Below are 72089 nucleotides of genomic sequence, written 5' to 3'. Positions count from 1 at the left end.
AGTCCCCTGAAGAAAAAAGTAAGGCTAAAATTGTTTGAATTGTTTTACAGAATCCATTTTAAATATATTTCACCAAATAATATACTGACTGAGAGCATAATAAAATTAAAAACAAAATTCACTATTGTTACCAGAGCACTGGTTCTAATTTCATATTGTAATTGATATCATCAGCTTTGTGTTTGTTGTACTAGAAAGGTATTATTGAGCTTCTAATTTAAATCTCTTAAGTTCTTTCATTATGAAGTGAATCACTATGTAATAATAACTAATATTCATTTAACACTAAAAGTTCACAAAGCAGCATTTCATAGACATAAATTAGAAATCACTAAATGATTACCCACTATATATTTTATAGGAAGAATTTCCTCAATATTATGGAAATTTCATCAGTATAAAAATAACTGCTATTAACATTTAGAGTGTATAGCATGCATACTATTTTACATTTATTTTTATTTTTAAATAATATCAAACTTACAAAGAAGTGGAAAAAAAAGGATAAGACATTCTCTGTATATACTTCACTCACTTTTCCCTAATGTGAACCATGTAACCATCATACAATGATCAAAACCAGGAAGCTAACTTTGATAAACAATACTATTAACTAATCTAAAGATCTTATTCAGATATTACCAATTGTCCAGTTAATGTCTTTTTCTGGTTCAGAATCCAGTCTGAAGTCCCACATTGCATTTAGTTACCATGGCTTCTCAGTCTTTTCTAATCTGCAGCAATTTGGTTTTGTTTTGTTTGTTTTGTTCTGTTTTGTTTTACTGTTGTTACTTTCATGGCTTTGACAGTTTTGAAGAGTACTGACAAGTTATTTTGTGAAACATCCCATAATCTGGGGTTATGGTATGATAAAACATTATGTTTGGTCTTAGAAATAAACCCATGTACTAATGATTAATTAACCGATGATAAAGGAGACAATATATAATGGAGAAAAGACAGTCTCTTCAATAAGTGGTGCTGAGAAAAATGTACAACTACATGTAAAAGAATGAAATTAGGATATCCTCTAATACCATAATCAAAAATAAACTCAATGGATTAAAGGCCTAACTATAATCCCAGATACTATAAAACTTCTAGAGGAAAACTGAGGTAGAGGACTTTTTGACATCAATCACAGCAATTTTTTTTTTTTTTGTTTTTTTTGGCTCTATCTCCTACAGTAATGGGACTAAAAGAGAAAATAAACAAATGGGATCTAATTAAACTTAAAAGCTTTTGCACAGCAAAGACAAAATGAAAAGACATAAACATAATGAGTAGACAATCTACAGAAGAGGAGAAAATATTTGCAAATGATATGACAAGCAAGGGATTAATTTCTTTCATATACACACACATATATATATATGTGAATCATTTTGCTGTATACCGAAAACTAACACAACACTGTAAATCATCTATATTGTGATTAGAAAAAATATTCAGTCTTTGTCCCTTTTTCCTGACATTGAGCTCCTAAAACCCTTGAGATTTCCTGAGTGATAGAAGTGTCTGTTATGCTAATAAGGTTACTCCTGACCCTAGCTAGCATCTGGATAGACACTTACTGCCAAAACCCCCCAACCATCTGATTAGAAGTACAGAACATTCAGCCTCTGTAAAGAGGCATTTGAGATTGAGTTTAATCACCACAAACCAATGTTTTGTTAACCGAAAAAAACGCACATTGTGAGAGTTGTGATTTAAGTCTTCTTTGGGACCTAATAGGGCTATAGCCTGGTAGACAACCTCTCAGATAGCTCTGGGGAACTGCTCCGGAGAGGTAGTGGGGAGGTCAGTATATATGCGATTTTAATGAAGGGAAGATATACACAATCAAGCACACATTTTGGCAGAAGGTTGCTTCTAGTCACAAGAAGGTTGCTGCTAGTCACCAGGAGATTTCTCCATTAATGATTTTAGTGCTTTTCCAGATATGAAAAGATGCAAGAAAATGGGCTCATAAAATCTTCTAAAAATGTCCAAATATCTGAAAGTCTGTTCTGCCAGTTTTTCCCAGAACACAGAGTGCCTCATTTCTGATCTCTGCCCTGAGCTCCTTTCAGGGTGTCTTGGAGATCAGTGGCTGCAGTAGCTAGTGACTCCATTCCTGTAGAAGCAGATGGTGAGTGACAACTTCAACTTTTAGTTGGCATAATTAACCACGTCTAGGTAATGAAGGCTTGATAGAAGCTCTTGAACAACAAGGTTCTGCGAGCTTCTGGGTTAGTGAACACTTCAGTGTGCTGGGAGGATAACCACCTGGAGAAAATGTGAAAGTTCTGTGCATCCCAGTCCCTCCTCAACACTAGTCTTATACAGCTCTTCCATTTGGGTGTTTCTGAGTTGTATCCTTTATAATAAAACTGTAGCTGTAAGTATAGCAGTTTTCTGAGGTCTGTGAGCTATTTTAAAGAACCTTCAAAACTGAGCAGAGGAGCATGGTTGTGGGAAACCCCAAAACTGTGATTGGATAGGGAGAAATTTGGTACTTAGAGGACACCCAAGAATTGCAGCTGTTATCTGAGGTGGGGGCAGTCTTGTGGGACTGTGTCCCATAACTTCCAGTGAGGTAGAAATTGCTAGACAGTCAATGTAGAACTCTGAGACTGCAGTCTTATTTTCAATAAACATCTCGCTCCATTAACCTTGAACTATACCCTTTGTCCTGAATTCCTGGAATGTGTCCTTACCTGATAAATTAACAGCACTCAGATCCTGGAAAGGGCAGTAATTAACTTCTGTTCCATATGCTAGAGGGAAAAACAACTAGTAATCATTAATCTTTATTTCATACATCTGGTCCATTGTAAAATGGCCAGGGGACATGAAAAAGGGTGGTGACTTAATCTGAGGATCAAGTTCAGTTCAGTGCAGTTCAGTCACTCAGTTGTGTCTGACTCTTTGCGACCCCATGAATCGCAGCACACCAGGCCTCCCTGTCCATCATCAACTCCAGGAGTTCACTCAGACTCACGTCCATCTAGTCAGTGATGCCATCCAGCCATCTCATCCTCTGTCGTCCCCTTCTCCTCCTGCCCCCAATCCCTCCCAGCATCAGGGTATTTTGCAATGAGTCAACTCTTCGCATGAGGTGGCCAAAGTACTGGAGTTTCAGCTTTAGCATCATTCCTTCCAAAGAAATCCCAGGGCTGATCTCCTTCAGAATGGACTGGTTGGATCTCCTTGCAGTCCAAGGTACTCTCAAGAGGCTTCTCCAACACCACAGTTCAAAAGCATCAATTCTTCGGCGCTCAGCTTTCTTCACAGTCCAACTCTCACATCCATACATGACCATAGGAAAAACCGTAGCCTTGATTAGATGGACCTTTGTTGGCAAAGTAATGTCTCTGCTTTTGAATAGGCTATCTAGGTTGGTCATAACTTTTCTTCCAAGGAGTAAGCGTCTTTTAATTTCATGGCTGCAGTCACCATCTGCAGTGATTTTGGGGCCCCCCAAAATAAAGTGTGACACTGTTTCCACTGTTTCCCCATCTATTTCCCATGAAGTGATGGGACCAGATGCCATGATCTTACTTTTCTGAATGTTGAGCTTTAAGTCAACTTTTTCACTCTCCTCTTTCACCTTCATCAAGAAGCTTTTTAGTTCCTCTTCACTTACTGCCATAAGGGTGGTGTCATCTACATAGCTGAGGTTATTGATATTTCTCCTGGCAATCTTGATTCCGGCTTGTGATTCTTCCAGCCCAGCATTTCTCATGATGTACTCTGCATATAAGTTAAATAAGCAGGGTGACAATATACAGCCTTGATGTATTCCTTTTCCTATTTGGAACCAGTCTGTTGGTCCATGTCCAGTTCTAACTGTTGCTTCCTGACCTGCATACAGATTTCTCAAGAGGCAGATCAGGTGGTCTGATATTCCCATCTCTTTCAGAATTTTCCACAGCTTATTGTGATCCACACAGTCAAAGGCTTTGGCATAGTCAATAAAGCAGAAATAGATGTTTTTCTGGAACTCTCTTGCTTTTTCCATGACCCAGCAGATATTGGCAATTTGATCTCTGGTTCCTCTGCATTTTCTAAAACCAGCTTGAACATCAGGAAGTTCACGGTTCACATATTGCTGAAGCCTGGCTTGGAGAACTTTGAGCATTACTTTACTAGCATGTGAGATGAGTGCAATTGTGCAGTAGTTTGAGCATTCTTTGGCATTGCCTTTCTTTGGGACTGGAATGAAAACTGACCTTTTCCAGTCCTGTGGCCACTGCTGAGTTTTCCAAATTTGCTGGCGTATTGAGTGCAGCACTTTCACAGCATCATCTTTCAGGATTTGAAATAGCTCAACTGGAATTCCCTCACCTCCAGTAGCTTTGTTCGTAGTGATGCTTTCTAAAGCCCACTTGACTTCACATTCCAGGATATCTGGCTCAGGGTGAGTGATCACACCATTGTGATTATCTGGGTCATGAAGATCTTTTTTGTTCTTATGTGTATTCTTGCCACCTCTTCTTAATATCTTCTGCTTCTATTAGGTCCATCCCATTTCTGTCCTTTATCAAGCCCATCTTTGCATGAAATGTTCCCTTAGTATCTCTAATTTTCTTGAAGAGATCTCTAGTCTTTCCCATTCTGTTGTTTTCCTCTATTTCTTTGCATTGGTTGCTGAGGAAGGCTTTCTTATCTCTTCTTGCTATTCTTTGGAACTCTGCATTCAGATGCTTATATCTTTCCTTTTCTCCTTTGCTTTTCGCCTCTCTTCTTTTCACAGCTATTTGTAAGGCCTCCCCAGACAGCCATCAAGAGGAGCCATAAAGATGTTAAATTAAACATTGTGACCTTTAAACTGATTGGTTAGAAATGACGTATTTTAAGGACAGAAGCCTACCAAAAATGTACGGATCAATACTAGTAAGGATAAAAACTGCTAAAGTCCTGCCTTCTGGGAGACACTTTACACCCTTTCAGTGTCTATGCTAAGAGCCTGTGTACTTTTCTCTCAAATCCTATTCACTTCTATTGTGACTGTTTGTGCATTCACGAAGCTCATTCTTTGGCTCCAAGAATATGAACTTGGATTCCCATTTCACCGTATCTGTACTAATTCCAGGTTATTAGTATCTGGACTGAAATGAATTGTAGAACACCCATCTGGTATCGCAAAATTCATCTTGGAAAATGATACACAGCGTTATCTGATCTGTCCTCATGATAAATTCAGGTTAAGATTTTTGTTAAGAAAACCACAGAAGTTGATCTCATGGGGCCTACAGAGTGCCGCAACTTGAAAAGGATCTTAGTTCCCTGACCTGGAATTGAACCCAGGTTGCAGTGATAACAGCATCAAAACCCAGCCACTAGAACATGAGGCCCAGAAGACTTGAATCAGGATCTCAAACCTTGCCTTCTTTGAGGAAAGAATTCAGCAAAGAAATGGAGATAGTGAAGCGCATAAAGCACTTATCAGAAGCAAAGTAGCCATGGAAGAAGACATGAGCAGGCTTGGAGTGAGCCATATGCTTTTGGATTGACTTAAGTTGTTTATATGGAGCCAGTTTTTGGGTTCTTATTCATCTTGCTGGTTGCCCACATTTTGCCTGACCTAGGGTCCTTCCTGATGTGCACACACATCTTTTAGCCAAGATGGATTTCAGTATAAGGTTTTCTGGGAGGCTGGCAGGACCTATTATAGGCTGGTTCTCCCTTCCTTCCTTGACCCCTAAGGAATGTTTGGGAGGCCTCCTGGATTCCCTCCCCCCCACCCCCCACCCCAAAAATGTGTTCTTCTTATCTTTTACTCAAGCAGAGTTCTGCTCCTGCCATTATCTTTATTTCAAGATAAAACAGGAGACAAGTTCCAGCTGCTCACCCTGGGGCCAAGATATCTCCTGTCTCCAAGTGATACTGACTCCTTCTCAGTTCATGATGTCAGCAGGCACATGATGATGTCATGTCTCATCTCGGGGAGGAAGAAATTTACTATTCTAGGTTCTTCTGGCTGATCTAAGAATTAAATTGACAGGAGGTAGACTAACAGGAGAAAATCAAACAAGAGTTTAACAACCTGTATACATGGGAGAGGAACCAGAGATCAAATTACCAATATCTGTTCGATCATCCAAAAATCAAGAGAGTTCCAGAAAAATATCTACTTCTGCTTTATTGACTATGCCAAAGCCTTTGACTGTGTGGATCACAACAAACTGTAGAAAATTCTTCAAGGGATAGGAATACCAGACCACCTGACCTGCCTCCTGATAAATCTGTATGCAGGTCAAGAAGAAACAGTTAGAACTGGACATGGAACAATAGACTAGTTCTAAATAGGGAAAGGAGTATGTCAAGGTGGTATATTGTCACCCTGCTTATTTAACTTATATGCAGAGTACGTCATGAGAAATTCTGGACTGGATGAAGCATAAGCTGGAATCAAGATTGCCAGGAGAAATATCAATAACCTCAGATATGCAGATGACACCACCCTTATGGCAGAAAGGGAAGAAGAACTAAAGAGCCACTTGATGAAAGTGAAAGTGGAGAGTGAAAAAGCTGGCTTAAAACTCAACATTCAGAAAAGTAAGATCATGGCATCTGGTCCCATCACTTCATGGCAAATGGATGGGAAAACAATGGAAACAGTGACAGACTTTATTTTTCTGGGCTCCAAAATCACTGCAGATGGTGACTGCAGCCATGAAATTAAAAGATGCTTACTCCTTGGAAGAAAAGTTATGACCAACCTAGATAACATATTGAAAAGCAGAGACATTACTTTGCCAACAAACATCCATCTAGTCAAAGCTATGGTTTTTCCAGTACTCATGTATGGATGTGAGAGTTGGACTATAAAGAAAGTTGAGTGCCGAAGAATTGCTGCTTTTGAACTGTGGTGTTGGAGAAGACTCTTGAGAGTCCCTTGGACAGAAAGGAGTTCCAACCAGTTCATCCTAAAGGAAATCAGTCCTGAATATTCATTGGAAGGACTGATGCTGAAGGTGGCCAGTACTTTGGCAGTTCCTGCAAAGAACTGACTCATTTGAAAAGCCCCTGATGCTGGGAAAGATTGAAGGAGGGAGAAGGGGACAACAGAGGATGAGACAGTTGGATGGCATCACTGTCTCAGTGGACATGAGTTTGAGTAAATTCTGGGAGTTTGTAATGGACAGGGAGGCCTGGTGTGCTACAGTCCCTGGGGTGCAAAGAGTTGCACACAACTGAGCGACTGAACTGAACTGAACTGATAAGTGGGAGAGACCCAGGAGAACTGAATAATTTACCAGTATGGCAGAAGCCCTCACCTTAAATACCACTTTCAGCTAAAGACAAAAATGGATGTTGTGGGTAGAGGTTTGGGGCTTCAAATAGGAGGAAGGCAACTCACAGGGATATGGTAAAGCAAACATTGGGTCAACAGAGACAATAAAACATGGAGAGGAATTTTGATAGACTTTGCAAGGTTCCTCCCTGTCTACCATACTTAGTTTGTACTGTCATTATCTATGGTGATAGTTCCTTTCATAGAATAAGTTTTCTATCTACATTCTTTTAGACAGTTAGGGAGAAGGTCAAAGTTTCTTCTGGAGTCTTTTGGTTTTTGATCATTTATATCTCTAAATAATCCAAATGCCAAACAGGCAATTTGGGGTAGGTGAATTTTGTTCCTTTACACTCATTGCTGGAATGTTAACTTTGATCACTTAGTTAAGGTATTATCTGCCAGGTTTCTATACTGTATAGCTATGTTTTTCCCAAACCTATTATTTTTAAATGTTTCAAATTATAAGATATTAAGTTATTTATAACTTCTTTCCAGATGTCAAAAGAGAATTTTTAAAAAGTTATCAGTATAAGAAAATAGAGCTCCATTAGAGAAAATGAAAGAAATATTTTTGTATAATTGCACAAATTTTTGGAGGAAGTAAGTGAAATGCAGGAGGAAAAAGGAGGAGAACTTAAAGTTACCAGTTTCAAAACAAGGTATTTCTGAGATGTCACTGATTAGACACCGTATGCATTTTCTGTCTTTCTCTATATCAATAATAACTGATAAATTTTCATTTAAATTGGAAGAGAAAAAACCCAAAGACTCTATTAAACCCAATGTGAATGCAGGTACATACAAATCCATATAACGTGAATATCCAAAGGAAGCTCCGGTTGATAATTATCCACCTCAAGTTACAAATAATAAATTTTAGGGACCATTACAAAAAAATTCTTCCAAATAACACACACAAAAAATTACTAGAACTTTCAGCTTCCAAGATGTCTGTGTTTTATCTCTATATCATATCAAAGTCATTGAGAATGGGGAAAAACTGACAAGATTGATAACAGTACAAAGTTCGTGTGCTTAGTCATTCAGTCATGTCCGACTCTTTGCCATTCCACCAGGCTCCTCTGTCCATGGGACTTTCCAGGCAAGAATACTGGAGTGGGTTGACATTTCCTTCTCCAGGAATCTTCCTGATTCAGGGATGGAACCCACGTCTTCTGCATTGGCAGATGAATTCTTCACCACTGCACCACATCAGAAGCCCCAACACAATTGAATTTTTGCATATTGATTTTGTATCATGCAACCCTGCTGTGTTCGTTTCTTAGTTTTAACAGTTTGTGTATGCATGGGTATATATGGATTCCTTGTGTGCATGCTTCAGTTGTGTCCAACTGTTTGTGACCCTATGAACTGAAGCCCGTCAGACTCCTCTGTCCATGTCATTCTCCAGGTAAGGATACTGGAATGGGTTGCTATTCCCTTCTCCAGGGGATCTTCCCAACCAGGGATCAAGCCCACATCTCTTACATCTCCTGCATTGGCAGGCAAGTTCTTTACCACTAGGGCCACCTGGAAAGTTTGACAGCATTTATTACATGCTGTAAATAAACATGAACAAAATTAAATGCATATGAACAACAGAATTATACCTTTGAAACTGAACTGTGATTTTAAAATATAGATATAATTATTAATGCTATAAAATAGAAACTATGTAGAAATAAGATAAAATATCTCACAAAATTGTTAAAAACATATAGATGATACAGTTTTAGTTGACAGTACTAATATTCAGGTTATCCAAGAACTTAATAAGCATAATTTAAGTCTGAACTTGGCAATAAGGAGTTCATGATCTGAGCCACAATCAGCTTCCAGTCTTGACTTTGCTGACTGTATAGAGCTTCTCCATCTTTGGCTGCAAAGAATATAATCAATCTGATTTTGGTGTTGACTATCTGGTGATGTCCATGTATAGAGTCTTCTCTTGTGTTGTTGGAAGAGGGTGTTTGCTATGACCAGTGCGTTCTCTTGGCAAAACTCTATTAGCCTTTGCCCTGCTTCATTCCATACTCCAAGGCCAAATTTGCCTGTTATTCCAGGTGTTTCTTGACTTCCTACTTTTGCATTCCAATCCGCTATAATGAAAAGGACATCTTTTTTGGGTGTTAGTTCTAAAAGGTCTTGTAGGTCTTCATAGAACCGTTCAACTTCAGCTTCTTCAGTGTTACTGGTTGGGGCATAGGCTTGGATTACCATGATATTGAATGGTTTGCCTTGGAAACGAACAGAGATCATTCTGTCATTTTTGAGACTGCATCCAAGTACTGCATTTTGGAGTCTTTTGTTGACCATGATGGCTACTCCATTTCTTCTGAGGGATTCCTGCCCAAAGTAGTAGATATAATGGTCATCTGAGTTAAATTCACCCATTCCAGTCCATTAGAGTTCACTGATTCCTAGAATGTCAATGTTCACTTTTGCCATCTCTTGTTTGACCACTTCCAATTTGCCTTGATTCATGGACCTGACATTCCAGGTTCCTATGCAATATTGCTCTTTACAGCATCGGACCTTGCTTCTATCACCAGTAACACCCACAACTGGGTATTGTTTTTGCTTTGACTCCATCCCTTCACTCTTTCTGGAGTTATTTCTCCACTGATCTCCAGTAGCATATTGGGCACTTACTGACCTGGGGAGTTCCTTTTTCAGTATCCTATCATTTTGCCTTTTCCTACTGTTCATGGGGTTCTCAAGGCAAGAATACTGAAGTGATTTGTCATTCCCTTCTCCAGTGGACCACATTCTGTCAGCTGACTGTGGCTGACTGGAGTCACATTCTCGAGCTGACTGTGGCTCAGATCATGAACTCCTTATTGCCAAATTCAGACTTAAATTGAAGAAAGTAGGGCAAACCACTAGACCATTCATGTATGACCTAAATCAAATCCCTTATGATTATACAGTGGAGGTGAGAAATAGATTTAAAGGACTAGATCTGATAGATAGAGTGCCTGAGGAACTATGGACTGAGGTTCGTGACATTGCACAGGAGACAGGGATCAAGACCATCCCCATGGAAAAGAAATGCAAAAAAGCAAAACGGCTGTCTGGGGAGGCCTTACAAATAGCTGTGAAAAGAAGAGAAGTGAAAAGCAGAGGAGAAAAGGAAAGATATAAGTATCTGAATGCAGAGTTCCAAAGAATAGCAAGAAGAGATAAGAAAGCCTTCTTCAGTGATCAATGCAAAGAAATAGAGGAAAACAACAGAATGGGAAAGACTAGAGATCTCTTCAAGAAAATTAGAGATACTAAGGGAACATTTCATGCAAAGATGGGCTTGATAAAGGACAGAAATGGTATGGACCTAATAGAAGCAGAATATATTAAGAAGAGGTGGCAAGAATACACAGAACTGTACAAAATCATGATATATCACAAACCAGATAATCATGATGGTGTGATCACTCATCTAGAGCCAGACATCCTGAAATGTGAAGTCAAGTGGGCCTTAGAAAGCATCACTATGAACAAAGCTAGTGGAGATGAGGGAATTCCAGTTGAGCTATTTCAAATCCTGAAAGATGATGCTGTGAAAGTGCTGCACTCAATATGCCAGCAAATTTGGAAAACTCAGCCATGGCCGCAGGACTGGAAAAGGTCAGTTTTCATCCCAATCCCAAAGAAAGGCATTGCCAAAGAATGCTCAAACTACCGCACAATTGCACTCATCTCACATGCTAGTAAAGTAATGCTCAAAGTTCTCCAAGCCAGGCTTCAGCAATATGTGAACCGTGAACTTCCAGATGTTCAAGCTGGTTTTAGAAAATGCAGAGGAACCAGAGATCAAATTGCCAACATCCGCTGGATCATGGAAAAAGCAAGAGAGTTCCAGAAAAACATCTATTTCTGCTTTATTGACTATGCCAAAGCCTTTGACTGTGTGGATCACAATAAACTGTGGAAAATTCTGAAAGAGGTGGGAATACCAGATCACCTGACCTGCCTCTTGAGAAACCTGTATGCAGGTCAGGAAGAAATAGTTAGAACTGGACATGGACCAACAGACTGGTTCCAAATAGGAAAAGGACTTTGTCAATGCTGTATGCTGTCACCCTGCTTATTTAACTTCTATGCAGAGTACATCATGAGAAACGCTGGGTTGGAAGAAGCACAAGCTGGAATCAAGATTGCAGGGAGAAATATCGGTAACCTCACATATGCAGATGACACCACCCTTATGGCAGAAAGTGAAGAGAAACTAAAAAGCCTCTTGATGAAAGTGAAAGAGGAGAGTGAAAAAGTTGACTTAAAGCTCAACACTCAGAAAAGTAAGATCATGGCATCTGGTCCCATCACTTCATGGGAAATAGATGCGGAAACAGTGAAAACAGTGGCAGACTATTTTGGGGGGGCTCCAAAATCACTGCAGATGGGGATTGCAGCCATGAAATTAAAAGACACTTACTCCTTGGAAGGAAAGTTAGGACCAATCTAGATAGCATATTAAAAGGCAGAGTCATTACTTTGCCAACAAATGTCCGTCTGGTCAAGTCTATGGTTTTTCCAGTGGTCATGTATGAATATGAGAGTTGGACTGTGAAGAAAGCTGAGCACCGAAGAATTGATGCTTTTGAACTGTGGTGTTGGAGAAGACTCTTGAGAGTCCCTTGGACTGCAAAGAGATCCAATCAGTCTATCCTAAAGGAGATCAGTCCTGGATGTTCATTGGAAGGACTGATGTTGAAGCTGAAACTCCAATACTTTGGCCACCTCATGTGAAGAGTTGACTCATTGGAAAAGACTCTGATGCTGGGAGGGATTGGGGGCAGGAGGAGAAGGGGACGACAGAGGATGAGATGGCTGGATGGCATCACCAACTCGATGGACATGAGTTTGGGTGAACTCCTGGAGTTGGTGATGGACAGGGAGGCCTGGCGTGCTGTGATTCTTGGGGTCGCAAAGAGTCGGACACAACTGACCAACTGAACTGAACTGAATAAGCATGATAAATGAGAATTTTCTTCAACTGTAAGAAATCACAAGAAGTGATAACATTAAATGTAGAACTTTTTCTTAAAATACAAACATCAGAGCAAATCAAACATTTGAGTAAAGTAAAAGTAAAGCAATTGGCAAAGTGAAAGTTGCTCAGTCGTGTCTGACTCTTTGTGAACTATACAGTCTATGGAATTCTCCAGGCCAGAATACTGGAGTGGGTAGCCCTTCTCTGCTCCACAGGATCTTCCCAATCCTGGGACTGAACCCAGGTCTCCCACATTGCAGGTGGATTCTTTACCAGCTGAACCACAAGGGAAGCCCTTGAGTAAAATGACTAAAGTGAGAAGTGCTAAATATCACTTATTTTATTTATTTGGCTGTATCGGCTCTTAGTTGTTGCACTCAAGATCTTCACCAGTTCATGTGGATCCTTTGTTGCAGCACACACTGTCTAGTTGTGGCGCATGGGCTCAGTAGTTGTGGTACACAGGCTTGCTCCATGCATGTAGGATCTTAGTTCCCCACCCAGGGGTCAAACTTACATCCCCTGCATTGCAAGGCAGATTCTTAACCAGTAGACCACCAGGGAAGTCCCTCACCTATTTTAGATACAACCCCTGATACACACTATGTAGAATAGATTATATAAATTTTTTTCTATTTCAAAAAGGCACACACGTATGTAAAATTTTATAGGAATGTGTTTAGCACATTATATGACTAAAAAAAGAGTATATGTATTTTTAATAATGTTGACTGTTTGTCAGGACCAGTCCAACAACAAACCAACCTGAGGGAGTGATGCCACAAAGAATAAGGAAAAATAAGACTCAGAAATAAAGTGGGCATCAGGGGGCTGATGCCATTTGCAGGCAAAAGCCCAGATCCTAATCCTTGTATGCCTTTTATTGTTAACTTCTACTTCCTTATTCGTGCTCTAGAGATATCTGTTCTTTACAATCTCAGATCAGGGATAAAGATATACAATGCACAGTCCTCAGTGTCAAACCTTCAGGCCTTTCATGACTTTGTTTAACACTTTGGCTAGTGACACCCTTTCTCAGCAACTCCCTCAAGGCCCTGGTTTTCCAGGAACAGTCACTAATGGTTTCCCATCAGTCACATCAGTACTTCAACATCTTGTTTTCAAGATGTCTTTCCAGGATGTACTTTTTACTGCTCCCAGCCCTTCACCTGGATGTGATGAGAAAGTCATTCTTATTTTTCAAAGAAGCCCCGTTAATTATAGTACAGGCCTGTGCATAGCATATTCCCTACACTGTTGACTCCTTCCACAAGAATTATCAGAAAAACCTGTTGGTCAGGGGAAACCAAGTGTATTGGACTTACAACATCAAGTGAGAGCACCATCTTGACAGAATGTTAGTGTCTCAACAGTCTGTGTTCAGGTAACTTAAGGCAAGCTCTTCCAAATAGGGAATTGGTAAGAATTAGACAAAGTTTGTGATTTCCCTTGTGGCTCAGATGGTAAAGCGTCTGCCTACAATGCAGGAGACCTGGGTTCGATCCCTGGGTCAGGAAGGTCCTCTGGAGAAGGAAATGGCAATCCACTCCAGTACTCTTGCCTGGAAAATCCCATGGATGGAGGAGCGTGGTAGGCTACAGTCCATGGGGTCGCAAAGAGTCGGACATGACTGAGTGACTTCGCTCGATCACTTGGTCTAGACAAAGTTTGTAACCTAATAGTTTAGGATTAGTGGGCAAATTAAGTCTTGAATCAAGTCTGTAAACCAAACTCTTGTTCTGATAAGCAAGCTGTTTGCCCAGGTGAGCTCACTGTTCTTTTCACTATGGAAAGAACTATAGTTACCACTATGAGGTAACTGTTTGCCTTGATAAACTGGTGTGCAGAAATTTCCCGAAGCAAATGATGAAGTTAGTTATTTACTGTTTAGCAGTCTTGTCTCCTTGGGCTAGAAATTCCTGGGGAAAAACAGTTAAGCTCTATTGACACAGACACCATCAATTCTCAGTAGAATGCCTACAAAAATAATCTAGACAAATCTATAAGTAATAAACAAAATAATCTAGACAAAATAATTTGAATGGCAAGGAGTATGACAATGTCATAACTACACATGGAAAACATAAGGGATCATAGCAACAAATCTCTGAAAAAAAAGAGAAAACATCCTATATTGTTTGTTTTGTTTAAAATTGATAGGAAACATACAACTTGTTTGACAGCAATATTGGAGTTTATTGAAAACAATTTTAGAAAAGAAATTTGAAGCCATTTTTGGGGGGGAAAAAGAACACACGAGAAAGTGAAGTTGTCATGACACTAGAAACTTACTTAAAGGAAAAATGCAATGTTCTGTCAAAAACCATTGTGGTGGTGCATTTTCTGCAACACAAGTCAAAGGTATGCTTTTGAAAATAATTATTTTAACATTTATTTGGTTACTACTAACTTGTAATAGCTTTGGTAAAACCAACATTAAATTAAAAATGATGCCAGAACAAAAATTCCAAGTACACAATGCACTTAGAAGCATCAAGGGAATTAATACTTTTTTGAAAGACAAATGAAGCAATAATGTTTATGAAAAATATGTTGATACTACACAAATTGCAGAATCTCTTGACATTGATAACTTTCCCAATATCAGCAGTACCAAAAAGGAGTGTTGTGCTTAGTCGCTCAGTTGTGTCCAACTCTTTGCGACCACATGGACTGAAGTCTGCCAAACTCCTCTGTCCTTGGGGATTCTCCAGGCAAGAATACTGGAGTGGGTAGCCTTTCCCTTCTCCAGGACCAAAAAGAGTAAGAAGTTTCAATTCAACTGAGAATCCCATTTATGATTCAAAACTAAAACTCAAATTCAAACTTCTTTTCTGTATATTACATACAACAACATTATTTTTAAAGAAGAGTTTTAAATTACTGAAAGAATATACCTTTCAGTGTCATAGATGGCAAATGTAACATAAAGAATAAACTGCTGCAACTATGTAAATTCTAATAGTTGAAATTGGTGAACAAAGTAAGGACAATGATACTGATGGAAATTTAATGTATAAGGAGTAGAATCCTAAACTGATTTCTAAAATCTATACTTATAATACTCCAGTTTAAGAACTGCAGTATATTTGCAGTAATAATTTGCAGGACACATTTCCAATAACTTTTTGTAGCTCTTGGGATAAATGTTACCTTACAGTTATAATTGCCAATAAGCTTTATAGCTTCACAAAAATAAAACTTATTAAAGTATACAGTCACCAAAAAAAAAAAAAAAAAGAAAAAAAAAACAATTTCATTTCTATAGGATATAAAACAAAGGGAAGTATGCATTGAAATTGCTATAAAACAAATTTTGTCTCTGTGAAAGCAAAATGTATAAATATTTCGTAGCAAGTTATTAAGTCATAATACCTTGAGTGTTTTAGAAATAATTATGATTAAAAATTGTGCTTTATTGTATGTTCAGGAATTTAATTTGTAGATTTTCAGAATTATTATGTAAGTTTCAGATGTAGTGTTATAAGTCAACAACTGTATACACTGCAGAGTGATTACCACAAGTCTAATTATCATCCATCACCATACAGTTGACCCCCTTCACACATTTCACCCACCCCCAAAACCCCCCTTCTCCTCTGTTAGCCTCTGATCTGTTCTCCATATCTATAAGTTCACTTTTATTTTGTTTGGTTTGTTTTACAGATTCCACATATGAATGAAATCACACAGTATTTGTCTTTCTCTGTCTGACTTATGTTACTTGGCATGACATGTTCAAGGCCTACCCATATTGTCACAAGTGGCAGAATTTCATTCCTTTTTACCACTTAGTGGTATCAAATATATATGATATATATGTTTATATCTATATATATCTCACATCTTCTTTTTCCATTCATTCATCAATGGACATTTGGAATGTTCCATATCTTGGCTATTATAAATGATGCCACAATGAATATAAGGGTGCTAATTTGTAGAATTTATATAGGATGACCTCAGGCTTACTATAATTTTGTTATTAAAAATAAATAATATACTACCTTCTATAAATTGTACTTGAAGAAAATAGGTTTTTCCATTAGCCATGTATAGATATGAGAGTTGGACCATAAAGAAAGCTGAGTGCCAAAGAATTGATGCTTTTGAACTGTGGTGTTGGAGAAGACTCTTGAGAGACCCTTGGACTACAAGGAGATCCAACCAGTCCCTCCTAAAGGAAATAAGTCCTGAATATTCATTGCAAGGACTGATGTGAAGCTGAAACTCCAATGCTTTGGCCATCTCATGTGAAGAACTGCCCCCTTGGAAAACACCCTGATGCTGGGAAAGATTGAAGGCAGGAGGAAAAGGGGACGACAGAGGATGAAATGGTTGGATGGCATCACTTACTTGATGGACAAAAGTTTGAGCAAACTTCGGGAGTCGGTGATAGACAGGAGGCCTGGCATGTTCCAGTCCATGAGATCACAAAGAGTTGGACATGACTGAGTGACTGAACTGAACTGAAGGAAGGGACAAATTTCCTAACACACAAAGTCAGTATGTGGGTGCCAAAGTATAGTCTCAAAATGTTAAAAAGCATAACTCTTAATCAGCACATGTCAGATATTTATCAAACTTATAAAGGAACTAGCACAATAAAACCAAAGGAGAATTTAAGAAACTGAGACTTTTACAATAAATGGGAAGTTAATGCTGAAATAAAATTGCTAAGTTAGATAAAATCTTTGATTGTGTGGATCACAATAAACTGTGGAAAATTCTTAAAGAGATGGGAATACCAGACCACCTTACCTGCCTGCTGAGAAACCTGCATGCAGGTAAAGAAGCAACAGTTAAAACCAGACATGGAACAACAGACTGGTTCCAAATTGGGAAAGGATTACATCAAGGCTGTATATTGTCACCCTGCTTATTTAACTTATATGCAGAGTACATCGTGCAAAATGTCGGGCTGGATGAAGCTTAAGCTGGAATCAAGATTGCAGGGAGAAATATCAGTAACCTCAGATATGTAGATGACGCCACCCTAATGGCAGAAAGCAAAGAGAAACTAAAGAGCCTCTTGATGAAGGTTAAAGAGGAGAGAGGAAAAAAACTGGCTTAAAACTCAACATTCAGAAAAGTAAGATCATGGCATCTAGTTCCATCATTTCATGGCAAATAGATGGGAAAACATGGAAATAGTGACAGGCTTTATTTTCCTGGGGTCTGAAATCACTGCAGATGGTGACTGCAGCCATGAAATTAAAAGACACTTGCTGCTTGGAAGGAAAGCTATGACAAACCTAGGCAGAGTATTAAGAAGCAAAGACATCACTTTGCTGACAAAGATCTGTATAGTCAAAGCTATGGGTTTTCCAATAGTCCTGCATGGATGTGAGAGTTGGACAATAAGAAACGCTGAGCGCTAAAGAATTGATGCTTTCAAACTGTGGAGCTGGAGAAGACTCTTGAGAGTCCCTTGGACTGCAAGGAGATCAAAGCAGTCAATCCTAAAGGAACTCAATCCTGGATATTCATTTGAGGGAGTGATGCTGGAGTGGAAGCTCCAATCATTTGGCCACCTGATGGGAAGAGCAGACTCACTGGAAAGGACACTGATGCTGGGAAAGATTGAGGGCAGGAGAAGGGGGTGACAGAGGATGAGATGGTTGGATGGCATCATCCACTCAATGGACATGAGTTTGAACAAACTCCAGGAGATAGTGAAGGACAGGGAAGCCTGGCGTGCTACAGTCCATGGGGTTGTAAAGAGTTGAACACCACTGAGGGACTGAACAACAACAACAAATTTAGATAAAGATATGCAATGGTTAAAATCCTATAGGGTAATAAAGCCATCACCTTCAGGTTTGTCTTTCCTATCAAGCAAAAAAGAAAATAATTGCCAGAGATTAGCTTTAAGAATTATAAATTATTAAATCTCTGGGCTCTAATTAATTGTACCAACAAGCTTATGTTCTCAGTGTAAGATTCATTACCACTGAGCCACCAGGGTAGCCCATGACATTAATTACTTTTTGATTTATATCCAAGTTTGGGATAATTTTTTTTTTTTTTTTTTTAACGTGGACTAGTGTCAGTCCTTTGTATTCACTCTGGAGCAGGATGCTGCACTTCATTGTATCAAAAACAAAACAAAAAGAATTAAAACCCACAATTCACAGAGGAGTGAGTAACACTTTACTAAAGGTTGTTCAGTGTTATAAAAGAGAGGGTTACCTTGCCCGCATGGATGCTTGCATGCTAAGTCGCTTCAGTCGTGTCCGACTCTTGTGACTCAATGGACCGTAGCCCTCCAGGCTCCTCTCTACATTGCCTGTCTCACAGCAAAACCTTGTTTTTGAAATTCCATCAGATACCTGCATGCCATACTTTCTATCCATCTTTCCTAAGGTACACTCCTCCACATTGCCTCTCCCCTAACACCTTTCCTAGCTCTTCTTTTTTCTAAAGTAAAGTGTTAGATAGAGGGAATATTGAGGAACATCCTCCAAACTGAGAAGGAAATTTGAGGCAGAAAAACAAAGCAGGCAACTCCATGAAGTGCAATTATGACGTTTATTGTGGGTAACTCATATGCAGGCAGAATCAGGCTGACGAAGATCCAGAGGCATTTGAAGCTGCACTCTGTGCGGGAAGAGTTATGAAGGATTTAAGGGGCCTAACCTAAAAACTTAATCTGACTACTAAGGGAGGAACACGTCCATAGGACCTGGGGTTTTTTCCTCCCCTTCCCCCTAGGGAGGGTCTCATGACCATCATGCCTTGCAGGGCATTAACTACCTACATCAGCAGAAGCCATTCCTGCACTTTTCATATCAGATGAAGGCAAAGCTAAATGTTGATAGAGAACTGATCTGGCTCCTTTTTGCCTTCCTAGTGAGTAGGCTAGAGCTCAGTCATGCAGAAAGGGGAGGGGCTGGACTGTGGGCCTGAGATTGAGCTGACAAAATGGAGTCATTGTGTTGTAGCCTCTGACTACAAGCCTTCTGCTGTGTTGTAGCCTCACATCCAGCAGGCTTTAAGCAAAAAAACACTTCTTACTAATGTTCAGTTGCTTGTGTCTGATGCTTCACAACCCCACGGACTGCAGCACACCAGGCTTCCCTGTCCTTCACTATCTCCCTGAGATGGCTCAAACTCATGTCCACTGAGTCAGTGATGCCATCCAGCCATCTCATTCTCTGTCATACTAGTGGGATTCAAGATATGGGACCCCATGGGACTTCCCTGATGGTCCAGTGGGTAAGACTCCATGCTCCCACTGCAATGAGAGCAGCTTTGATCCCTAGTGGGGGAATTAAGATCCCACATATCACCTACATAGCCAGAAAAAAAGAAAAGACATGTGACCCCAAAATATGGCACTTTGGTGTATTGAATATCTTAAACAGGAGTATGAGGGAAAAAAAAAACAGCAGAAAGAGGAAGGTCATTCTGACCTCCTGTGTCTTACTCTTCTCTGAAATAGGTCAGCAATCCCCCACATGAATGTACCCTCCCTGTACCAGGAGGAAGAAAGGCACCCTTATTACCATAGATAGGGAAATGGAGGCTGAGAAATATGTATAAATAAGCCTTGTAAACTAACTCTTACCTTCCTAATTTCTCCTTTATCATTGACTACTCATAGTGCAAGTATCTCTGTCTTCTCAATTCATCACAAATTTATTGTTTCTTTATCTACAAAGTATAGAAGCTCCTACTCTAGTCCTTTTCTTTTGGTCTTCATTCTCTACAGGAGGAGCCCATGTATTTGTAACAATTCAGTAGAATGTGTATGTGTTTTTCCTGTTAATCTGTCTTAGATGATTTTAATTTTCAGACCTAGCCAGGGACCCTAAGAGGGTTGAAGAAAACTTTCCTCCTCTGTAGTACGTCAAGAGCCAAAATGAATAATCAATTTTCAGCATTTTTTTTTTCTTTTTATTGTCACTGTTGGCCAAAACTGACCAGCCTTGCCTAAAAAAAAAAAAAAAAAAACATAAAAGATAAGCTGGCTGGTCTGTTTCCAATCGTTATTTCCTGGGTACTAACCCTGTGTTCCATCTTTTCGTATCTGTTATCTCTCTCAATCCTTGCTATAATTACTGATATTACTATCAACATTTAACAAATTCAACAACTAGGTTCAAAGAGGCTTGACAAGTCATAGGTAAAAATAAATAGCAAGGCTCCAGTTGAGATTCAGGTCTTCAGATTCCAAGCTCAGAGCTGATTCCTATTGCTTAGTTTAGAATTTATGTACATCCATGATTTTGTGCTTACTCTAAGGTGCTGCTTAGAATCTATTAACTATTTCTTCTTCTGCAGGATTTCTCAACCTCAGCACTGTCAACATTTTTCTTTTCCTCAAGAGGCTGTCCTGTGCACTGTAGGATGTTTAGCAGCATCCCTGGCTTCTACCCACCAGAATTCAGTAGCACCCACTCCCAGCCTTCCCTAACCCTAATCATGCAAAATCAACCTGAATGGAGAATCACTTTTCTACTTTGTGCTGAGTTCCTTTGGGATTTGCATCTTCTGTTCCCTTCAGTCTGTGAGAACTTGGAGTCTCAAATATGGTATGTTGATGTGGAAAACCTCTCTGCCTGTACCCTGTACTGGTACAGAGGTACAGGGTACCTCACCTGCAGTAACTGACATCCTCACTGTGAACTTCTATCTTTTCTTGGAGAGCATCCAAAACCTACTTACATTGTCTTGATTCTGTGCAAGCTTATCCAATCTACTTGATGCAATGACTATTCAAGACCAGGCTTAAAATTGAATTGGCTGCCCCAAAATGATTTACTGGAGGCTTCTGGAAAGATCCCCCACAACTGGATTAACTATTTTGATTAATTTGGCTTGTCAGTTTGTTGGGAAGGAAGGGGAATAGCCATTTAATTTATTTATTCACTTAATTTATTCAACTTAACAATTTATTCAGATTCATTGCTTTATTTAACTGATACTGGGACTGAGAAGGCTTTTTAAATTTTTTTTACTGAACTGAAAAGCTAAATTTATCAGATCAGTTGTGCATTTAGACTCAATCTGGATGCAGCATCTATCTCAGCACAAATTATTTCATATCCTTTATTTCCCAGAGAATGTAGTTCAGTTAATAAATAATCAATTTTCAGAGGCTATTTCTAACCACTCTTTTCTTTTTACAGCAGAAAGGATAGGATGATTTTTTCCTTAAATTTCAGAAACTATTTTAAAAAATAAATGTTTGAAGAGCACTTGTGCTTGTTTGATCATGCGTTTCAGGCAAGAGAGAGTATTGTTAGTGTGTACATAGAACTCAGAACAATCAATGTGTGTCATTGTAGTCCATGGTGGATTTCCTGTGCGATGGAGGGAAGAATAAGAGGAGACAGACCAGAGGGTGCACGTCACACTAGATTTCTTAGGAAGCTCGTAAAAAGGATTTACTGTATTTTGATTAATCCATCCTTCATCCACCTTGAGTGTCTCCATGGCAACCAGATATTTGTTTCCCAAAGATGGTCTTTCAGACTGTGGAAGGTTCATTCAGCTCCATACAAAACCCCCTGTATTCCTGAAGCCCACATCTTTGAAATTCTGCGTGCATAGACAACCACTCCCAAGCCCTTGTCTGTGTTACTGATCCCAATGCTAGTATCATTTTATCAATGCCAAGGCATGATCAGTTGTTTAAAGCATTTTCTCAGAGCCAACAGAAACATCTGTTTCATCTCTATTCCACAAAAACAAAATTTAAGTGTTTTAATCTCAGCCTAAAGGAAGCTAGCTAAATGGTCATTATGGGGCTTGAAAACATATATACAGTGTCACATATTGGCTGGAGTATTTCAGAGCATCCACCAGTTAAATGGTCCCATAAATTTAAAAATTACCTTTTATTAAAAGTTAATGATCCCTTTTTCAAAACAAAGTTATAAAGCAGAATCTAATTCAAAGTATACTAACATGCAAAGAACATATATTTTATAAATGAGGATGGGATGATTTGCCCATTGACTCTCATTAGTCAGAAACTGACCTGAAATGAGGGCATGGAGACCCAAACTCCCAGCACTTAGCTCTCCCTACCCTACAGCAGGTCTGCCTGCCTTTGTCCTCAGGGGAGCCTGAACAGTGCCCTGGTGATATGTTTTGTGAGTCTTCTACTTCCTGGGAACAGGAAACTCCTCTGTCCTGCCTCAACTCCACCTCTCTACTTCTCAATATGAAAAGATGGCATGGATGGATGGATGGACAGATAGAAGGAAGGAAAGAAAGCTCTGTATTAGAAGTCTGAAAAAATACATAATTTTTTTTTAACACATATCCCCAAAAGGTGTTATATGAGGGAAATTCTCTTTAAGTGTCTTATTTTTTTTTCATGACCATGAATGACTTAAAGTCAACAAAAACAAAAGAAAAGCATTTCCATTTTGGAAAAAAAAAAGTTATTTTTCAGGTTTCAAATAATACTCCAAAATAAATTTATCTCTAATGTAAAAACAAACCAAAAAACTGACCATTTGTGAAACTATAATGCAGTAATTTGGATTTGCACAATTTCTCTCATTATTTCATTAAAAAAAAATCATCACCTGATTTGTAATGCTGTTATTAATGATTAGGGTAATAAAATCATGTTCTTTTACCCATATTATGGGGCTAATAATTTCAACCTTTATTTATTTATTTAGCCTAAAAGTAATATTGAATTAGTCTGACACACAGTTTAGGAATCATAACTTGAATTATTGGAATTCATTCAGGAAGCCCAGCCTCACTTAAAATTGCTGCTGTCTGCAGTATAATAAATGTGATCGATGGCCTTCTGCAGCGACATAGCTCAGCTGCTCCTCCATTGCTGAGAGAGGTCTCTTTATGCGTGTGCCTGTACAGATTTCTTCAACATTCTGCAACTGCTTCCAACAGGAGCTAGTTTTGAACCTCCTGTTCACAGTTATTTAAGAATAGACTATTATTTTCCATTCACCATGGATCAATTTAGATTGCCTATAACAAAAAGAAGCTTACTGAAGATCAATGACTTGTAAAAAAGTAAAAATATACTCAGAGAGAGCCTTTATCAGTTCTGCTTTCCTTGGTTCTTTTTCAAGCTAGAGGAAGAAAATTGGTCTCTACTAGTAACTATAAATTTCCCATGATCATCAAATTAGGCAGATTAACAAAAGAAGACTTAAGTTAGTCTATTGTTGCTTTTTAAGAAATAAATGTATAAATAAACTTCCAAAGTAAAAACAGATTGTATCAATGCACCCCCAACATTTTTCCAACAATTCTGATCTTCCTCTTCTGGATTTCCTCCTTCCTTCCATTGTATTTACCACTCAAATTAGTCATTTTAGAACTAAATTATTTGATACACCTCTTGTAATTGGTTATGACATAACTGTGTTCGAGGATAAGGCAGATTATTTAAGAAATGCCCTATGGTAACTTGTGAAATATTTAACTCATAAATCAATTCTTTCATTTGTAAGTTTATAAATCTAATTAAATATTTGCAAAGAAAAACAACTGCCCAGAAGCCTTATCAGGCTTTTATCCTAAATATAGTTGCAGAATCTTAAATCATAAACTTTTTTATTTGAAAGAAATCTTAAAGACTATTTCATACACAGTTAGACTAAGGTACACTGAGGCTGAGTTATTTACCAGTTTTGGAGCATGAGTTACTTAAGGAATCCAAATGCTCCCTGAAATCTCTCCATCCTACTATTGTTTCCCATGGGGGGAGAGGAAAGAAAGTCACATACATAACCTTCCTCATTCAACACAACAGTCTTGTGAGATACATATTATTCTAATGGAAAAGATAAAGCAGAGTCTTCTGAGACTCTGCGAAGTTACATAATTTGTCCAAGGTCACACAGATACTATGAAAAGAGAAATTTGAATCTCAAATTGTAACCTAAGTGGATTCCATGAGCAGCCTCAATCCTTAGCCATATCCAAGTTCAGACTACTGATGAAAGGCATTGATAAGAAGAGAATGTTTTGGCCCTTCTCTGGCAGTCCAGCAGTTAGCAGCTCTTGCTTCTAATGCAGAGAGTGCAGGTTCAATCCCTGGTCAGATACTAAGATCCTACATGCCAAGCAACCAAAAAGAGAGCAAAACAAAACATAACATTTTACTGACGATTGAAAGTATACATTGAGGAAAATCCATATCACGTATAACATTAGGCAAAACCTTAGTAAAATTCTCCTTTAAGTATTTGTTATCTCCCTGCAAAAGTTTCCTATCCTCAGAGATTTCTATTCTATGATGTTACAAGTAGCAATGGAAATAATCAATGTGCACTCCATGATAAAGGAGAGAAGAGAATTTTATTCAAGCTGAGGGCTATAGCCTGGGAGAGACAAATTCATGAAACACTTGAATTGTGTTTTGATTGTTTACAAAATGAAGGAGGCTTAATAGGCAAAAACTGCCAAATTACATATGTTGTTCATCAAGAATTAGTATTGGAAAGAATCCCCAAGAGGGCCAGTGGTCAAGACTCCAAGTTCCCACAACAAGAGGCACAACTTCAATCCCTGGTTGGGGAATTAAAACCCTGTATGCCATGCGGTGCGGGGGGAAAAACATTAGAAGTATAGGTGATAAGAAGTAAGGGTACTTGTTTAGTAAGGATTCCTTGGGGTCTGAAATTGTTGCATAGTTACAAGGGGAGAACTTGGGTCCATAAGACTGTAACTGGCTAGCAGCTATTGTTTTGAAAAATGGCTTGTGGTATCCTTGAGATTGATACAGTTCAGAAAATTCAGGAATTGATGCAGGAAAGTGTTAGAAACCACACCCACAAGGGCCACTCAGCTGCATTTTGGATGCCTGAACCGTAGTCCTTCCATTGCTATTATCAAATGATCTTAAACATGTCATCACAAGGGAAAGGAATTATAACTGCTTGGTTAATACAGAAGACAAGGTTAGTAAAAAGATGGCCTATTGCCAAGGCTGCATACTAGAAATGTTGCAAACGTTTTACTTTAAAAATGAGGGGTGGATCACCCTAATACCAAAACCTGACAAAGATGCCACAAAAAGAAAACTACAGGCCAATATCACTGATGAACATAGATGCAAAAATCCTTAACAAAATTCTAGCAATCAGAATCCAACGACACATTAAAAAGATCATACACCATGACCAAGTGGGCTTTATCCCAGGGATGCAAGGATTCTTCAATATCCGCAAATCAATCAATGTAATACACCACATTAATAAATTGAAAAATAAAAACCATATGATTATCTCAATAGATGCAGAGAAAGCCTTTGACAAAATTCAACATCCATTTATGATAAAAAAACTCTCCAGAAAGCAGGAATAGAAGGAACATACCTCAACATAATAAAAGCTATATATGACAAACCCACAGCAAACATTATCCTCAATGGTGAAAAATTGAAAGCATTTCCTCTAAAGTCAGGAACAAGACAAGGGTGCCCACTTTCACCATTACTATTCAACATAGTTTTGGAAGTTTTGGCCACAGCAATCAGAGCAGAAAAAGAAATAAAAGGAATCCAAATTGGAAAAGAAGAAGTAAAACTCTCACTATTTGCAGATGACATGATCCTCTACATAGAAAACCCTAAAGATTCCACCAGAAAATTACTAGAAATAATCAATGACTATAGTAAAGTTGCAGGATATAAAATCAACACACAGAAATCCCTTGCATTCCTATACACTAATAATGAGAAAACAGAAAGAGAAATTAAGGAAACAATTCCATTCACCATTGCAACGGAAAGAATAAAATACTTAGGAATATATCTACCTAAAGAAACTAAAGACCTATATATAGAAAACTATAAAACACTGGTGAAAGAAATCAAAGAGGACACTAATAGATGGAGAAATATACCATGTTCATGGATTGGAAGAATCAATATAGTGAAAATGAGTATACTACCCAAAGCAATTTATAGATTCAATGTAATCCCTATCAAGCTACCAACGGTATTCTTCACAGAGCTAGAACAAATAATTTCACAATTTGTATGGAAATACAAAAAACCTCTATTAGCCAAAGCAATCTTGAGAAAGAAGAATGGAACTAGAGGAATCAGCCTGCCTGACTTCAGGCTCTACTACAAAGCCACAGTCATCAAGACAGTATGGTACTGGCACAACGACAGAAATATAGATCAATAGAACAAAATAGAAAGCCCAGAGATAAATCCATGCACCTATGGACACCTTATCTTTGACAAAGGAGGCAAGAATATACAATGGAGAAAAGATAATCTCTTTAACAAGTGGTGCTGGGAAAACTGGTCAACCACTTGTAAAAGAATGAAACTAGAACACTTTCTAACACCATACACAAAAATAAACTCAAAATGGATTAAAGATCTAAACGTAAGACCAGAAACTATAAAACTCCTAGAGGAGAACATAGGCAAAACACTCTCTGACATACATCACAGCAGAATCCTCTATGATCCACCTCCCAGAATATTGGAAATAAAAGCAAAAATAAACAAATGGGATCTAATTAAACTTAAAAGCTTCTGCACAACAAAGGAAACTATAAGCAAGGTGAAAAGACAGCCTTCAGAATGGGAGAAAATAATAGCAAATGAAGCAACTGACAAACAACTAATCTCAAAAATATACAAGCGACTCCTACAGCTCAATTCCAGAAAAATAAACAACCCAATCAAAAAATGGGCCAAAGAAGACATACAGATGGCTAACAAACACATGAAAAGATGCTCAACATCACTCGTTATCAGAGAAATGCAAATCAAAACCACTATGAGGTACCATTTCACACCAGTCAGAATGGCTGCGATCCAAAAGTCTACAAGCAATAAATGCTGGAGAGGGTGTGGAGAAAAGGGAACCCTCTTACACTGTTGGTGGGAATGCAAACTAGTACAGCCACTATGGAGAACAGTGTGGAGATTCCTTAAAAAACTGGAAATAGAACTGCCTTATGATCCAACAATCCCACTGCTGGACATACACACTGAGGAAACCAGAATTGAAAGAGACAAGTGTACCCCAATGTTCATCGCAGAACTGTTTATAATAGCCAGGACATGGAAACAACCTAGATGTCCATCAGCAGATGAATGGATAAGAAAGCAGTGGTACATATACACAATGGAGTATTACTCAGCCATTAAAAAGAATACATTTGAATCAGTTCTAATGAGGTGGATGAAACTGGAGCCTATTATACAGAGTGAAGTAAGCCGGAAAGAAAAACACCAATAGAGTATACTAACGCATATATATGGAATTTAGAAAAATGGTAACAATAAACCCTGTATACGAGACAGCAAAAGAGACACTGATGTATAGAACAGTCTTTTGGACTCTGAGGGAGAGGGAGAGGGTGGGTGGATTTGGGAGAATGGCATTGAAATATATGTAATATCATATATGAAATGAGTCGCCAGTCCAGGTTCAGTGCACAATACTGGATGCTTGGGGCTGGTGCAATAGGACGACCCAGAGGGATGGTATGGGGAGGGAGGAGGGAGGAGGGAGGAGGGTTCAGGATGGGGAACACATGTATTCCTGTGGCGGATTCATTTCTACTATATGGCAAAACCAATACAATATTGTAAAGTTTAAAAATAAAATAAAATTTTAAAAATATATAAAATTAAAAAAATAAAAATCAGGGGTGGGGGTGGGGTACACAGTCAAGCTATAAACAAAACCCAAGATGCCAAAAAGAGAGTGAACAGAAAGTCTAAGCAGCATGAGGAAGCTGAAGCCAAAATGGTTCACAGAGTTCTTGGAGTTGGATGGCTCCCTAAACGTTGTGGGCTAGTCCAGTTCAGTTCACTCACTCAGTCCTGTCCGACTCTGTGACCCCATGGACTACAGCATGCCAGGCTTCCCCATCAATCACCAACTCCTGGAGCTTACTCAAACTCATGTCCATTGAGTCGGTGATGCCATCCAACCATCTTATCCTCTGTCATCCCCTTCTCCTCCCACCTTCAATCTTTCCCAGCATCAGAGTCTTTTCAAATGAGTCAGTTCTCATCAGGTGGCCAAAGTGTTGGAGTTTCAGCTTCAACATCAGTCCTTCCAATGAATATTCAGGACTGATTTCCTTTAGGATGGACTGGTGGGATCTCCTTGCTGTCCAAGAGACTCTCAAGAGTCTTCTCCAACACCACAGTTCAAAAGCATCAATTCTTTGGCACTCAGCTTTCTTCACAGCCCAACTCTCACATCCATACATGACTACTGGAAAAACCATAGCTTTGACTAGATGGTCCTTTGTTGGCAAAGTAATGTCTCTGCTTTTTAATATGCTGTCTAGTTTGCTCATAACTTTTTTTCCAAGGAGCAATCATCTTTTGATTTCATGGCTGCAGTCACCATATGTAGTGAATTTGGAGCCCCCCAAAATAAAGTCTGACACTGTTTCCACTGTTTCCCCATCTATTTGCCATGAAGTTCTGGGACCAGATGCCATAATCTTCGTTTTCTGAATGTTGAGTTTTAAGTGAGGACAAAATCTCAGGAAAGATCCTTCAGCCTATGCCCTATGCACAGAGAATTGGACCAGGGACATGTGCATGAAGCTAAGAGTTTTGGAGGGTTGTCCCAGCTCTGATATTATTTAGAAAACACTACCCAATGAACAAAGCTAGTGGAAGTGATGGAATTCCAGTTGAGCTATTCCAAATCCTAAAAGATGATGCTGAAAAAGTGCTGCATTCAATATGCCAGCAAATTTGGAAAACTCAGCAGTGGCCGCAGGACTGGAAAAGGTCAGTTTTCATTCCAATCCCAAAGAAAGGCAATACCAAAGAATGCTCAAACTACTGCACAATTGCACTCATCCCACATGCTAGTAAAGTAATGCTCAAAATTCTCCAATTAAGGCTTCAACAGTACGTGAACCATGAACTTCCAGATGTTCAAGCTGGTTTTAGAAAAGGCAGAGGATACAGAGATCAAATTGCCAGCATCCATTGGATCATCAAAAAAGCAAGAGAGTTCCAGAAAAACATCTATTTCTGCCTTATTGACTATGCCAAAGCCTTTGACTGTGTGGATCACAATAAACTGTGGAAAATTCTGAAAGAAATGGGAATACTAGACCACCTGACCTGCCTCTTGAGAAACCTATATGCAGGTCAGGAAGCAATAGTTAGAACTGGACAAAGAACAACAGACTGGTTCCAAACAGGAAAAGGAGTATGTCAAGGCTGTATATTTTCACCTTGCTTATTTAACTTATATGCAGAGTACATCATGCAAAATGCCAGGCTGGATGAAGCTCAAGCTGGAATCAAGGTTACTGGGAGAAATATCAATAACCTCAGATATGCAGATGATACCACCCTTATGGAAGAAAGTGAAGAAGAACTAAAGAACCTCTTGATGAAAGTGAAAGAGGAGAGTGAAAATGTTGGTTTAAAGCTCAACATTCAGAAAACTAAGATCATCACTTCATGTCAAATAGATGGGGAAACAGTGGAAACAGTAGCTGACTTTATTTTTTTAGGCCCCCAAATCACTGCAGATGGTGATTGCAGCTATGAAATTAAAAGACACTTACTCCTTGGAAGGAAAGTTATGACCAACTTAGACAGCATATTAAAAAGCAGAGACATTACTTTGTCAACCAAGGTCCATCTAGTCAAGGCTATGGTTTTTCCAGTGGTCATATATGGATGTGAGAGTTGGACTATAAAGAAAGCTGAGTGCCAAAGAATTGATGCTTTTGAACTGTGGTGTTGGAGAAGATTCTTGAGAGTCCCTTGGAGTGCAAGGAGATCCAACCAGTCCATCCTAAAGGAAATCAGTCAGGAATATTCATTGTAAGTACTGATGTTGAAGCTGAAACTCCAATACTTTGGCCACCTGATTTGAAGAGCTGACTCATTGGAAAAGACCCTGATTCTGGGAAAGATTGAGGGCAGGAGGAGAAGGGGACGACAGAGGGTGAGATGGTTGGATGGCATCACCAACTCAATGGACATGAGTTTGAGTAAACTCTGGGAGTCGGCGATGGACAGGGAAGCCTGGCATTGCTGCAGTTCATGGGGTCACAAAGAGTCAGACACAACTGAGGGACTTAACTGAACTGAACCAAACCCAATATAGTTCCTAGAAGGAGATAAAGCAGAATATCTTTGTGACCTGAGGTCGGAAGCAATTTCATAAACATAATTTTCAAAAGTAGAAACTTCAAAACAAATTATTGATAAACACTCTTATATCTAGACCAAGAATTTCTATTTAATGAAGAACACCAGGGTGAAAACTGAATAGAAGAGAATACATGAATATATTTGTGATGTCTGTGAAGGAAGGGCTTCCCAGGCGGCACTAGTGGTTAAGAACCTGCCTGCCATTGCAGGAGATGTAAGAGACGTGGGTTCTATCCCGGGATTGGAAAAATCCCCTGGAGAAGGAAATGGCAGCCCACTCTGGTATTCTTGAGTAGAGAATCCCATGGACAGAGGAGCCTGGCAGGCTACGGTCCATGGGGTTGCAAAGAGTCGGACACGACTGAACCTACTTAGCACAAATGGGAAAGAAAGGGTTAAGTGATAAGCCTGCAGTCTCTCCTCTTTTCTGATTGAGGGGAAAGAGGGTGAGGGCAGAAATCAGGCAGATGACTAGACCACATATCCTTGTAAACATGCTAATGATTACCTCCTAACAAAAGAGCTGAAGGAAAAAAAAAAAAAAGAGCTAAAGGGGTTTGCTAGCAAGAGAGTCCTTATCTATGGAATGCTTCTAACAGGAAGAAGCTGGTTGGTTCAGATTGCTTCTGATAAACAAGCCAGGAATCCATGGCTCAAGGAAAAATGTTATGTAATGGATAAAACCATCTGATTATAAATTGCAGATGTTCATGACCTAGTTGACAAAATATTGATTTATCCCATTTTTCTTTCTTTCTTTCTTTCTTTTTTTTTTTTTTTTGTCTCACTCTGCCACACATGGAACCTTAGTTCCCCAACTAGGGACTGAACCCATGCCCCTGCACAGAAAGGATCGAATTTTAACCACTGAACCACCAGGGAAGTTCCTCCCTCCCCACCCCCTACCTGCCCTGTACCATTTCTAATGAACTTAACTTGATCACTTGGTTAAGATAGTCTGTGTATGTGCTCAGTCGTGTCTGACTCTGTGACCTCATAGACTGTAGCCCACTGGGCTCTTCTGTCCATGGGATTTCCCTGGCAAGAATATTGGAGTGGGTTGCCATTGCTTCCTCCATGGGCTCTTCCATGGTTAAGACAGTATCTGCCAAATTTCTCCACTTGTTATTGTTTTCCCTTTTTTAACTGTAAACAAAGAACAAAAGAGCATTTTTGCTTACTACCTAATTCTACATAGATTCATCCACTGCTGTCTCTAATGAACAGTGTACATTGGGCTTCTGAAGGAAAATTAAGGTGAAACAAGATGAAGATTTTCACTCCAGAAGATGGTAAATACAGGATGCTATGTGCTTTGGACAAGCAGTTCCCCTAGATAGTTAGATATATAATCTCAGAAGGAATTTTATTGAGCCTAGATTCTTGCATATTTTCATTCATAGAAAAGCATTAAAATGATTAAGTTGAGATATTTGTTCTTTGAGACTAGTAGAAATCTTTTACCAAAATGGATCCTTGACTGCTGGGGAAGGAAATGGCAACCCACTCCAGTACTCTTGCCTGGAAAATTCCATGGACAGAGGAACCTGGTAGGCTACAGTCCATGGGGTTACAAAGAGTTGGACAAGACTGAGCAACTTCACTATATATATCCTTGACTGTATTCCCCAGCCAAAAATCACAGTTAGATTGGCTTCTTTCTCTACCTCTTCAGAGCAGCTTTCCCTGAGGTACTGAACAGCTGTCTCCCAGGCTATATTCCTCAGTAAAACCCTTAAAAAACTTAAACCAACAGCTTTTATGTTGTGTGTTTTTCTTTCAGTTGACACAATGTATACCTTTTAGAGACATATTTTGGACTTCCCAGGTGGCGCTAGTGGTAAAGAACCTGCCTGCCAATGCAGGAGATATAAGAGATGTGGGTTTGATCCCTGGGTCAGGAAGATCCCCTGGAGGAGAACATGGCAACCCACTCCAGTACCCTTGACAGAGAAATCCCATGGACAGAGGAGCCTGGTGGACTAGGACTACAGTCCATGGGGTCCCAAAGAGCCAGACACTACTGAAGTGATTTAGCACTCCAGAGAGAGATTTTGACACTATGTGAGAATCCTGTTTGTCATCACATTTCACCCATTCATTTTAGGCTCCCTTGATGACTCTCCTCTAAGGTAATTATTCTATGTTCATTGTCAAATGGCAATTTTCTAACTGAATCAGTTGTTCTGCATTTATTAGCTGGAATTTTGGTGTAAAGAAGACCTTTCCCTATCCCACCCCACCCCCCATTTCTTTTTAAATTTTTATTGAAGTATAGTTGATTTACAATGTTGTGTTAACTTCTCCTGTACATGAAAGTGAATTAGTTATACATATACATATGTATATACGTTTTTAGATTCTTTTTTGGATTATTTCCCCATATAGAACATTACAGAGCATTAATAAGAGTTCCCTGTGCTATTCATTAGATCTTTATTAGTTAACTATTTTATATATAGTAGTAAGCATATGTCAATCCCTATCTCCCAATTTACAACCCCCCATCTTTCCCTTCTGGTAACTATAAGTTTTATTTTCACATCTATGTGTCTATTTCTATTTTGTAAGTAAGTTCATGCCGGAGTCCAGCTCTGGCAGCCAAGGAATCAGCCTGAAGGGGTGAGCGGTGTCGGTGGATGATGATGTAGCCTCCGACTCATAGTACGGAAAGTGAAAGTGAAGTCGCTCAGTCGTGTCTGACTCTTTGCGACCCATGGACTGTAGCCTACCAGGCTCCTCTGTCCATGGGATTTTCCAGGCAAGAGTACTGGAGTGGATTGCCATTTCCTTCTCCAGCGATCTTCCTGACCCAGGGGTGGAACCCAGGTCTCCCGCATTGTAGACAGACGCTTTACCGTCTGAGCCACCAGGCAAGTCCAGAACTACATGTTTATTTCAAGCTTCAGGTTTTCTTTTATATTTGACAAAAGCATTAGGTCAGAGGTTTGACATTTTTAGTTTCCCCCACCCAGATTTACTGTCTCCAGAAATCATTGTTGTCCTTCAAACAGAGTTCCTGCTTCAGTGATTTTCTCAGAATCAGCTTCACTATATATTATCTACATTCTCTTATGTGTCCTATACTTAACTTGTGATTCATTGTAACTCATGCTACATTCCTCAGTTTATTTCTTATCTTTATAAATCCTGTTTGCCCCTAGCATCTTAAGATCACTATCCTAAAAGCCTTCTAGCTATCCTTAACTATTCCCATACCCTAAACTCAACAAACTTCTTTTGCTATAAATATTTCCCTCACAAATAGGTCTCAGACAACAGTCCTTCCCATGGCCTCAAGCTGCAGCCTATGTGCTCATCCTGGGATGTTCTTTGTAAAGATCCTTGAATAAATGTCAATGGTTATTTTATAGATTTGTGCTTTCTCATGCTTCTCTCAAGCACCTTAACATTCTTTGCAGCCAACTCAACTGAAGAAAGGAAAGAACAAGTCAGAATCACAAGGCCTAACTCCTTCAACCCAGGGCCATGCCTGCAAGATGAGGAGAGGGGGCTGGGGCCGTGCAATGCAGTACTTGGATGCAGTCTCAAAAATGACAGTTAATCTCTGTTCGTTTCCAAGGCAAACCATTCAATATCTCAGTAATCCAAGTCTATGCTCCAACCAGTAATGCTGAAGAAGCTGAAGTTGAACGGTTCTATGAAGACCTACAAGACCTTTTAGAACTAACACCCCAAAAAGATGTCCTTTTCATTATAGGGGACTGGAATGCAAAAGTAGGAAGTCAAGAAACACCTGGAGTAACAGGGAAATTTGGCCTTGGAATACAGAATGAAGCAGGGCAAAGACTAATACAGTTTTGCCAAGAAAATGCACTGGTCATAACAAACACCGTCTTCCAACAACACAAGAGAAGACTCTACACATGAACACCACCAGATGGTCAACACCGAAATCAGATTGATTATATTCTTTGCAGCCAAAGATGGAGAAGCTCTATACAGTCAGCAAAAACAAGACCAGGAGCTGACTGTGGCTCAGACCATGAACTCCTTATTGCCAAATTCAGACTTAAATTGAAGAAAGTAGGGAAAACCACTAGACCATTCAGGTATGACCTAAATCAAATCCCTTATGATTATACAGTGGAAGTGAGAAATAGATTTAAGGGCCAAGATATGATAGATTGTCTGATGAACTATGCACAGAGGTTCATGACATTGTATAGGAGACAGGGATCAAGACCATCCCCATGGAAAAGAAATGCAAAAAAGCAAAATGGCTGTCTGGGGAGGCCTTACAAATAGCTGTGAAAAGAAGCCAAGTGAAAAGCAAAGGAGAAAAGGAAAGATATACCCATTTGAAAGCACAGTTCCAAAGAATAGCAAGGAGGGATAAGAAAGCCTTCTTCAGTGATCAATGCAAAGAAATAGAGGAAAACAACAGAATGGGAAAGACTAGGGATCTCTTCAAGAAAATCAGAGATACCAAAGGAATATTTCATGCAAAGATGGGCTTGATAAAGGACAGAAATGGTATGGACCTAACAGAAGCAGAAGATATTAAGCAGAGATGGCAAAAATACACAGAAGAACTGTACAAAAAAGATCTTCGAGACCCAGATAATCACAATGGTGTGATCACTCACCTAGAGCCAGATATCTTGGAATGTGAAGTCAAGTGGGCCTTAGGAAGCATCACTATGAACAAAGCTAGTGGAGGTGAGGGAATTCCAGTTGAGCTATTTCAAATCCTGAAAGATGATGCTGTGAAAGTGCTTCACACAATATGCCAGCAAATTTGGAAAACTCAGCAGTGGCCACAGGACTGGAAAAGGTCAATGTTCATTCCAATCCCTAAGAATGGCAATGCCAAAGAATGCTCAAACTACCACACAATTGCACTCATCTCACACGCTAGTAAAGTAATGCTCAAAATTCTCCAAGCCACGCTTCAGCAATATGGAACCATGAACTTCCTGATGTTCAAGCTGGTTTTAGAAAAGGCAGATGAACCAGAGATCAAATTGCCAACATCTGCTGGATCATGGAAAAAGCAAGAGAGTTCCAGAAAAACATCTATTTCTTCTCTATAGACTATGCCAAAGCCTTTGACTGTGTGGATCACAATAAACTGGAAAATTCTGAAAGAGATGGGAATACCAGAACACCTGATCTGCCTCTTGAGAAATTTGTATGCAGGTCAGGAAGCAATAGTTAGAACTGGACATGGAACAACAGACTGGTTCCAAATTGGGAAAGGAGTTCGTCAAGGCTGTATATTGTCACCCTGTTTATTTAACTTATATGCAGAGTACATCATGAGAAACGCTGGACTGGAAGAAACACAAGCTGGAATCAAGATTGCTGGGAGAAATATCAATAACCTTAGATATGCAGATGACACCACCCTTATGGCAGAAGGTGAAGAGGAACTAAAAAGCCTCTTGATGAAAGTGAAAGTGGAGAGTGAAAAAATTGGCTTAAAGCTCAACGTTCAGAAAACGAAGATTAAGGCATCCGGTCTCACCACTTCATGAGAAATAGATGGGGAAACAGTGGAAACATTGGCTGACTTTATTTTCCTGGGCTCCAAAATCACTACAGATGGTGACTGCAGCCATGAAATTAAAAGACGCTTACTCCTTGGAAGGAAAGTTATGACCAACCTAGATAGCATATTCAAAAGCAGAGACATTACTTTGCCAACAAAGGTTCGTCTAGTCAAGGCTATGGTTTTTCCAGTGGTCATGTATGGATGTGAGAATTGGACTGTGAAGAAAGCTGAGCGCCGAAGAATTGATGCTTTTGAACTGTGGTGTTGGATAAGATTCTTGAGAGTCCCTTGGACTGCAAGGAGATCCAACCAGTCCATTCTAAAGGAGATCAGTCCTGGGTGTTCATTGGAAGGAATGATGCTAAAGCTGAAACTCCAGTACTTTGGCCACCTCATGCGAAGAGTTGACTCACTGGAAAAGACTCTGATGCTGGGAGGTATTGGGGGCAGGAGGAGAAGGGGACAACAGAGGATGAGATGGCTGGATGGCATCACTAACTCGATATAGGTGATTTTGAGTGAACTCTGGGAGTTGGTGATGGACAAGGAATCCTGGTGTGCTGCAGTTCATGGGGTTGCAAAGAGTCAGACATGACTGAGTGACTGAACTGAACTGAATTAGTGATGTTGAGCATCTTTTCATATGTTTGTTAACCATCTATATGTCTTCTTTGGATAAATGCCTATTTAGCTCTTCTGCCCATTTTTTGATTTGGCTCTTTGTGGTTTTCTTTTTTAAAAAATATTGAGCTGCATGAGCTGTTTGTATATTTTAAAGATTAATCCCTTGTCAGTTGCTTCATTTGCAAATATTTTCTCACATTCTGATGGTTGTCTTTTCATCTTGTTTGTGGTTTCCTTTGCTGTGCCAAAGCTTTTAAGTTTAATTACATCCCATTTGTTTATTTTTGTTTTTATTTTCATTACTCTAGGGAATGGGTCAAACAAGATATTGATGTAATTTATGTCAAAGAGTGTTCTGCCTATGTTTTTCGCTAAAAATTTTATAGTGTGTGGTCTCGCATTTAGGTTTTAATCTATTTTGAGTTATTTTGGTGTATGTGTTAGGGAGAGTTCCAATTTAAAAAGAGATAATTGCATATATTTTTTGGGAAAAAACATGATTTGGAAAGAAAACCAAAGTGACAGTATTTAATACTGAAAAAAAAAAAAAACCTGAAAAACCTACATTTCAAATTTGTGAAATATGCCATGATTACTGCTCTGAGGAATATCTGTAGCCTTGAATGCTCTAATTTGAAGACATAAATTAAGATTTCCACTCAATATAGTAAGAATAACAATAAGGAAGCAAACTAAAATAAAATGTGGAAAGTGACAGAATAAAAACATGCAAGAAAACTAATGAAATAGATAACAATAAAGGAGAGCTAGTCAATATAACCCAAAAGGATGTGTAGTATAATATGGTGTGTGTGACCACAAAACAATATATCATGATCAAGCAAACTTTCTCTTGTCAGTTCAAGGATGGTTAACACAAAACTATCAATATATATATTTTTAAAAACCACCAATATAATTTACCATGTTAGATTTAACAAAGAGAAGTTCAGTTCAGTTCAGTCGCTCAGTCGTGTCTGACTCTTTGCAACCCCATAAATCGCAGCACGCCAGGCCTCCCTGTCCATCACCAACTCCCTGAGTTCACTCAGACTCATGTCCATCGAGTCAGTGATGCCATCCAGCCATCTCATCCTCTGTCGTCCCCTTCTCCTCCTGCCCCCAATCCCTCCCAGCATCAGAGTCTTATCCAGTGAGTCAGCTCTTCGCATGAGGTGGCCAAAGTACTGGAGTTTCAGCTTTAGCATCATTCCTTCCAAAGAAATCCCAGGGCTGATCTCCTTCAGAATGGACTGGTTGAATCTCCTTGCAGTCCAAGGGACTCTCAAGAGTCTTCTCCAACACCACAGTTCAAAAACATCAGTTCTTTGGCACTCAGCCTTCTTCACAGTCCAACTCTCACATCCATACATGACCACAAGAAAAACCATAGTCTTGACTAGACAGATCTTTGTTGGCAAAGTAATGTCTCTGCTTTTAAATATGCTATCTAGGTTGGTCATAACTTTCCTTCCAAGGAGGAAGCGTCTTTTAATTTCATGGCTGCAGTCACCACCTGCAGTGATTTTGGAGCCCCAAAAAATAAAGTCTGACACTGTTTCCCCATCTATTTCCCATGAAGTGATGGGACCGGATGCCATGATCTTCGTTTTCTGAATGTTGAGCTTTAAGCCAATTTTTTTTCACCCTCCTCTTTCACTTTCATCAAGAGGTTCTTTAGTTCCTCTTCTCTTTCTGCCATAAAGGTGGTGTCATCTGCGTATCTGAGGTTATTGATATTTCCCCCGGCCATCTTGATTCCAGCTTGTGCTTCTTCCAGCCCAGCGTTTCTCATGAGCTAATCTGCATATAAGTTAAATAAACAGGGTGACAATATACAGCCTTGACATACTCCTTTTCCTATTTGGAACCAGTCTGTTGTTCCATGTCCAGTTCTAACTATTGCTTCCTGACCTGCATACAGATTTCTCAAGAGGCAGGTCAGGTGGTCTGGTATTCCCATCTCTTTCAGAACTTTCCAGAGTTTGTTGTGATCCACACAAAGGCTTTGGCATAGTCAGTAAAGCAGAAATAGATGTTTTTCTGGAACTCTCTTGCTTTTTCCATGATCCAGCGGATGTTGGCAATTTGATCTCTGGTTCCTTTGCCTTTTCTAAAATCAGCTTGAACATCAGGAAGTTCATGGTTCACATATTGCTGAAGCATGGCTTGGAGAATTTTGAGCATTACTTTACTAGCATGTGAGATGAGTGCAATTGTGCAGTAGTTTGAGCATTCTTTGGCATTGCCTTTCTAGTCTTTGTTAAATATTTTCAATAGATTTAGATGAAAACACATAAAGAAAATTCAATATTCATTTATGATAAAAGCTCTTAGCAAAGTAGGAATAGAAGACAACATCTTTAAACTCCTCAATGGTTTTGTAAAACATTAATCAACAGAAAGCTGAATTAAATAGAATTAGAAGAGCAGAAGGGGAGCTCTCATGCCCTATGATGGTAACAGAGGCCTACAGGAAAAAGAGACTCCTTTCCTGGCAAGGACTCAGCCAATCGAAAGCCATGGGTTCTTTGGTTACTATAGCCCTCCCATCTTCCTTTTCCTGCTTATAAAAAGCATGCTCCTATCTTTATCCTTCACGAACTTGCATGTGACTCACCATAATTACAGACCCTGAATTGCAATTCTCTGCTATCCAGGATAAACAAATATTTACTGGAGAAATATTTGGTTGTCTATTTGTTTCAGGTCAACAGTTTGGTAAACTCATGTAAAAGAATAAAAGTCTAAAATAATACTGCAAAGTAAAAGAGGGGATACTTAAATTTACTATAAAACCATATAAATGAAGACAGTATTATATAGGGACTGATTCACTCAGTTGTGTTCAACTCTTTATAATCCCATGGACTGAAGCCCACCAAGTTCCTCTCTCTGTGGACTTCTCCAGGCCAGAATACTGGAGTGGGTTGCCGTTTCCTTCTCCAGGGGATCTTCCCGGCTTAGGGATCAAATCCAGGTCTCCTATATTGTAGGCAGATTCTTTACCACTGAGCCACCAGGGAAGCCCAGCAAATATATAAAAGGCCCCAGAAACACAATCAATCATATGAGGCTCTAATGTGTTAGATGTTAAAGCAAATTGCTAGGAAAATAATGGATAACTCAGTAAATGACCCTGAGTCAACTGGATTACCATATGGGAAAAAAGTTAGATTTCATTTCATGAGAAAACTCCAAAAGTATATCAAACTTAATTGTAAAAATAATTATTTAAAAATTTCAGGGAGGGCTAAATTAGAAGTTTGAGATTAATATATACATAAACATTACTATATATAAAACAGATAACCAACAGGACCTACTGTGTAACACAGGAAACTCTGGTCAATATTTTATAATAACTTGTAAAGTTATTTTATAATAACTTATTGTATTTTATAATAACTTGTATATATATATATATATCTGAATCACTTCTCTGTACACCTAAAACCAACACAACACTATAAATCAACTACACTTTCATAAAAACAATAGAAATTAAAATTCAGTAGAAAATGTAGAATATTTTTATAACTTTGGAGCAATGATGGATTTCTTAAAAACAAAATCAAAAAATTTTAAGACAGAAATCATAAAGAAAAAAACATAAATTTTGGTACTTCAATATTAAAACTTCCAAACAAAATCATTGTCATAAGCTTTTATTCAAAGACAAACCACAAAAGATTATGTCAACAAAGAAATTAGTTGATCTGAAAAAATGGAAAATTTTACTCGAGCCAAATTGAGAATTATAACCTCAGAATTATAATCCCAGAAAGTTCTGAGAACTGTTCTGCCCAATAGAAGTCAAGGCACAGTTATTGTATAAGTTTTTGAGACAAGGGGCTATGTAATAAATGATGTATTATTTACAATTTATGCAATCCAGACCTGGCCCTTTACAAGATTAAGGAGGAATGTTATCTTTTAAGGAGTTGTCTTGTTAATGCCAGAAGAATGTTGCTGTTTATGTTTGAGCAGGTATTTCTGCTGATGGGAGAGGTCTGGTCAATATATAATGCAGATACACAATGCACAGCAGAGGGGAAAGAGAAGGCAAAAGGGCAGAGAAAATTTTTTATGTTTAAATCTTCGTTTTGCCATAAAATATGAATTTTCTTTCACAGTTAGTATTCAGAATATAAAGAGAACAAATCAATGAAAAGAGGCAAAGAGAACATCGAAATTACATTTAAAAAAATAACATTTGTTTTATTTTGGCTGTGCTGGGTCTTAGCTGTGGCCTGCAGGATCTTTGATCTTTGTTCTGGCATGTAGAATTTTCAGCTGTGGTATGTGGAATCTATTTCCGTGACCAAGGATGGAACCTAGGCCCTCTGCATTGGGAGTGCAGAGTCTAAGCCACTGGACCACCAAGAAAGTCCTGGTTTGTGTTTCTTTTTAAGATAAAGAATTGAGTTTGCAATTCACAAATCAAGAATAACCAAAGAACATGTAGAAAAGTTTTCAATGTTTTCAGTATTCAGGAAAGTACACAAAATGTAATTAGATATCTTATAATTATCAGACTGGCAAAAATTTAAAAGTCATATAATATCAAGTATTCACAAGGATGTGAGCAAACAGAAACATATAAGTTGCTAGAACTTGTCTGAAAAATTATTGGAGTAATAGCTATTACCTTGAAATTAGCATACCTTACAACACAGAAATTTTTTCACTCTTTATTATCTCTAACATATGTATACAAGGAGACTTAAACAAATATGCTAAATTGCAACAAGAAAATTTCTTTTTAAAACAGCTCATCAGCCACTTGGGAGATGGATAAACAAACGTTGGCATGTTCACAGAGTAGAATGAGCTTCCCTGGTGGCTCAGTGGTAAAGAATTCACCTGCCTAGCAGAAAACTCGGATTTCAATTACTGGGTTGGGAAGATCCCCTGGAGAAGGAAACAGCAACCCACTCCAGTATTCTTGCCTGGGAAATCCCATGGGCAGAGGAGCCTGGTCGGGGTACAGTCTATGGGGTTGCAGAAGAGTCCCAACATGACTTAGCATCTAAACAACAACAGAATGGAATATGGATTACCATTTCTATGGAAAGAATCAATCTCTATGGATCAAAAGATCTCAAAAGACAATGCTGACAATAGATACAAGTTGCAGAATCATATGCATTTATTCCATTATGTAGTTTTTAAAATGCATAAAATATAATCTCTGTCTACAGAAAGTAAAAAAATAAATAAAATCGACTCCACTCATAAGGTTTGTAATGCAGAAATGCAGGGAGATATAAAGCAGAATTCAGCTACATCGGTAATGCCCCAATTATTTATTAAAATTTTCAGAGAAAAATGATGAAACATTAGAATTAGTTAATTCTGAGTTATGAATACAAAGATATTGGTTCTGTTATTCTCTATACTATTCTATTTTTTAAAAAAATTAATAAAAGGGTGAAAATTAAAGTCATAAATGTTTAACTGAAGTTAGATGTAATAAATGTGTACCATCATCAAACTCTAAAGCCCTTAACAGTTGCACAGAAATTCCCCTTATGTTAAAATATCTAAAGTAGGCCCAGGATGGAGTCACTCACGATAAACTAAAATTTAACTTTCTATGCTCTGCTCCCAGAGAAGGACGGTCCAGACTGACGAATCAGTGCTTGCCTCCTCAGCACAGTTTATCCAACCTGCTCTGAAACTTACCTTGGCTACAAATAAGGGAGTAACCCTACTCTAACCAATCAGCACATGCCCAGGATACAGTGCTTGTTCCTGCTCACATTAGACTATTAAATTCTCTTGTGTTGTACAGCTCTTTGGAGCCCCTTCCTATCTGCCCGACTATGAATCACTGAGTAAAAGCTAGCAGATCAGTAAATTGTCTATAGAGATTTTTCTTTTCACACCTTATAACTTGATTTTTTTTTTAAAAATGAGACATCTATATGATAAATTATGTCAGTACTCAAAAACACTTTGATGGAATTATTAGTAATGAAATTTGCCAATGATTTGTGAAACAGTATTCACTGAAATAATGCAAAAATTAAAAATGTATATTTAGCAAGTTCTAATTTAGTGAAAATGCATGGGTACAGATAAGAGATTGGAAGAAAATACAATTCAACCAAGAGTTATTTGTCTCATCTCTGGGAGATGTGATTCTTAAACAGATTTTTTCCATTGTAATTTCTTTTCCAGTTTTTCTAAAGAGAAGACATTTTAGAATCAGAAAATATTATCTTTGAAATGAAATGAAATGAAAAAATGGCTTTTAATTAAAAAAAAAAAACTTTCAAGATATTTTTATTAACAAGTTTTTTTTTTTTTTTCTATTTCTCTCATGACTAGCACTGAAATAGCATTTTTCCTGTTACATGTAAGTGATTTAAGAATTTAAACCAACTGCTACATAATGCATAATATTTTGGATCAGCCCTCACTTGTGATGTGGAAACATTTAAAGTTTTCAAAATAGGAATTCATTCCAGAGGCAATGACAGAACATCAGCCATGGCAAATATCTGTCTGGTCTTGGGACCTTGAACCTGTGTACTGGTTTATAGAGTGGTGGGCAGAACCAGAGCCCAGCAATAATCCTGCCATTCACTTGCTATGAGTAATGACCATCTGCTGGGGACTGGGGAGGACCCAGCTCAGCCAATTTGACTGCCTTGGTTTGCATGATAAAGGAAGGTCACAGAAAGTCAATACAATTGAAAGAAACTCCCCAGGTGGCAGAAAAGATCTGCAAGCAACTGGCAGAAATGGCTTGCATTTGAGGACTGCAATTCTGAAAAGAATTTTCTTTCTTTGGAGATTGCATTTCTCCAAAAGAATGCAACTTACAAAATAAAAGTGAAATTCAAAAACTACATTTCTTTAGAAGGCCTTAGATCTTTTGTTTGTCTCCTCTATTACTGCATGGAAAGAAATATATACTGTAGAATATTTTTTTCTTTTTGAATCTCAGGTGCAAAATAATTTATCATATTCTTCAATTCATGGTTCACTATCACCATAAATCCATGTGTGGCTTTCTTCTATTTAATTATAAAAATATTTCATCCTTTAGGCCCAAACTCAATTTCCATTATCCCTCTTCCTTCCTGTTTTAACGTGCTAGATAAATGTTACTAAATATGCGTTTTGTGAATGAACAGTGAACCAAGTCCTCCACTTTCTCATGTGTTATTTTCCTCTAACATTATTTTGAGAATGTTTATAAATTAAATATCTCCTACACTTGGATAAATTAAATTATCAATTGAAAATTTGTCCAAATAACAATAGCATTACTGAGACACCTGGAAGTAAGTAGGTGTGGGAAAACTCTGCTTACTCTAAGAAATAGCTGGCTTTTTGTCAAGCCTGTCAACAGAATGGCCAATCAGACAAGAACAAACACAAGAACATCATTCACTCATTTAACAAATATTTATTGAGTGCTTTCTTTGTCGGGCTGAGATGGGGCCTAGAAATGAATCACTAATCATGGTTGCAGTGCCTGCTCTGCCACTTATTAGTGCCATGAATTTGTGCCGTCATCTAAATTCTCTATACCTTAAGTTTTTTCATTTGTAAAGTGAGAAAAATAAACCCCACCTCTATCTCTTTTGTAAGATTGTCTTGAGGATAAAATAAATGGGTACTGAAGGGTAACAGAGTATGCAATCCCAAAATATGCCTTTGGGCATATGGATTATTTTCAGCTGATTATTTTTGAGGGAAAGCAGACACAGGAGAACCTATAAAAACTTTTTTTAAATTTTGGCCATGCCGTGAGGCTTGCAGGATCTAAGTTCTCCCCTATCAGGACTGAACCCAGGCCACAGCAGAGAATGCTCTAAATCCTAAACACTAGACCACCAGGAAACTTCCTAAAAGCATGTTCTTTATATGGAAATTTATATTTATAAAGGAAATCTCTATTTGTGTCTCCTTCACTGTTCTAGAGAAGGAAATGGCAACACATTTCAGTACTCTTGCCTGGAAAATCCCATGGACAGAAGAACCTGGTAGGCTATGAGGTGGCAAAGATTCGGACACGACTAAGCAACTTCACTTTCTTTCTTTCTTTCTTTTCTTTCTCTGTCCCAGGGGGAAAGGTTGGCTCTAAATAGCAGGATAACCTTGTCAATGGAGAAGGCACCCAGTTAAATCTGCATAGCAAATCTTACCTTTCTTTTCTGCTAACCTCCCACATCTAGACTGCCACCCTCCCCTGCATCTTTCTTTTCTCTTTAGCTGAAAATGTTGTTCAAGTTTGTGTCTTGGACCATTTCAGGGAGTCTTACTCAGTTTTCCTAGATATCTCGCATGTATACATGAAGTGTACTTGTTTGTTAAACTTTTGTTTTTCTCTCATTAATCTGTCCTTTATAATCTGAAGTGGTGTTTGAGCCAAGAATTTGTGTAGCTTTCCCTGCTGTTGCTGCTGCTAAGTCACTTCAGTTGTGTCCAACTCTGTGCGACACCATAGATGGCAGCCCACCAGGCTCCCCCATCCCTGAGAGTCTCCAGGCAAGAACACTGGAGTGGGTTGCCATTTCCTTCTCCAATGCATGAAAGTGAAAAGTGAAAGTGAAGTCTCTCAGTCGTGTCAGACTCTTAGCGACCCCATGGACTGCAGCCTACCAGGCTCCTCCATCCATGGGATTTTCCAGGCAAGAGTACTGGAGTGGGGTGCCATTGCCTTCTCCAGTAGTTTCCCCTATACAACTATAAAACTGTTAGGGTTCAGAACCAGTCTCCACCAAATGTGCCACTTTTGTATGAGGATTATTTTTTTAGCTAAAGGTAATCAAGACCCTGAGGATTCAAGAGAAACAGCTACCCCTCCCTTAACTGCCCAAAAGAATTTAAATTCCCCTCCCCCCACCCCCCAGGGAAGAATTATTATCAGAGATAACTATTATCTAAGTGGCCCCATCAGTATGGCAGGGCACATAGCTAATCACCAAATATCTGGTGATCTTCTTTATCATCCTGTGAGTGATCTTGGAATGTCCCTGGAAGCCTCAGGCTCCTGTCCTATTGCTTAATTTTCAGAATGACATATATGCCTCATTTTATCTTTCTGCCTTTAAACCTCTCAAGTATATGTTTCTCTGATCTGCTCATGTATGTGGAGCTTCAGTCTGTATGAAATTCGATTTGATTTTTTCCTGGCATTTTAATTCTTAGACCAGCCAAAAGAACCTAGAAGAGTATCGTTTTCTTTTGCCTCAACAATACTATTATTTTGTTGATGTTCCCAAAAGAGATAAAGGGAGCAGAGGCCAGGGTAAGCCAGCTGAGAAGGAGCCATGGAGGAACCTTAGCCATTGCTGGGCCATGCTTATGAAAAGTTATAGAAAACATTTTTAAAAAACTGAGGAACTTGAAGTGAAAGTCACCCAGTCATGTCCAACTCTTTGCGACCCCATAGACTATACAGTTTGTGGAATTCTCCAGGACAGAATAGCTTATTCTGTCCTATTCCTTCTCCAGCAGATAGCCTATTCCTTCTCCAGTAGCTTCCCCTATATAACTATAAAACTGTTAGGGTTCAGAACCAGTCTCCACCAAATGTGCCACTTTTGTATGAGGATTATTTTTTTAGCTAAATGTAATCAAGACCCTGAGGATTCAAGAGAAGTGGGTAGCCTATGGGTAGCCTATTCCTTCTCCAGCAGATCTTCCCAATCCAGGAATCAAACTGGAGTCTCCCGCATTGCAGGTGGATTCTTTACCAACTGAGCTATCAGGGAACTTGAAGGAATAGTCACAATCTTGCCTATGACCACTGAGAGAAAAATGATGACTGAATGTGAAATAAAACTAGAAGGAAGTGAACAGCAGGCAATCCAAAATATTTTCTTACCCCAGTGTTGAGGTCCTTTAATGGACCAGAACCTGGTGGTCCGGAGTCGACTGATAAGAAAGTAAAGGAGAGAGAAAGAGGCTGATATTCCTTGGTTTATGCAGAAAGCCAATAATTCCCCTGTATGGGGTTTGCTCTGTTCACGAAGGCCTCAGGCGCCCTCTCGATGGGGTGAAGGCGCAGAGTGCCTTCATGAGAGGGTCTTAGAAGCCCGGGCAGGAAAGTGAACTCAGAGAGCCCCTGCGCTCCAGGGGATCAGCCTGAAAAAGAGAGAGAGGGAGAGAGAGAGAGAGAAAGACACAGGGACAAGACCTCTGATGGAGCAAAGGTGTTTTATTCAACATTATGTAGGTATTTATACTGTCTTACAAGATAGCTATTTTCAGCAGAGATAAAATCAAAACTTACAAGGAAACATGAGGTCATCCATATGAAAGAGAGAGAGTTGTAAATAATCACTTTTACCATATGGTTCATAAAAAGGAAGAGGGTACTTATCACCATATAGAAAAACTAATGAAGGAAATACCTGGATTCCTCAGCCCCCAGGAGAGGCCTGCCTCTCCTCTTAATTCCTGAATATTCAGGAATTAATAAAGAACAGAGAATTCCTGACAGATCCAAAACAGCACACAGGAAGCCTCCTGTTAAATGCTTCCTGACAATTCCCCCTATTTTATTATATTTGTAAAACAAAGGATCCTGACCAAATGAGTTTGGTTAGTATTAACTAACCTTATAGAAAGGCAATGGTATACAATAAATATAATCATCAAGAAAATGACCAAAGTTACAGTTTTAGACCCCATGCTGTGGGTAATACTTTGAAACCATCTTCATGGGTCTAGCCCTGATAATTTGTTCAGCTAAAGTTTCTAAATTAGTGGAAGAGGGCAGACATTTAGAAAAAGTCTTAAGGATTTCCTTTTGCAGTAATTGTACATTCAGAGAGGCATTATCATATATATTTTGTAAATGAAATTTAATTTGTTCCCAGTTGTAAGCACTATGATTGAATTGAACAGGAGTAACACAAAATTGAGTAGCTTAAAGAAATAGAGGAGTTAAGACAAGTATATAGTGTGTAATTAATACAAGTACAATACAAGTCTTATTAAATTGTAAATTTTCTATGGCTATAACAAAAGGAAGTGGGACACAGGCCTGTATAAAATATGACCGATTATAGCGAAAGAAATAGTTACCATGACCATGACAAGTCTCTGTGAAATGTCCGGTCCAAGTTCCAAATTTTTCAGTGTTTGCAGCAAGTTTCCAAATGTCCCATTTTTCAGGCCCAATTTGTTTATCCAGGACGATTCCAGGAGGAGGAGGGGCTAATCCACCGTCAAGCCACCCAAGAAGTCCTTTGTCATAGTAATGTTCCTTCGTAGTGTTGGTGCCCTTCCATATCACACATAGTGTTGTTAATATCACCTGAGCAGTCAGATAACCACATACCATGGGGTCCCCAATCAACAATTGCATGATTAGCCACAAACATTAATTTTCTTAATTTGGTTTGACATTTGTCCCAATGAACAGGAGTATAAGTAAAGTTTTTATAAGTAAACCCTTTGCATAATGTTCTTTGTTCTTTCCCTAACTCTTTCCCTAACTCTTTCCCTAACTCTTTCCCTAAAGTCTCAGTAGTCTAAACATGGTTTACAGACAAAGAAAGGGCAGTAAACAGTCTAAAAAACGTCCAAAAATCCTTTTTGGGAGGCAGGGCGAAAGCCCAAGTTTGTCGGCTGATGTTTATGCACAATTTTGCTGGGCCCATGTACAAGGGAAGGACTTCATAACCTAAAGAAAGGTTAATTAGTTTTCTTTCCTCCCCAAGGTGTGAGGGCCCTTTCACATTCCAGGGAGGGGGTATATGGGTGGAGTCACTGGTTGATACCATTGGTCTTTTCTCTGTCCATTCTATGACCTGTAATAGAGGGGGGTTATGTAAGTCAGAACTCGACCAGGGGGAGGTGACACGCGGTGGCTGGGCATTGCCAGGAAAATGTATTCAGGACTCCAAGGCATTTCCTGTTGAAAGACCAAATTTTCAGCTCAGTTAGTAAGGGTTTTTATTTGTCCGCAAGTGGGGAGATCATAGAGGTGATGACGCTGAGGGCAGTGCTTTCTGGAGATCTTTAGAGCGGACATAGCCCGTATTGGAATTTCTTCTTCCTGGGGTTCTAGTTGTTTCATCTCCATTTTGAATGCCAGGGGCCCCCTTGGGTCAAATCTTAGGAAGAGGTTTAAAATTTTAAAACAAATAAAGCCGTATAACTCCAATACTTTGGCCACCTCGTGTGAAGAGTTGACTCATTGGAAAAGACTCTGATGCTGGGAGGGATTGGGGGCAAGAGGAGAAGGGGACGACAGAGGATGAGATGGCTGGATGGCATCACTGACTCGATGGACGTGAGTCTGAGTGAATTCTGGGAGTTGGTGATGGACAGGGAGGCCTGGTGTGCTGCAATTCATGGGGTCACAAAGAGTTGGACACGACTGAGTGACTGAACTGAACTGAACAATAGTTATAGGTTTAGAAAATATCTTATGTTGGAATCTAGTAAAGTCTGCTTTAGATAAGGAAGACAGTAGTGTACCTATGTATTCCCCCTTTTTAAATTTTTTTATCTGTAACTTTAGTCTGTGATGTGTTTGTTTGACTATATCTTGGGCCTGTGGGTTATAAGGAATACCTGTAATATGTTTAGTAGAAAAATATTGTAAAAATTGTTTAAAGTGTCTAGAAATATAGGCAGGGCCACTGTCTGTTTTTATAGAACTAGGAGTTCCCATTACTGTAAAACAAGCTAATAAGTGAGCTATAACATTTTGTGTAGCCTCACCTCGAAGAGGTGTGGCCCAAATAAAAGTATTGGGTTGTAAACCGCAAGGCTTAATACCTTGTGTGATGGGTAGAGGTCTGTTAGGAGACACCATTTGTTAGATTTTTTTTTTTTTATATAACAAAAATAGGAGAGTTCCAAGGAGAACAAGATTCCTCAATATGCTTTAATTCTAGTTGTGTATCTATAAGTTCCTTGAAGTGAAGTGAAGTGAAGTTGCTCAGTTGTGTCCGACTCTTTGCGACCCCATGGGCTGTAGCCTACCAGGCTCCTCCATCCCTGGGATTCTCCAGGCAAGAGTACTGGAGTGGGTTGCCATTTCCTTCTCCAGGAGATCGTCCCAACCCAGGGATCGAACCCAGGTCTCCCACATTGCAGGCAGATGCTTTACCATCTGAGTCACCAGGGAAGCTCCTTAGCCACCTGTAATTTCTCTTTCGTGAGGGGCCACTGTTCTGTTCAAATAGGCTCGTCATTCTTCCAAGTTATTTTAATAATTGTATTGTTTGTTAAATGAGCAGTGGCCCCCAGGAAAAATGTGGAATGTATATCTGAGTTTGTCATATCTTATATCCTTTTATTAAAAGCATATATCTTACCTTTTTTGGCAACTATGAAGTGTCTTGTATATTAGCATTTTATAGATTGGTGAATATATTTATTATATCATATTGTAATATATATTCATTATATATAAATATATTCTCTATTATATAATACATTTATTACTAGTTTAAAATCTCTTTAGTTTTTCTGTAAGAAAAACTTTTGTAAGAAGGAAGTTAATGTTTAATAATAAATGTTTTAAAATCTTATTTTATTTAGAAATGACCTAGTTATTTAATAAACTTTTATTATTTAGTTTAGTACAACTCTAGAAATTTAAGTTATCCCAATCCTAAGAGATTATTTTAGATTATAATAATAGATTATAATAATAGATTATTCTATTAAAAATATAATTATATTTAATAGAGTGTATCTAAAAGTTTTTATTTCATTTTTATATATATATATATATATATAGTTACCCTTTTGTTGACAAATTTAGTTTACCTTAAACCTAGGCATAATAAAAGTATTATATAATGTTGATGACTTAAGACATGCCTTAATTAGATTAGCAAACAATTATATTTAAATCATATTTATATTTAAATAAACATTATATTTAATATTGAAAAATATATATTATTTTTTAGTTCACGTGAATTTGATAGAGCTCATTAACTTCATATTATCTAAAAACAAAGCTGGTATATCAATGGCAGCACTGCCAGATGTTGAGGGTTTCAGGTAAAAGATGGAATTTACCCCAGGTTTTTGTTGAAGGGGATCTGGGAGATGCTCTGCTTGGAGTTTCTCGGAATAGGTTTCCCTTCAATGTCAAATTTAGGTTTACAATCTTTGGCCCAATGCATTCCTCTATGGCAGAGATAGCAGATTTTTGAAGGATACACACACACACACACACACACACACACACACACATATATATATATATAAGCTTTCTTAGGGGAGTCCCTTTTTAAATGGTTCTTATTTCCACATGTAAAGTATCTTTCATTTCCCTTTCTTAAGGCAGCAGCCATTGTTTTAGCTAGCATTTGTATCTTTTAAGTATCTGATCCTAGATTGTGACAAGCCTTCAAATAATCAATAATAGTCCCTGTCTCACGAATTGGAGCTATAGCTTTTTGACATTTCTGATTTGTATTTTCATAAGCAAGTAATTTCTCTAGTTGCCTTTTGGCTTTTTCTCCAATTACAGTATGGGAAATAGCAGTTTCTAATCTAGCTAAAAAATCAGCATACATTTCATTAGGTCCCTGAATTTTAAATGAGTGATGAAGTAAAGTAGAAAAGTGATGGGGTTTTCCAGTCGTTTTACCCATGTCTTAATACTTACCAGCCTCAACAGGCTCTGGGGTCACTCCGTCCGACTGCCTATGTGTATCAAGCTCCTGTTCTGGGCGCCACTTGTTGAGGTTCTTTTATGGACCAGAACCTGGTGGTCTGGAGTCGACCGATAAGAAAGTAAAGGAGACAGAAAGAGGCTGATATTCCTTGGTTTATGCAGAAAGCCAATAAAGCCCTTATACAGGGCTTGTTCTGTTCATGAAGGTCTCAGGTGCCCTCTCAATGGGGTGAAGGTGCAGATAGCCTTCTTGAGAGGGTCTTAGAAGCCTGGGCAGGAAAGTGAACACAGAGAGCCCCTGCGCTCCAGGGGATCAGCCTGAAAAAGAGAGAGGGAGAGAGAGAGAGAGAAAGAAAGAAAGACACGGGGACCAATCTCTGATGGAGCAAAGGTGTTTTATTCAACATTGTGTAGGTATTTATACTGTCTTACAAGATAGCTATTTTCAGCAGAGATAAAATCAAAACTTACAAGGAAACATGAGGTCATCCATATGAAAGAGAGAGGGTTATAAATAATCACTTTTACCATATGGTTCATAAAAAGGAAGAGGGTACTTGTCATCATATAGAAAAACTAATGAAGGAAATGCCTGGATTCCTCAGCCCCCAGGAGAGGCCTGCCTCTCCTCTTAATTCCTGAATATTCAGGAATTAATAAGTAACAGAGAATTCCTGACAGATCCAAAACAGCACACAGGAAGCTTCCTGTTAAATGCTTCCTGACACCCCAGCTTCAAGATATTCCCATTCCAGATTTGGGGAGAAAGAACAGGATATCCAAGGAATAATGTCATCTGCTTCACCAGATGCAAGGTCAAGAGCTTTTCTTACTCTGGTAAGTATATGCAAACATCTCAGAGGCAGGGGAAACTGCAGAGTGGTATGGAAGATAGAATAAAGTGCCTGTAGAAACTGCATGAGCCAAAACCAAAGGAAGGAGAAAACACAAATAGGATTTTTAAGCATTTACTCCATGTTATAAAAGATGCTCCAAGCAAAAACAATATTAAAAAACATCATCGCACTGATTTATTTCTAAGTGGGTAGTAGACCAAACATTTCCCCTCATATTAAAAAAAAAATCAAAAAAGAAATAAACATGAAAATAAAAAGACTCATTGTAACCTTGAAAACATGTCAACTGAAATAAACCAGATATCCAAGGATAAATACTGTCTGATTCCACAAGTGAAATATGTACAATAGGCAAATTCATAGAGACAGAAAGTAGATTAGAAGTTGCATGTGCGTGTGCTCAGTCATGTTCAATTCCTTGTGACCATATGGACTGTAGCCCACCAGGCTCCTCTGCCTATAGATTCTCCAGGCAAGGATACTGGCATGGGCTGCTATTTCCTCCTCCAGGGATCTTCCTGACCTAGGGATCTAACCCATGTCTCTAGTGTCTCCTGCATTGACAAGTGGATTCTTTACCGCTGAGCCACCTAGGAAGCTCAGATTTTACCAGGGGCTAAAAAGAGGGGTTTGGGGGTGCTACTGCTTAATGGGCACAGAGTTTCTGTTTGGGGTGATGAAAAAGTTCTGGAAATTGATAGTGATGATGATTGCAAAATATGGTAAATATAATTCATCCCACTAAATTGTACACTTAAAATGGCTAAATGGTTAATTTTATCTTGTATATATCAGATCAGATCAGTCGCTCAGTTGTGTCTGACTCTTTGCGACCCTATGAACCGCAGCACGCCAGGCCTCCCTGTCCATCACCAACTCCCGGAGTTCATTCAGACTCATGTCTATCGAGTCAGTGATGCCATCCAGCCATCTCATCCTCTGTCGTCCCCTTCTCCTCCTGCCCCCAATCCCTCCCAGCATCAGAGTCTTTTCCAATGAGTCAACGCTTCACATGAGGTGGCCAAAGTACTGGAGTTTCAGCTTTAGCAGCATTCCTTCCAAAGAAATCCCAGGGCTGATCTCCCTCAGAATGGACTGGTTGGATCTCCTTGCAGTCCAAGGGACTCTCAAGAGTCTTCTCCAACACCAGAGTTTAAAAGCATCAGTTCTTTGGCGCTCAGCCTTCTTCACAGTCCAACTCTCACATCCATACATGACCACAAGAAAAACCATAGCCTTGACTAGATGAACCTTTGTTGGCAAAGTAATGTCTTTGCTTTTGAATATGCTATCTAGGTTGGTCATAACTTTCCTTCCAAGGAGTGAGCATCTTTTAATTTCATGGCTGCAGTCACCATCTGCAGTGATTTTGGAGCCCAGAAAAATAAAGTCTGACACTGTTTCCACTGTTTCCCCATCTATTTCCCATGAAGTGATGGGACCGGATGCCATGATCTTTGTTTTCTGAATGTTGAGCTTTAAGCCAACTTTTTCACTCTCCACTGTCACCTTCATCAAAAGGCTTTTTAGTTCCTCTTCACTTTCTGCCATAACGTGTCATCTGCATATCTGAGGTTATCGATATTTCTCCCAGCAATCTTGATTCCAGTTTGTGTTTCTTCCAGTCCAGTATTTCTCATGATGTACTCTGCATATAAGTTAAATAAACAGGGTGACAATATACAGCCTTGACGTACTCCTTTTCCTATTTGGAACCAGTCTGTTGTTCCATGTCCAGTTCAAACTGTTGCTTCCTGACCTGCATACAAATTTCTCAAGAGGCAGATCAGGTGGTCTGGTATTCCCATCTCTTGAAGAATTTTCCACAGCTTATTGTGATCCACACAGTCAAAGGCTTTGGCCTAGTCAATAAAGCAGAAATAGATGTTTTTCTGGAACTCTCTTGCTTTTTCCATTTTCCAGCAGATGTTGGCAATTTGATCTCTGGTTCCTCTGCCTTTTCTAAAACCAGCTTGAACATCAGGAAGTTCACGGTTCACATATTGCTGAAGCCTGGCTTGGAGAATTTTGAGCATTACTTTACTAGCGTGTGAGATGAGTGCATTGTGCAGTAGTTTGAGCATTCTTTGGCATTGCCTTTCTTACGGATTGGAATGAAAACTGACCTTTTCCAGTCCTGTGGCCACTGCTGAGTTTTCCAAATTTGCTGGTATATTGAGTGCAGCACTTTCACAGCATCATCTTTCAGGATTTGGAATAGCTCAACTGGAATTCTATCACCTCCACTAGCTTTGTTCGTAGTGATGCTTTCTAAGGCCCATTTGACTTCACATTCCAGGATGTCTGGCCCTAGGTCAGTGATCACACCATCGTGATTATCTGGGTCATGAAGATCTTTTTTGTACAGTTCTTCTGTGTATTCTTGCCATCTCTTCTTAATATCTTCTGCTTCTGTTAGGTCCATCCCATTTCTGTCCTTTTTCGAGCCCATCTTTGCATGAAATGTTCCTTTGGTATCTCTAATTTTCTTGAAGAGATCTCTAGTCTTTCCCATTCTGTTGTTTTCCTCTATTTCTTTGCATTGATCGCTGAGGAAGGCTTTCTTCTCTCTTCTTGCTATTCTTTGGAACTCTGCATTCAAATGCATATATCTTTCCTTTTCTCCTTTGCTTTTCACTTGGCTTCTTTTCACAGCTATTTGTAAGGCCTCCTCAGATAGCCATTTTGCGCTTTTGCGTTTCTTTTGCTTGGTGATCGTCTTGATCCCTGTCTCCTGTACAATGTCACGAACCTCATTCCATAGTTCATCAGGCACTCTATCTATCAGATCTAGGCCCTTAAATCTATTTCTCACTTCCACTGTATAATCATAAGGGATTTGATTTAGGTCCTACCTGAATGGTCTAGTGGTTTTCCCCACTTTCTTCAATTTAAGTCTGAATTTGGCAATAAGAAGTTCACAGTCTGAGCCACAGTCAGCTCCTGGTCTTGTATATATATTTTCCCATAATTTTTTAAATGGAAGGGGAAATCGTCATCATGTTGCAGGAAAGAACCAATTCTGACTCCATGTTGGAACTCTTTCTTTGACTTGCTTTTTGTTGCTGTTGTTATATAATCATACATACTGGCCTGCCTCAAAGGACTCTGCCCCTCTGCCTGACTGTTAAACTAAAATGCCTCTGTCTAGTACATAGGGAGATAATCCGACCCTGCCCACCTGTGGTTGTTCAGACACAGTTGTGTCTGACTCTTTGCAACCCCATGGACTGCAGCATTCCAGGCTTTCCTGCCCTTCAATATCTCTTGATTCCAGCTTGTGCTTAATCCAACCAGGCATTTCACATGATGTACTCTGCGTATAAGTTAAATAAGCAGGATGATAATATACAGCCTTGAAGGACTCCTTTCCCAATTTTGAACCAGTCCACAGCTCAACGTCCAGTTCTAACTGTTGCTTCTTGACTTGCATAGGGGTTCTCAGGCAGGTAAGGTGGTATGATATTCCCGTCTCTTGAAGAATTTTCCACGGTTTGTTCTGATCCACAAAGTCAAAGGCTTTAGCATAATCAATGAAGCAGAAGTAGATGCTTTTCTGGAATTCCCTTGCTTTTTCTATGATACAACAGATGTTGGCAATTTGATCTCTGGTTCCTCTGCCTTTCCTAAATCCAGCTTGTATATCTGGAAGTTCTTGTTTTATGTTCTGTTGAAGCCTACTTAGAAGCAATTTTGAGCATTACCTTGCTACCATGTGAAATGAGTGCATTTGTATGGTAGTTTGAACATTCTTTGGCATTGCCCTTCTTTGGCATTGGAATGAAAACTGACCTTTTCCAATACTGTGGCCACTGCTGAAAAGAGATCTCTAGTCTTTCCTACTCTATTGTTTTCCTCTGTTTCTTTGTATTGTTCACTTGAAAAGGCTTTCTTATTTCTCCTTATTATTCTCTGGAACTCTGCATTCAGATGAGTATATCTTTCCCTTCTCCTTTGTCCTTTGCTTCTCTTCTTTTCTCAGCCCACATGTGAAAGGCTACAAAAATTTTAAAAAAGTTTTTTTTTTTAAAAGAGTGAGAGAAAGAGATTAACAAACCCTTCTAAAGGCTTAGCCCTTCCCAGAGATGTTTTGCAAGACTGATGGCCCTTTACTTCCTCACAGCCTCTCCCTCTCTTTTCTGCCTTTTGACTTTACTTCTTAATTGCTTCTCTTTCTCTGGCTCTGTAAAAGAACCTGGCATTCATACACTGACAAGATGGTTACTTTGAGACATTAGTCTGCTATCTTCTTGGTCAGCCAGTTTTCTAAATAAGTTGTTTTCCTTGCCTCAACACCTCATCTCCTGGATTCATTGGCCTGTTTTGTGCTGAGGAGAGCAACCTGTGTCAGCAAAGTGCTTTTTAATACATTGTCTAGGTTTGTCATTGGAGAAGGCAATGGCACCCCACTCCAGTACTCTTGCCAGGAAAATCCCATGGACGGAGGAGCCTGGTGGGCTGCAGTCCATGGGGTCACTAAGAGTCGGACACGACTGAGCGACTTCACTTTACTTTTCACTTTCCTGCGTTGGAGAAGGAAATGGCAACCCACTCCAGTGTTCTTGCCTGGAGAATCCCAGGGACGGGGGAGCCTGGTGGGCTGCCGTCTATGGGGTCACACAGAATCGGACACGACTGAAGTGACTTAGCAGCAGGTTTGTCATATCTTTCTTTCAAGGAGCAAGAATCTTTTAATTTCATGGCTAAGTCACCATCCACAGTGATTCTGGAGCCCAAGAAAATAAAGTCTGTCACAGTTTCCATTCTGCTCCCCCCCCCCCCACCATTATACAGTGGAAGTGGGAAATAGATTTAAGGGCCTAGATCTGATACACAGAGTGCCTGATGAACTATGGACTGAGATTCATGACATTGTACAGGAAACAGGGATCAAGACGATCACCAAGTAAAAGAAATGCAAAAGCGCAAAATGGCTATCTGAGGAGGCCTTACAAATAGCTGTGAAAAGAAGCAAAGTGAAAAGCAAAGGAGAAAAGGAAAGATATATGCATTTGAATGCATAGTTCCAAAGAATAGCAAGGAGAGATAAGAAAGCCTTCCTCAGTGACCACTGCAAAGAAATAGAGGAAAACAACAAAATGGGAAAGACTAGAGATCTCTTCAAGAGAATACCAAGGGAGATACCAAGGGAACTTTTTATGCAAAAATGGGCACAATAAAGACAGAAATGGTATGGAACTAACTGAAGCAGAACATACTAAGAAGAGGTGGCAAGAATACAAAGAACTATATAAAAAGATCTTCACGACTTAGATAATCATGATGGTGTGATCACTCACCTAGAGCCAGACATCCTGGAATGTGAAGTCAAGTGGGCCCTAGGAAGTATCACTATGAACAAAGCTAGTGGAGGTGATGGAATTCCAGTTGAACTATTTCATATCCTAAAAGATGATGCTGTGAAAGTATTGTACTCAATATGCCAGCAAATTTGGAAGACTCAGCAGTGGCCACAGGACTCGGAAAAGGTCAGTTTTCATTCCAATCCGTAAGAAAGGCAATGCCAAAGAATGCTCAAACTACTGCACAATTGCACTCATCTCACACACTAGTAAGGTAATGCTCAAAATTCTCCAATCAAGGCTTCAACAATACATGAATGGTGAACTTCCAGATGTTCAAGCTCGTTTTAGAAAAGGCAGAGGAACCAGAGATCAAATTGCCAACATCTGCTGGATCATTGAAAAAGCAAGAGAGTTCCAAAAAAACATTTATTTCTGCTTTATTGACTATGCCAAAGCCTTTGACCATGTGGATCACAATAAATTGCAGACAATTCTGAAAGAGATGGAAATATCAGATCACTTGACCTGCATCTTGAGAAATCTGTATGCAAGTCAGGAAGCAACAGTTTGAACTGGACATGGAACAACAGACTGGTTCCAAATAGGAAAAGGAGTACGTCAAGGCTGTATACTGTCACCCTGCTTATTTAACTTATATGCAGAGTACATCATGAGAAACGCTGGGCTGGAGGAAGCACAAGCTGGAACCAAGACTGCAGGGAGAAATATCAATAACCTCAGATATGCAGATGACATCACCCTTATGGCAGAAAGTGAAGAAGAACTAAAGAGCCTGTTGATGAAAGTGAAAGTAGAAAGTGAAGAAGTTGGCTTAAAGCTCAACATTCAGAAAACAAAGATCATGGCATCTGGTCCCATCACATCATGGCAAATAGATGGAGAAACAGTGGAAACAGTAGCTGACTTAATTTTGGGGGGCTCCAAAATCACTGCAGATAGTGATTGCAGTCATGAAATTAAAAGATGCTTACTCCTTGGGATTAAAGTTATGACCAACCTATATTAAATAGACAACATATTAAAAAGCTGAGACATTATTTTGTCCACAAAGGTCCATCTAGTCAAGGCTATGGTTTTTCCAGTAGTCATGTATGGATATGAGAGTTGGGCTATAAAGAAAGCTGAGTGCCAAAGAATTGATGCTTTTGAGCTGTGGTGTTGGAGAAGACTCTTGAGAGTCCCTTGGACTGCAAGGAGATCCAACCAGTCCATCCTAAAGGAAATCAGTACTGAATATTCATTGAAAGGACTAATGTTGAAGCTGAAACTCCAAGACTTTGGCCACCTGATGCGAAGAACTGACTTATTTGAAAAGACCCTGATGTTGGGATAGATTGAAGGCGGGAGGAGAAGGGGATGACAGAGGATGAGATGGTTCGATGGCATCACTGACTCAATGGACAGGAGTTTGGGTAAACTCCAGGAGTTGGTGATGGACAGGGAGGCCTGGTGTGCTGCATAGAGTCGCAAAGAGTCAGACATGACTGAGCGACTGAACTGAAACTGATTTACCGTGAAGTGATGGGACCAGATGCCATGATCTTAGTTTTGTGAATGTTGAGTTTTAACCCAGCTTTTTAGTTCTCCTCTTTTACATTCATCGAGAGGACTCTTTATTTCCTCTTCACTTAGGGTTAGGCTGGTTGTAAATATCTAACCTGGAGCCCACCTAACTCCTGTATCAGGAAATGCAAACAGGAGGTTAGTTGTAAGTGTCCAGCCTGGAGCCCATCTATCTCTTGCCTCACATCCAAGGCTAGAATGGAGTCTTCCTTGGGGAGGAAAGGAAGAAGAAAGGACGTCTTACCCTCAACGTCTATACCTGAGAACTAGTTCACCAACAGAAACCACTCCACCTAGACAGAGGCTTTGCCCCACTTCCCTCTGCAGTCTTGTGACTCTATGGTTCCCATAAGCCTAGGGGATTCCTGACCTGTGCCAACTAAAAATTGTCACTCTCCATCTGTTTCTATAAGAATGTAGTCACTAGCCACTGCAGTGGCTGATCTCCAACACATCTTGAAAGGAGTTCAGGGCAGAAACCAGGTATGAGTCACTCTGTGCTCCAGGAAGCACTGGCAGAACAGGCCTTGAGATACCATAGTTATTATTTTCAGGAGAAGGTTTTATAAACCTATTTCTTGCATCTTCTCCTATCTAGAAAAACACTAAAATCATTAATGAAAACATCTGCTCCATGTGACTAGCAGCAACCTTCTTATGACTAGTGGCAACTTTCTGCCACAACGTGTGTTTAATTATATGTATCCCTTCCTTGACTAAAATTGTGCATATACTTGACCCCACTGCCTCTTTTGTGCAATCTCTCAGAACTATCTGAGAGGCTGTTTCCTGGGCTATAGTCCTCATTTGGCCTCTAATAAATCACAAGTCTCACATTGTGAATTTTGTTTTCAGTTAACAATGATAATGAAGCAAAAAAAATTTTTGAGAAACAACAAAAAAAGACAATTTCATATTTTTCTGCAAAGCAATAATAAAATGCTTTATATAACCAAAGAAAAGATTTTATAGCTGAAGCTGTGTTTGCTTCTTAGTTGCTCAGTCATGTCCGACTCTTTGCAACCCTTTGGACTATAGCTCACCAGGCTCCTCTGTCCGTGAGATTTTCCAAGCAAGAGTTCTGGAGTGGGTTGCCTTTCCCTTCTCCAGGGGATCATCACAAACTAGGGATCAGACCTGGGTCTCCTGCATTGCAGGCAGATTCTTTACCAACTGAGCCACCAGATGAAGCTGTATTATACCTTATTACTGATAAATTTGAATAAGAGTTAAACCTTTCATGTGAAGCAAGAAAATGCAAGCATCCAAACTTGCTGAATTGGAATATTCAGGAGACAACTGAATTCAGGAGCACAGTTCTAATGAATGTTACATCACCACTGCCTGTGGAAAAACACAGACATTTACACTGCATTGGAAAGTTTAGTAGATCTAACGTTTGACTATAAAGAGGATTCAGAAATTCCTTAACCAATTGCTTTCACTTATATTTCCCTTTTGTGTCTGATCCAGAGGGATATAAAATAAAAAAAACTATGCCTAAATAAGTCTAAGAAAAGCCTTTGACTTCTAACAGAAATCTAACAAAAAATAAAAATTATGTGATTAGAAAAAATGTTATAAACACACTTCTTATATAAATGAAGTGAAGTTGCTCAGTCATGTCCAACTCTTTGCGACCTCATGGACTGTAGCCTACCAGGCTTCTCAGACCATGGGATTTTCCAGGCAAGAGTACTGGAGTGGGTTGCCATTTCCTGCTCCAAGGGATCTTCCCGACCCAGGGACTGAACCCAGGTCTCTCACATTGTAGGCAGACGCTTTACCCTCTGAGCCCTAAATAGCCCACATAAAACTTTTAATCAGTTCTTTAACGACAGAACCAGCTGGGTGGCAATGTCAGTTCTCAGGGAACAGGAGAAAATGGATTAAGTGAAAGAAGGAATGCTAAAAATAATATTGTTATATAAGATATAAAACTGATTAATGAGCTACAAAGAAATGAACCCAAACCTTTGAAGAACCTCACCTTATTTGGCGTTTTCTATAAATTAATCTGCAACTTGACAGAATTGTAAAAGACTGGTTCTAAATCAACATGCATTGTAATCCCAGAGCCTAAAGATCCTTCAGTGGGATTTTTGGACACTGAAAAAAATCATGCAAGTGGCTTTCTGCCTGATTTCTAAGTTTTAAAGTTTTCCTGATCATTGATGAGGCATTGCAACAGAAATATTTTGTCCAGTTTTCTTCTTGAAAGATTTTGACAGAGGGTTGTGTAATAGGGTACTTGGTAAGAAAATTTTTTTCCTCTGGCTAGATTATTTTTCCTTTTCTGACCAGCTTCTTTCCTTTAGTATAATGTCTTCAGAGTTCATTCATGTTGCAGCACATGTTAGAATTTCCTTCCTTTTTAAGGTTGCATACTGTTCTATTACATGTGTATCACATATTTTGTTTATCCATACATCTGTTGATGAATACTTGGCTACTTCTACCTCTTCACTTTTGTGAATAATCCTACTATGAACATGGGAGTACAGATATTTGTTTGGATCTCTGCCTTCAATTCTTTGGCATATACACCCAAAAGTGGAATTTCTGAGTCAGTGAGTACTTAGTCATGTCCGGTTCTTTGTGACACCATGGACTGCAGCCTGCCAGGCTCCTCTGTCCCTGGGACTTTCCAGGCAAGAATACTGGAGTAGGATATAGTTTCCTTCTCCAAGGGATCTTCCTGATTCAGGGATCAGTTGAGCCCGTATCTTTGGTGCCTCCTGCATTGGCAGGCAGATTCTTTACCATTAAGCCACCTGGCTAGCCCTTTCTAAATCAGAGGAATGGTATGTTTTAAGTATTTATTTTAATTAATTAATTTGGCTGTACACGTTCTTGTTTGCAACAGTGGGATCTTTCAGTTATGGCTTGTGAACTCCTAGTTGTGAGATCTAGTTCCCTGACTATGGATTGAACCCAGGCCCTCTGCATTGGGAGCATGGAGTCTTAGTCACTGGATCACTAGGAATATCCCCTGAGGAATGGTACTTTAAAAATTAGATTTTATGGCGAATTCCCTGGTGGTCCAGTGGTTAGGACTTCACACTTTTACAGTGAAGGCTCCAGGTTCAATCTTTGGTCAGGGAATTAAGGTCCTACAGAATGCACACAGCCAAAAATTTTTTTTAAAAATTAGATTTTATTAAGTGTGAAGGAATGCCATGAAAGAGTTTTTAGCAAGGCAGTGACAGGATCTGGATGTGTTTTCAAAGAACCACTCTGACTTTGTGGGGCTTGATTTACTTCTGAGGTGGAAACAAATAGATTTTGCTGATGTACTTTCTGTACTTACACAAGTATTAGGCAAATATCCCTCCTTTGTTCTTTGGTCGCAGATATTAAATGCTGTTTCCTTGGAGTATTCATGTCCCTGAAGCTTGGAGACAAGAGGGTCAAGATTCCAATGGAGGAAGGTCCAGCACAATTTGCAGTCTAAGGGATCATCCAGCCTATAGGTGACAACCTCCAATAGACCTGACCAACTGAATCTTAACTTCCTACTTTGCTGCTAATTCTTAGCTTCTGGATGGTCCTTCCTTTTATTAACTGGTTCTCAGTTGTCATAGGCTCTACTTTCCTGACCAACTTCCCATCCAGGCAGTAATCATACAACAGTTGGGTCTCCATAAGCTCCCAATCCAGACACCAGGAGTCCATATCTCTTTCTATTTACTGGTGCTGGACATTGGAAGACAGTAGCCATATCACATTACCAGGAGCCTAAATCATCTAAAATGTTACATGCTGCTGCAGCTGCTGTTAAGTCGCTTCAGTCATGTCGGACTCTGTGCGACCCCACAGATGGCAGCCCACCAGGCTCCGCCTTCCCTGGGGTTCTCCAGGCAAGAACACTGGAGTGGGTTGCCATTTCCTTCTCCAATGCATGAAAGTTAAAAGTGAAAGTGAAGTCGCATAGTAAGTGTCAGACTCTTCGTGACCCCATGGACTACAGCCTACCAGGCTCCTCCGTCCATGGGATTTTCCAGGCAAGAGTACTGGAGTGGGGTGCCATTGCCTTCTCCGTCATACAAGCAACTTAAACTGTGTGACTTGGTAGCAAATATTATACAACATTACCATGTCACTCAAATTTAATGTTACTGTAATAGCTGGAGGAGATTCTATACATGTTCAAGAGTGAATGTCAGTCAAAGTGCCAGGACTTCTATTCCTACAGACTGACCTCAATACTAGCTGCCATTCCAGCCATGTTTTTTCAGTTACTTCCAGCTATAAGACCATTTCAATAATTACGTTCACTTTCAGATCTTAAAAAATCCAGTGCAGTCTAAAGTACATATTTAGGGACTTCCCTGGTTATCCAGTGGCTAAGACTCTGAGCTCCCAATGCAGGGGGCCTGGGTTCAATCCCTGGTCCGGGAACTAAGATTCCAACATGCCAAAACTACGACCCAGCACAGAATAAATAAATATTAAAAAAAATAAATTACACATTTAGTCACATGTCCTGTTCAAAGCCTTTCTCCTCTTCCACGTTTAGCTTTGTAGTAACTATACCTCCCTTCAGTAATTCTCACCTCCTGGTGTTCAATAAACTTGTGCAACCCCCTCCCACATAAATTTCAAGGATGATATTTTGGCTTCTGACTGGTTCTTTTTTGAAGTGGCAACCCACTCCAGTATTCTTGCCTGGAGAATCCCATAGGCAGAGAAGCCTGGAAGGCTACAGTCTGTGGGGTTGCAAGAGTCGGACATGACTTAGCAACCAAACTACTACTGCTACTAGCTCTGGGAATACCAGCAACCCTGTCTTGAATACACTCAAGCAACCTTATGAAGAGTTCCATGTGGCAAAGAACCGAGGTCTCCTGCTATCAACCAGCCTCAGCTCACCAGACACATGAGTGAGACACCTTGGAAGTAGATTCTCCAGACCCAATCAAGCCTTCAGATAACTGCAGCCTCTGCCAACATCTAGACTATAATATCTTAAGAGACCCTGAGCCAGTAACACACAAATAAGCCACTCTCTGAGAACTGGACCATAAAGAATATTGAGCACTGAAAAACTGATGCTTTCAAACTGTGGTGCTAGAGAAGACTCTTGAGAGTCCTTTAGACAGCAAGGAGATCAAACCAGTAAATCTTAAGGGAAATCAACCCTGAATATTCATTGGAAAGACATGCTGAATCTAAAGCTCCAGTACTTTGGCCACCTGATACAAAGAGATGACTCATTAAAAAAGACCCTGATGCTGGGAAAGATTGAGGGCAAGAGGAGAAGGGGATGACAGACGATGAGATGGTTGAATGGCATCACTGTCTCAATAGACATGAGTTTGAGCAAGGGAAGTCTGGTATGCTGCAATACATGGGGTTGCAAAGAGTCAGCTTAGCAACTGAGCAACAACAACAAAGCCGCTCTCAGATCCCTGATCCACAGAAACTTGTGAGGTAAGACATTTATTTTTTGTTTGGGCTTCCTTGGTGGCTCAGATGGTAAAGAATCTGCCTACAGTGCAGGAGGCCTAGGTTTGATCCCTGGATTAGGTAGATTCCCCTGGGGAAGAGAATGGCAACCCAATCCAGTATTCTTGCCTGGAGAATTCCATGGCCAGAGGAGCCTGGTGAGCTACAGTCCACAGGGTCACAAAGAGTCAGACATGACTGAGTGAATAACACACACACACATTTTTGATTTAGGCTGCAAGTTTTAGAATAATTTGTTAGGCAGTGATAGATAACTAATACATCTATTTATTCCTTTTTCGGCCTCTGGCTTCTTCTTCCTTCTCCAAGGAGGAAGAATTAGAAAATAGGGGACTAATAACTTACCTAATTGGTGCTGTGTAATCTGGTGCAACCCAAACACTGGCTTTCTTGCTAGGATTCAGGCTATGAACTGCACCTTAAAGATAAAAGACTCTGCTTGGATCCTAACACCAGCCACATACTGTCTGCCTGTGGTCTTGTAAAGCCCCTACCCCTAAGCAAGTGCCTGTGGTGGTGGAAATCACAGTCGCCTATGCTATGGTCCCTTCACTCTGGCAGGCTTCCCGCTGGGACAGAATAATTAGATGGTCACCCAGAATTCTGTCACCATTCTTTGAGGTCAATTTAACCTAAGGGAAACACATGCAAACTTGCAGTGCAAGATGGTGGATATGTAGTTCACCACCCTCTTACCTTCTGTCTGTTCTCCAGTGGAGGAGGCACAAGTTTCTAGGCTCATGGATGCTCCCAGATTTCAGGGCACACATATCAAGCTCTCCAAGGAAACTTCTCACCATTTTATACAACAATGACTTCACCGGGATGAGTTCGTGAGCTTTTGGCAGCATGGCATCTGGTCCCATCACTTCATGGGAAATAGATGGGGAAACAGTGGAAACAGAGTCAGACTTTATTTTTTTGAGCTCCAAAATCACTGCAAATGGTGATTGCAGCCATGAAATTAAAAGACGCTTACTCCTTGGAAGGAAAGTTATGACCAACCTAGACAGCATATTCAAAAGCAGAGACATTACTTTGCCAACAAAGGTCCATCTAGTCAAGGCTATGGTTTTTCCAATAGTCATGTATGGATGTGAGAGTTGGACTGTGAAGAAAGCTGAGCGCCAAAGAGTTGATGGTTTTGAACTGTGGTGTTGGAGAAGACTCTTGAGAGTCCTTTGGTCTGCAAGGAGATCCAACCAGTCCATTCTAAAGGAGATCAGTCCTGGATGTTCTTTGGAAGGAATGATGCTAAAGCTGAAACTCCAGTACTTTGGCTACCTCATGCGAAGAGTTGACTCATTGGCAAAGACTCTGATGCTGGGAGGGATTGGGGGCAGGAGGAGAAGGGGACAACAGAGGATGAGATGGCTGGATGGCATCACCGACTCGATGGACGTGAGTTTGGGTGAACTCCGGGAGTTGGTGATAGACAGGGAACCCTGGCATGCTGCAATTCATGGGGGTCGCAAAGAGTCAGACATGACTGAGCGACTGAACTGAACTGAAGCACTGAGCAGAAGAGGGAAATGTCTTTTCCCCTTCTTGTAGGTACCTCTAGTCTTTCCCAGCAATCTTGTTGAAGTCTTGTTCTGTTAGCCTAATGTGGGGTAAGTAATCCTCCCCTCTTCTGGCTTGATGTAGAGACAAAATTCTCAAAGGCTGTCTGTGTTAAAGTTCACGTGGCAAAACTTAGAACTATAGTCTGCTTTGTCTTCAGAAGAGGTTTTGTACTTCTACAATAATACTCTTAGTTCATTGCCCTTGGTTGGTACCTAAATGCAAATATAAATGGAGTGGAGGAAACTACACTCTGAACTTGGCATTTTCAAGTAATGCACGGATATCACTCAGCGTTTTGTATCAGGATCCAGAGCGCCTATTGGGTACATTTTAGAGAAATTATTAAATCAGTTTCAAAATATAATAAAATATATTAAAATGCAAGTTACTCTTATAGTCATGCTACTTTTATGTGAAAACTAGATTCTTAATGTTTGTGGTTTATTTTGTTTGTTTGTTTGCTTTCCTTTCCAAGGTTGAAATGGCAGTTTTGGAGAAAGGAAAATGCATAGGATTTTAAGTCAGATAAATCCAAATTAAACAATCTGTTCTTCTACTCATTTATTAAATTAACCTCGGCTCTCTGAGCCTCTCATTTGTTATTTGGAGACAATCATGTTTATTTTGAAAGATTTTTATGGGGATGAAAGATTAGATAAGGTGATGAGCTTCAGGGAAGAGACAGTCAACAAACTGCAGTTCAATTCTGTTCAGTTCAGTCGCTCAGTTGTGTCCAACTCTTTGCAACCCCATGAATCACAGAACCCAGGCATCCTATCCATTACCAACTCCAGGAGTTCACCCAAACTCATGTCCATCGAGTCAGTGATGCCATCCAGCCATTTCATCCTCTGTTGTCCCCTTCTCCTCCTGTCCCCAATCCCTCCCAGCATCAGGGTCTTTTCCAATGAGTCAATTCTTCGCATGAGGAGCCCAAAGTACTGGAGTTTCAGCTTCAACATCAGTCCTTCCAATAAACACCCAGGACTAATCTTTAGGATGGACTGGTTGATCTCCTTGCAGTCCAAGGGACTCTCAAGAGTCTTCTCCAACACCACAGTTCAAAAGCATCAATTCTTCAGTGCTCAGCTTTCTTCACAGTCCAACTCTCACATCCATACATGACCACTGGAAAAACCATAGCCTTGACTAGACAGACCTTTGTTGGCAAAGTAACATCTCTGCTTTTGAATATGCTATCTAGGTTGAACATAACTTTCCTTCCAAGGAGCAAGCGTCTTTTAATTTCATGGCTGCAGTCACCATCTGCAGTGATTTTGGAGCCCCAAAAATAAAACCTGACACTTTCCTCTGTTTCCCCATCTACTTCCCATGAAGTGATGGGACCAGATGCCATAATCTTCGTTTTTCTAATGTTGAGCTTTAAGCCAACTTTTTCTCTCTCCTTTTCACTTTCATCAAGAGGCTTTTAGTTCCTCTTCGCTTTCTGTCATAGGGGGTGGTGTCGTCTGCATATCTGAGGTTATTGATAATTCTCCCGGCAATCTTGATTCCAGCTTGTTCTTCCTCCAGCCCAGCGTTTCTCATGATGTACTCTGCATAGAAGTTAAATAAGCATGATGACAACATACAGCCTTGATGTACTCCTTTTCCTATTTGGAACCATTTCTAACTATTGCTTCTGACCTGCATATAGGTTTCTCAAGAAGCAAGTCAGGTGGTCTGGTGTTTCCATCTCTTTAAGAATTTTCCACAGTTTATTGGGATCCACACAGTCAAAGGCTTTGGCATAGTCAATAAAGCAGAAATAGATGCTTTTCTGTAACTCTTTTGCTTTTTCCATGATCTAGCGGATTTTGGCAATTTGATCTCTGTTTCCTCTGCCTTTTCTAAAAGCAGCTTGAACATCAGGAAGTTCACGGTTCACGTGTTGCTGAAGCCTGGCTTGGAGAATTTTGAGCATTACTTTACTAGTGTATGAGATGAATGCAATTTTATGGTAATTTGAGCATTCTTTGGCATTGCCTTTCTTTGGGATTGGAATGAAAACTGACCTTTTCCAGTCCTGTGACCACTGCTGAGTTTTCCAAATTTGCTGGCATATTGAATGCAGCACTTTCGCAGCATCATCTTTCAGGATTTGAAATAGCTCAACTGGAATTCCCTCACCTCCACTAGCTTTGTTCATAGCGATGCTTTCTAAGGCCCACTTGACTTCACATTCCAGGATGTCTGGCTCTAGGTGAGTGATCACACCATCGTAATTATCTGGGTCGTGAAGCTCTTCTTTGTACAGTTCTTCTGTGTATTTTTGCCACTTCTTCTTAATATCTTCTGCTTCTGTTAGGTCCATACCATTTCTGTCCTTTATCAAGCCCATCTTTGCATCAAATGTTTTCTTGGTATCTCTAACTTTCTTGAAGAGACCTCTAGCCTTTCCCATTGTGTTGTTTTCCTCTGTTTCTTTGCATTGATCTCTGAGGAACGCTTTCTTATCTCTTCTTGCTATTCTTTGGAACTCTGCATTCAGATGCTTGTATCTTTCCTTTTCTCCTTTGCTTTTCGCTTCTCTTCTTTCACAGCTATTTGTAAGCCTCCTCAGACAGCCATTTTTCTTTTTGCATTTCTTTTCCATGGGAATGGTCTTGATCCCTGTCTCCTATACAATGTCACGAACCTCTGTCCATAGTTCATCAGGCACTCTGTCTATCAGATCTAGTCCCTAAAATCTATTTCTCACTTCCACTGTATAATCATAAGGTATTTGATTTAGGTCCTACCTGAATGGTCTAGTGGTTTTCCCCACTTTCTTCAATTTAAGTCTGAATTTGGCAATAAGGAGTTCATGATCTGAGCCACAGTCAGCTCCTGGTCTTGTTTTTGCTGACTGTATAGAGCTTATGCATCTTTGGCTGCAAAGAATATAGTCAATCTGATTTCAGTGTTGACCGTCTGGTGATGTCCATGTGTAGAGTCTTCTCTTGTGTTGTTGGAAGAGGGTGTTTGCTATGACCAGTGCGTTCTCTTGACAAAACTCTATTAATCTTTGCCCTGCTTCATTCTGTACTCCAAGGATAAATTTCCCTGTTACTCCAGGTGTTTCTTGACTTCCTACTTTTGCTTTGCAGTCCCCCTTAATGAAAAAGGACATTTGGGGGGGGGGTATTAGTTCTAAAAGGATAAGGCAATGGCACCCCACTCCAGTACTCTTGCCTGGAAAATCCCATTGATGGAGGACCCTGGTAGGCTGAAGTCCATGGGGTCACTAAGAGTCGGACACGACTGAGCGATTTCACTTTAACTTTTCACTTTCATGCATTGGAGAAGGAAATGGCAACTCACTCCAGTGTTCTTGCCTGGAGAATCCCAGGGACAGGGGAGCCTGGTGGGCTGCCATTTATGGGGTCGCACAGAGTCAGACACGACTGAGGTGACTTAGTAGCAGTAGCAGCAGCAGTTCTAAAAGGTCTTGTAGGTCTTCACAGAAGCATTCAACTTCAGCTTCTTCAGCATTACTGGTTGGGGCATAGACTTCGTGATATTGAAAGGTTTGCCTTGGAAACGAACAGAAATCATTCTGTCGTTTTTGAGATTGCATCCAAGTACTACATTTCGGACCCTTTGTTGACCATGATGGTCACTCTATTTCTTCTAAGGGATTCCTGCCCACAGTAGTAGATATAATGGTCATCTGAGTTCAATTCACCCATTCCAGTCCATTTTAGTTCTCTGATTTCTAGAATGTCAACATTCACTCTTGCCATCTCCTGTTTGACCACTTCCAATTTGCCTTGATTCATGGACCTGACATTCCAGATTCCTATGCAATATTGCTCTTTACAGCATCGGACCTTGCTTCTACCACCAGTCACATCCACAGCTGGGTATTGTTTTTGCTTTGGCTCCATCTTTTCATTCTTTCTGGAGTTATTTCTCCACTGATCTCCAGTAGTATATTGGGCACCTACCGACCCTGGGAGTTCCCCTTTCAGTATCCTATCATTTTGCCTTTTCCTACTGTTCATGGGGTTCTCAAGGCAAGAATACTGAAGGGGTTTGCCATTCACTTCTCCAGTGGACCACATTCTCTCAGACCTCTCCACCATGATCCAGCCATCTTGAGTGGCCCCACACGGCATGGCTTAGTTTCATTGAGTTAGACAAGGCTGTGGTCCATGTGATCAGATTGGCTAGTTTTCTGTGATTATGGTTTGTGTGTCTGTCCTCTGATGCCCTCTCACAACACCTACCATCTTACTTGGTTTTCTCTTACTTTGGATGTTGGGTATCTCTTCACAGCTGCTCCAGCAAAGGGCAGCCACTGCTCCTCTACCTTGGATGAGGGGTATCTCCTCATGGCCATCTTGCCTGGAGAATTCCATGGCCAGAGGAGCCTGGTGAGCTACAGTCCACAGGGTCACAAAGAGTCAGACATGACTGAGTGAATAACACACACACACATTTTTGATTTAGGCTGCAAGTTTTAGAATAATTTGTTAGGCAGTGATAGATAACTAATACATCTATTTATTCCTTTTCGGCCTCTGGCTTCTTCTTCCTTCTCAAGGAGGAAGAATTAGAAAATAGGGACTAATAACTTACCTAATTGGTGCTGTGTAATCTGGTGCAACCCAAACACTGGCTTTCTTGCTAGGATTCAGGCTATGAACTGCACCTTAAAGATAAAAGACTCTGCTTGGATCCTAACACCAGCCACATACTGTCTGCCTGTGGTCTTGTAAAGCCCCTACCCCTAAGCAAGTGCCTGTGGTGGTGGAAATCACAGTCGCCTATGCTATGGTCCCTTCACTCTGGCAGGCTTCCCGCTGGGACAGAATAATTAGATGGTCACCCAGAATTCTGTCACCATTCTTTGAGGTCAATTTAACCTAAGGGAAAACACATGCAAACTTGCAGTGCAAGATGGTGGATATGTAGTTCACCACCCTCTTACCTTCTGTCTGTTCTCCAGTGGAGGAGGCACAAGTTTCTAGGCTCATGGATGCTCCCAGATTTCAGGGCACACATATCAAGCTCTCCAAGGAAACTTCTCACCATTTTATACAACAATGACTTCACCGGGATGAGTTCGTGAGCTTTTGGCAGCATGGCATCTGGTCCCATCACTTCATGGGAAATAGATGGGGAAACAGTGGAAACAGAGTCAGACTTTATTTTTTTGAGCTCCAAAATCACTGCAAATGGTGATTGCAGCCATGAAATTAAAAGACGCTTACTCCTTGGAAGGAAAGTTATGACCAACCTAGACAGCATATTCAAAAGCAGAGACATTACTTTGCCAACAAAGGTCCATCTAGTCAAGGCTATGGTTTTTCCAATAGTCATGTATGGATGTGAGAGTTGGACTGTGAAGAAAGCTGAGCGCCAAAGAGTTGATGGTTTTGAACTGTGGTGTTGGAGAAGACTCTTGAGAGTCCTTTGGTCTGCAAGGAGATCCAACCAGTCCATTCTAAAGGAGATCAGTCCTGGATGTTCTTTGGAAGGAATGATGCTAAAGCTGAAACTCCAGTACTTTGGCTACCTCATGCGAAGAGTTGACTCATTGGCAAAGACTCTGATGCTGGGAGGGATTGGGGGCAGGAGGAGAAGGGGACAACAGAGGATGAGATGGCTGGATGGCATCACCGACTCGATGGACGTGAGTTTGGGTGAACTCCGGGAGTTGGTGATAGACAGGGAACCCTGGCATGCTGCAATTCATGGGGTCGCAAAGAGTCAGACATGACTGAGCGACTGAACTGAACTGAAGCACTGAGCAGAAGAGGGAAATGTCTTTTCCCCCTTCTTGTAGGTACCTCTAGTCTTTCCCAGCAATCTTGTTGAAGTCTTGTTCTGTTAGCCTAATGTGGGGTAAGTAATCCTCCCCTCTTCTGGCTTGATGTAGAGACAAAATTCTCAAAGGCTGTCTGTGTTAAAGTTCACGTGGCAAAACTTAGAACTATAGTCTGCTTTGTCTTCAGAAGAGGTTTTGTACTTCTACAATAATACTCTTAGTTCATTGCCCTTGGTTGGTACCTAAATGCAAATATAAATGGAGTGGAGGAAACTACACTCTGAACTTGGCATTTTTCAAGTAATGCACGGATATCACTCAGCGTTTTGTATCAGGATCCAGAGCGCCTATTGGGTACATTTTAGAGAAATTATTAAATCAGTTTCAAAATATAATAAAA

Source organism: Bos mutus, chromosome 4 (genome assembly GCF_027580195.1).
Source record: "Bos mutus isolate GX-2022 chromosome 4, NWIPB_WYAK_1.1, whole genome shotgun sequence".
In the NCBI taxonomy this organism is placed as follows: domain Eukaryota; kingdom Metazoa; phylum Chordata; class Mammalia; order Artiodactyla; family Bovidae; genus Bos; species Bos mutus.
This window is presented reverse-complemented; position numbering follows the sequence as displayed.